The sequence below is a fragment of the Gossypium raimondii genome, chromosome 6 (genome assembly GCF_025698545.1).
Source record: "Gossypium raimondii isolate GPD5lz chromosome 6, ASM2569854v1, whole genome shotgun sequence".
NCBI classification, from domain to species: domain Eukaryota; kingdom Viridiplantae; phylum Streptophyta; class Magnoliopsida; order Malvales; family Malvaceae; genus Gossypium; species Gossypium raimondii.
Genome location: NC_068570.1, coordinates 17,696,680 through 17,768,768, shown reverse-complemented (window position 1 = coordinate 17,768,768; position 72,089 = coordinate 17,696,680). Strand labels below are relative to the sequence as shown.

Here is a 72,089-nt window from a genome sequence, read left to right as displayed (position 1 = left end):
CTAGTCAATAGTGTAGCAATCATCAAAAATCCCTTAACAAATATTATATAATATCTGGCTAAAGTAAGAAAACTTCTAACCTCAGAAAAATTTCTCGGAGGCTTCCAATCAACCACAGTTGAAATTTTACTCGAATCAACTCTAATGCCATTGGTCGATACAGCATGTCCCAAAAATCTGACTTTCTGAAGCCAGAACTTACATTTGCTGAACTTAGTGAACAGTTGTTTTTCGCGCAAAGTTTGCAAAATAATTCTTAAATGCTCAACATGCTCTATCTCATCTCGTGAATAGATCAGAATATCATCAATGAATACTACAACGAATTTGTCTAAATACAGTCCAAAGATTCTATTCATCAAGTCTATAAATGCTGCAGGTGCATTAGTCCAACCAAATGGCATTACAAGAAATTCATAATGTCTGTACTTGGTCCTAAACGCGGTTTTCGACACATCCAAGTCTTTAACTCGCAACTGATAATAACCAGAATGAAGATCAATCTTTGAAAATACTATCGCACCTTTCAACTGATCAAACAAATCGTCAATAGGCAGCAATAGATACTTATTCTTTATTGTGCCTTTATTGAGTTGTCGATAGTTAATACATAATCGTATGGATCCATCCTTTTTCTTAACAAAAAACATTGGAGCACCCCAAGGAGAAAAATCGGGTCAAGCAAAACCCATATCTATCAACTCTTGCAACTGTGATTTCAACTCTTTTAACTTTGTAGGTGTCATTCTATAAGGAGTTATCGACATCGGAGATGTTTCCAGCACTAACTCAATAGCAAACTCCAGCTCTCTGATTGGTGGTAACCCAGGTAACTCCTCTGGAAATACATCTGTATACTCACATACCACTGGAACCGATTCTAGCTTCAACTCAGAAACTCTAGAATCAAATATATAAGCGAGATACGCTTCACAGCCTTTTCTAACATATTTCTGTACTAACATAGCCGATATAACATTAGACATGCTATTCAGTCTATCAGACTCAATTTGAAACTTTTCACCGTTTTGACATTTCAACTCAATATGTTTTCGTCTATAATTCACCACAGCATCATGCAGAGTTAACCAGTCCAACCCCAAAAGCATCATCCTTCCCTTTTCATGCTCGTTGAACCATTCAAAATAACATCAGATATGCAGGAAAGCTCACACGAAATGTGTTAAACATATAACCTTTCATTTCCTTTTCCTTTACATCGTTGCTCACTTCAGCCGTAAAATGGGTCTGCTCACACAAGATGACGGTCAAAATGTAAGCTACATGATGCTGCTGACACAAGGTGATAAGTATTTGTAAATGGAAAACTATATAGGATTTTTCCCATGTAATTTATCACCTTTTTACTTAAATTTGTTGTTAAAACTAAGTAATTGTTTAATAAATTAATGAAATATGTGAAAATATGAAATTAGGACAAAGAAATTGTTAAAATATGATTTTATGCTTTATTATATAGTTTTCATGCAATAAATGACTTATTTTATATTAATTTGAATATATTATATTTTTTTAAAGTGGGCCATGCATGATTAAAATAAATAATAAAATATAAAATTATATTTAATAATTCATTTTAAAATATTTCATTAATAATTTGGGTTTTAATTAATTATTTAATTTGGATAAATTTTATTCTTTGGTCCTTTAACTTGTTGATTTATTCTGGATAGGTCTGATACCTTTGCTGGATTACAAAACCGTCCAAATTGGAGACCAAGTCAACCCAATATTTGGCTACACATGGTTGTCCATTTAAAACATTCTTTGGTTTAATTACACAAGGTCCTTACAGTGTTGAAGAAATTAGAGATTGCCTGAAGATTTACGATTGACAGAGTCTCGGTCCTGAGTTGTGTGGCATCATAAATTGCTTACAAATCAAGCAAAAAATCAAGTCAAGAGCCACTAAGCATGGCTAGCCACAATTTGAGGAGATTTCAAGAGGTTAACATCCACTATTTTTAGCAAACTATCCCCCTCTCTTCACCTATAAATAAAACCCTTTCATTCATTCATTCATCATCCCTCAACATTCCTCATTCATTCTCATCATTCATCATTCTCTCTTTTCTCCAAATTCTCTTAGCCTTTTCCATTCCGACACCTAGCATCATCTCTTCATAGAGATTTTAGCAATTAAGCCTCTTAAAAAACCCTTGGTCGGCCACCTTGGAGAGTCATCAGCAAAGGAGCAAAGCTAAAGAACGAAAGAGCCTCGTCAGTCAGAGTCTTGGGTGACAGCCACTCTAAATTGGGTTTAATCTTCATTTTCTTTAATTTAATATAAAGATGTTTGCTATGGGTTCTTTGTTCTTGTTTACAACAATGTTAGCTTAATTTTATTTAAGCTAGGACGATTGCTTTGATTAAATAATATTTATTTGATTCATACTTATAATGTTTGTGCCTCAATCGATCATGTTTTCAATTAAAATCAATTATGTATTTCGTTCATACGTGATTGAAATACACCTGAATTAGCTGAGTGATCCTGACCAGACGACGGCTAATGGACACATAATTGAAATATGCATGCTTAATTTAGATCCTGACCCGATTAAATTGGAGATTGCATAACAACTCTGACCAAGCTCTATTATCTGCATAGTTTTTAGATTTGTGTGATTAAATTGTTTCAAACTTGACACGTCCTTGTTACCTCACACGAATGCTAAGAAACCCTTAGTAAATAACGATCGGTAAAATGTGTATTTACTAAGTAAAGGATTTCGAAAGGACCTAATGTGGTTTCCACACTCATGAAAGATCGAGTTGCCATGGAATGTTTTTCCGAATGTTATTAAGCATGTTGATAATAAATTGAGTTTAATTAAAGTAATTTTCCTAGTTTATTTATGTTATAATTGTTGCAAATTGTGTTTAATTTTACTAAAATCTATTTCATTCATATAGTTTGCATACTTAAGATAATTTGCATTAGAGATCATTGCATTTAGTTTAATATATTTTAATCACCACTTCTCAACTATATTGTGTTTTTATTTACCAAATTGTTAATATAATTTTACAAATTAAGTGACTTAGCACAAATACAATCCCTGTGGATGTGATAACTTGATACTTACCTATTACTTGATAACGACTGTGTACACTTGCACAAACTTACGCGTTACAAGTTTTTGGCGTCGTTGCCGGGGATTGTCAACTGTTGCCATAGTCATTTTTTCGTGAAATTATTTATTTTCAATTTGATTTATTTCTAACATTACTAACTTATTCTTTTTAATTTTTGTGATTTTTTTCAAGTGTTTATGAGCATAGATTGAATTATCGATTTACTCTCTGTAGATCGTAAAATTGAGCAAACTTTCAGACAAAGAAGACGTGAAAGAACAGCTTAGAGACAAGTCGAGATAGACCTTGCAAATCAGAACCAAGACCAAGGTAATGAAGCCGATCATGTACGAAATCCTATCCTCATTGCCGATGATAGGGATCGATGCATCAGACAATATGTTGTGCCACTTTTCAGTGAGTTAAACCTAGGAATTAGAAGGCCAGATATTGAGGCAACCTAGTTTAAATTGAAACTAGTAATGTTTCAAATGCTACAAACGGTGGGCCAATTTAGTGGTATGCCTATGGAAGATCCACATCTCCACCTTCGATTGTTTGTGGAGGTGAGTGATTCATTCAAGATAGCCGGTGTGACTGAAGAAGCACTGAGGTTGAAGTTGTTTTCGTACTCATTGTGAGATCAAGCACGAGCATGGATCAATTCATTGCCACCAAGTTCCATATCTATATGGCAAGAATTAGCAGAGAGATTTTTGGTTAAGTATTTCCAACCTAACAAAAACGCTAAGTTAAGGAACGAGATCATAACTTTCCAACAATTGGATGACGAGTCTTTGTATAAGGCTTGGGAGCGATTCAAGGAGTTACTTCGTAAGTGTCCTCATCATGGGATTCCTCATTGTATCCAGTTGGAGACATTCTATAATGGTCTCAATGCACATGCAAGATTGATGGTAGATGCTTCTGCGAATGGTGCAATTTTGTCTAAGTCTTATAATGAGGCTTATGAGATCATTGAGAGGATCGCGAGTAATAACTATCAATGGCCAACAAATCGAACAACTTCAGGAAAACGTGTAGCCGGAGTTCATGAAGTTGACGCCCTCACTTCTATCAATCCATACAAATTAGTATTTCACAAATTTATCATGGTATTTTACTATTTTTACAAACAAGTCCTTAAATGACATTTTCATAAAAAATAATTTTACAAAACTTGTTTATTTAACAACAAAGATTCATATTATTCCATTAAACTTCAAAAATCATGCAAAAATATTCATGGAAAACCCTAAACCTTTAAAAATTTTGCAAATTAGCCCATGGACTAGCTAGATTAAGCTACAACGACTTCAAAAATATAGAAATCAATAAAAACGGGACAAAATTGCATATCATGCAAGTAGAATTAAGCTTGGCTGAACCTAGCATGCTCGCATGGTGTTTTCTCTTTTATTTTTCGATGGAAGAAGATGAGTAAAATTAAGAAATGTTTTAGTTTTAATCATTTTAACCTTATTTACTTATTTACATATTTAACTTGTATTTAACACCAAAATTTCATTTATACATAGCCATATACATCCACTAACCTCATTGATGGTCTAATTACCATCTAAGTCTTTCCACTTTAAATTTCTATAGCTAATTGATACCTTTAAATAATAGAAATCTACTTTTGCACCTTTTATGATTTAGTCCTTTTCACTTAATTAAGCATGCAAACGTCAAAATTTCTTAACGAAATTTTAATAGGACCTTACTAACATACCATAGACATTAAAATAATAATAAAATAAATATTTACTCATCAAATTTATGGTCCCAAAACCACTGTTCTGATTTCACTAAAAATGGGTTGTTACAAGCACCTAGTGCCTCATTAGAAAATCCAAAGTAAATATATTACACCCAACGCTCATCAGTATAACTGAAGTATAAGTTATGCCCAGCACTCATCGACATGTAGTCGTAGCAACCTATACTCGATCTATCCTACGGCATGCCAACTATATCCGACTCTGCCCGAACGGTTAATAAGGAAACAATTTTTTCAATCATCATTTTGTTCAATTCACATTTCATCAGCAAAATTCATTGTTCAAATCATCAATTCATCTCATAGCAAATTCTATTTTAGCCCAATTCATAGTCAATTTCCTAATTTCATCAAATTTTACTATTTTCAATTCTATTCAATTTAATTCTCTATCTCAAAAATCAAACATTTACATAAAAATTCAATTCAACTAATCAATCTCAATTTTCAATTCATCATATTCAATTTATCAATCAAGTTATCATTTCTTTACGGTTTAGTCCATATATCACCTTTTGTACCAAAGCGCAAACAATTCAAATTACTATCAAACATACACAAAATCATAATTCAAATATATAAAAAATTAAATAAAATTCATATCATATGAACTTACCTAAAAAATTAGCAATTAAGTTGGAACTTTAATGACTATTCAACAATTTTATCTTTTCCCCAATTATTTTCAATTTGTTCCAATTTTGATTTATACAATTATTCAATTCAATTTATCAATTTCACAAATTTTATAAAATCTTATTATAAGTATGAATTAGTTCAATTTTCATTTTCAAATGCCTCTAATAATTTGTACTTTATTCAATTTAATCTTTAAAGTTTGAAATTGCAATATCTTTCAAATTTGAGTTTTAATTTGAAAACAATCTCAATTACAACCTTCTATGACTTTTAATATCTATAATTATAGATTTTTCACATCAATTTTTATATTTAAACACTTTAGTCCTTATGTACAAAAACTAGCAATTCACTTTACAATCTAGTCATTTTTCACATCTAAGCTTAAAATCTAACCATTGAACACCAATTTTATCAAGAATTTATCAATGGGAACTTTTAGAAACTTTAATAATTTTACAAATTGGTACATGGGCTAGCTAAATCAAGCTCCCACGACCTCAAAAACATAAAAATTACAAGAAAATGACTTAATTGCCTTTACCAATCTATAGCCAAAAGTTTTGAAGTTTTGAAACACTTTCTTCTTTTTGGTTTTAGTTGAAGAAGAATATGAGTATAAAAATATGTTTTGCTTCTTTTAAAATTTAACCTTTTATACAGAGTTTAACATTTAATTAATCTAAATTAATTTAATTTAACTTAATTAACTAACACTAATCCTAATTAACAAAGTTGATGGATGCTAATTGCCTCTAACCATTGTATGTCTTAATGAAGAAGGTCCAACTACTCAATTGGTCCTTTGGTTACTCAAAAATCTATGGCGATAAAATTTTACAATTTAGTCCTTATACCTTAATTAACGATCAATTTAGCAAAATTAAGGAACCAAAATTTATTTAACCTTTATAATAACCTCATAAATATTAAATAATAACATTTACAAACACGAATATCAAAAATGGGGTTCTAAAACTGTCATTTTCGTCACCACTGAAAAATGGGTCTTCCTCTTCTCCATCGATTTTCATTATTAACTCTCATTTTTCCACATCGATGGTAGACTTGTGGCTAAGAATTGTCTTCAAAACAGAATGGGAATTTCCAAGTCTTCGTCCAAATCTTGTAGTGACGATCTATAACTATATGTATGGTATGTGAAATGGTATAAATTGAGGTAGAAATTGAATTGGTAGCTTGGTTAATGAATGAATAAATATATTAGGTATTTTGAAATAAGTACTTTGAAATGTGCCTGTATCATGGAACTTATTCTTGATAGTTAATGTTTGTGCCTAATGTTTATAAGTCATAAATGTGCACAAGGTGCATAAGTGGTTCTAATTTAATTCAAATGGTAAGTCTCATATAACATGGTATAGGAAAAGATTTGGTAATTGCTTGACTAGGTTATTAGATTGTAATGACATGAAATGTTAAGTTTAATTGATGTATAGATAGTAAAAGTCTTGAAAAGAAGATGAACATGAATGTTGAGCTTGATTAGCATCTTTTTGTTATGTTTTAATTCAAATGAAATTGGAATTTGGTGAACATATTGATAGGTTTTGTCGGAAACTTTGAAATAGGTACCAAACAATTTATTTTTACCAAAAACAGGATCCATGTCTCGACAACCAGCCTACCTCATCGCAATGTCGATCGAGAATATGTGACATCATGATGTCGAGTGGTCTAAATTCGTGATGTGACATACTATTTTTCCAATGTCACAACATCAGCCTTGAACTTTTAAAACTGCGATTTGGACCTGTTTTGTGCTCGAGTTGACAAAAAGGCTTTTGTATGCCCGATTAAGACTCAGAATTGATGGTTTAACATAATTTTGAATGTGATTAACTCTTGATTACATGTATAAAAGATTATATGTTGTCTGATTTATTGTGGTTGCTTTGGCAATGAATGTAGCATTTCGCAGCTCAGACTCAACGGTCGGGTCGAGCGAGGGGTGTTACATTCATTCTAGTGGTTTAACAATTGACCTCAGCCAATGATTATTTAAATAAGGTTGTATGTATGGATAAAACTTTATTTAAAATATATTGAAATTAAGGAAAATAAATATTACTACAAGAATTTTACTTGGTAACCATCATAATAAAAGTTCGAGGATGAAACTTTCTTAAGGAAGGAGAGTTGTAACACCACAAAAATTCTAAACAAACACGTGGCACTACTATGGAAGCAGATATAGTGAAATTTTGAGAAAATTTTGAAAAAAGAGTTAGATAATGAATTGATGTGAAAGAAGATCTAATTTTGGATATGAAATTTTATGAAAAGAATTTTAGATACCAACGTGACAAAAATACTAAATTGCGAATTTTGAAAAGTTTAGGGACTAATTCCAAATATGAACAAAATGGGAAAAGTGAGTTATTAGCGATGAATTGGAATAATTATAAGTTGGAATATGTATTTGTGTGATGAAAATCACTTTGGGGACTAAATTGGAAAGATTGCAAAGAATAGGGACTAAATTGTAAACTTTCCAATATTATCTAGAAAAGGATAAAGATGTGATTTCACTATATATGAATTTATATTAAATATTATAAGTGAATTATGAGTTTTGGGATTGATAATTGCCTATTATTAAGAAGAAATTGTACAATAAGTCAAAAAAGGGGCAAAATAATAATTTTGTCATAAAAGGGTATTTTGGTCATTTCTCTTATATAATGGGAATATCATTTGACTAATATATTTTATATTTGGATTAAATATGGTGAGATTAATTTTAGACCACATATTTGAAATGATATTTGACCAACTTTGACCTTAAGATACTTTAGTGTTTTAAATGAATTAAGAATGGATGAAACACACCCCCAACCAGCTAATTATAGTAGAGCAACCCCCAAGAGAGCTCTCTTCTCTCTTTTTTTTCATTTTGTTTTCTTTTTTCTTCAAATGTCCTAAAGACTCAATACCCAAACTTTGATATTTTGCTAAAATCTCTTAGAAAACAACCAATCAAATTTTCAATAAGGGTTTCATGCATTTAGAGTGAGAAAATGGAAGCAAGAGAGAAAGCTTCATTAATGTTAGTAATGATGTTTTATCCTCCTCCTAGCTTAGTGTTTGGTGATTTATGTTATGAGAAAGCTATGAAAGTTTGATGGTTAATATTTTGTGATACTTTTTATTTATGAGAAATTTTGGAATGATAGAAATGAGTTTGCAAGCTTGTGTGGAAGAAGATTCAAGGTGTTAGGAAGCTAATATTTGATTTTTGCATATCAAGAGGTAGGTACCCTTGGAAAACCTTGCTTCTCCTATACTAATATTCTTAAGAAATAATAAAATTGTGTTGTGAATATGAAAATGATTTCATGATAAGCATATATAAATTCTATGGCTTAAATATATTGAAACAAATTGTTGGCAAATTATGGTAAAAAGGCTTAATAGAGAATTCCATATTAACTAATCTTATAGTATGAGATTGATTGTCATAGAATGACTAAAATATGTGGTGGAAATATGTTACATTTGTCAAATCTGAGTTAAAGGGAAACAAGGGTTTAATGTGTTAATGGGCCACCATGAAAATTTTAAATAATTTATATGATGTTGTCACCACCTTGACCAATTAATGAAATTTATTTGTGGTAAATTGTATGCAAGTAAAAATGGAAATTTGACTTGTAAATAAGGTCGTAATGACCTCTTCTTGAAATTGTTATGATAATGTTCTTAAATGAAGGAAAACTATTACTTAGTAACCATGGAAGTTATTATATGAAAAAATGAATATGTTTATATGGCTTAGACGAATATGTGGAAAAATTACGTTCGTATATGTGAAAGCACTTCAAGTGCTTTTATGTGAAAGATGTATATGTGCTAGGCACTTAGTGTTAATGGCTTTAAATAAATTATTCGATTGTGACCTTAAGTGCCCTAGTAAACTTAGTGAAATATTAGGATATGATTGGCATGCCAATATGGATTTATGTATACTTAGAATTTCATACTTGGAGTTTTGTTGCCTTCAAGCTTTGCACATATTACATGCACTCTTTATTGCCTTTGGATTATGCAATCACGTGCATATTCTGACGCCTTCAGGCTTAGCACTTAGGTGCTCTTTGGTGTGTTTGGTGGCTTGGCACTTTGGAGCCCCTTGGTGTGTTTTGAAGGGATTTGATTCGATACCTAGCAATATGTGCTCTTTGGTGTGTTTTGGAGGAAGTCCCATGTATCCGAGTCATTTCCTTATATTTACTATAGGCCATTTGTAACAGCCCGATTCTGGGCCTAGTCGGAATAGTGGTTTCGGGACCACAAATCCGACAAGAGAAAATATGATTATTATTATATTTTCATGGTCTACAATTTTACGGAAAAATTTCGTAAAAATTTCGTTCGAAAATTTCGACGTTTGGGCACTCAATTTAGTCAAAAGGACTAAATTGTAAAAAGTGCAAAAGTTGAGTTCTACATGTTAGAAGTGTCTAATTGTTATGAAATTATAAATTGGGGTCCTTATATGGTAATTCGACCATTAGTTAATTGATGGACAAAATAGACATAAGAAATGGGTGAAATAGATTTTTTTAAATGGGGCATTTTAGTCATTTAGTAATAAAAAGAATTAAAAAGGAAAAAGATGGCAAAATGTGCTCATCTTCTTCATGGTGAACGAAATCAGCAAGGGGAAAGCCATAGTTAGGGTTTTTAAGCTTCCAAGCTCAATAGTAAGTGATTCCAAGCCCCGTTTTTAATGTTCTTTACGTTTTTAGAGTCCCGGTAACTTAATTTAGCTTATTCTATCAATAATTCGTGTTAGGGTTCATATTTGGAAAAATACCCATAGGTGAAATGTGTTTATTTTGCTGTTTTATGGTGGAATATGAAGCTATAAATTATGTTAAACAACTTTTGCTAAGCGATTTTAAACGAAAACGGGTAAATTGACATAATCGGTAAAAATAGTTAATGTTCAAAGTATGTGTTAGAGTGATAATTTGATGTTGCCATAGAAGGGAAAAATGTTCAGCATGTCATAAAACCTAAGAATAAGTGATGAAGTTTAATTTCCGAGCTTAGGGACAAAAGTGTAAATATGTAAAAGTTTGGGGGCAAAATTGTAAATTTTCAAAAAGTTGGGTGGAGGATTATTTTAATAAATGTGAACATTAAACGAGTTAAATTTGCTATTATAGATCAAGAGAGATGGGAAGATTATCTCAAACGAGGAAAAAGAAGATAGTGGAGTGAATTGCAAAATTACGATATTTTGCACCGAGCTAAGTAAACATGTGACTTAATGTATTATTTTGATATTATTTGATTTGTGTTGAGATTTATTTGAATATAAAATAAATGTTTGGCAAGATTTCAAAAATGTTGTTAAATTGGGAAAGGTGGTAAGGGGTTGCAAAACACGGTTTTTGGTTGAACACTCGGAATAGGCCGAAGCATATTGCATATAAATGGGTTGCTGTGTGTTGATTCCCCGATTCATTGGTGGTTGCTAAGTGCTGATTCCACCGCATCTGAAATGTGAAGAGGGTTGCTAAGTGCTGATTCCCCCAAGGGGTTGCTGTGTGTTGATTCCCCGATTCATTGGTGGTTGCTAAGTGCTGATTCCACCGTATTTTAAATGTGAAAGGGGGTTGCTAAGTGCTGATTCCCCCGAGGGGTTGCTAAGTGCTAATTCCCCTATTCATTGGTGGTTGCTAAGTGCTGATTCCCCCAAGGGGTTGCTGTGTGCTGATTCCCCGATTCATTGGTGGTTGCTAAGTGCGGAATCCACCGATAACGGTTAACATTCCGAGTAAATTGGGAAAGTGAATATTCATATATGTGGTGGACAAGTTTATGGGAGGAATATTGGGTTTTATACTTAATCAACCCATGTATAAGATGGGAGGAAAATCAAAAATACAAAAAGAGACAATTTGAATGCAAAACTGTTTTGAATGGCAGCAGTTGGGCAACTATGAAAAATCACCATAAATGGCGGAAAATGAATTAGAGGTTAAATAATATATGAAATTTAAGCTGAATGAGTCTATTTTCATATGAAAGAAATAGAGCAAGCAAAAGAGTTGTATTTTTGGAGATATTTGAATTTTACTGAGACAGGGCTGGATTGACTTTGAAATCCCATGTTCCAGCTTTGGAAAATCACCAAAAATTCTAAAAAAATAATTATGGCTTGAAATCTATATTCCTGGATTCCTTTTTGAGTCTATTTTTAATAGAAACAAACGAGAACATTGTTTGAAACTTTTACAGAGAGTTATGTGAATTTTTGTAAGGGGAGGTCAGGACTGTCGGGCAGTGAAACAGGGGAAGATTTAAAGAATAAACTGTACTAATTGGCTTGACCAAAAATTCTGAAAATTTTATGATAGAAATATATGTGGGTCTAGTTTCAGGGAAAATTTACGGAATTCAATTTGGAGCCCTATAGCTCCATAAAAAAATAAATTAGTGGTCATGACGCAGAAAACCAGCTTGCTGGAAATTACACAAACAATGAAATTTATTTGTGAATAAATTTATACTATGGTGTAGTCATGTAAGAAATTTATTTATTTGTCATATGTTTACTTACTAAGCTATATGCTTACTCGTTTTTATTTTTCCCTTGATTATAGTGATTTCCATCAACTCGGAATTGGGACGGAGTCAGACAATCATCTACACTATCATCCACGTTTGGGTATTTTGCTACTAGTATTCCGGAAATTATGGCATGTATAGACGACTTATGTAATGGGGCGTCACCATGTAAATATATGTTATGGTTTGATTTAAAATGTAGTGTTTATTAATGGTTAAATTGTGTATGTTTATACAACTGAACTTGGTTGGAATATTGAATTGTGTTTGAAAACTTGCAGGAGGTTTAAGCAAAAATAAGTAGAAATACTGTCGAATTTTTTTTTAAAAATTTAGTAATACCTCATACTCTGTTCCGATCAGGAATGCGGGTAAGGGGTGTTACACCATTTGAGTCAAAACATTGGTAATAAGATGTACCTATGATTATAAAATTTAAATGTACTCTAAAGTATATTTTGTTAAAGGATTAACAAGTTAAAAAGCTATGTTTTTATGCTAAGGTCATCTTTGAGCCATAAGACATGAAATTGTGCTTAAAACTTATGTATTGGTATGCCCCTAATAGGGAAACAAACTAGGGAAGATGTGCCTTGCATAAAGAACTCATAGCCATAAGTGGAACTCACATGTGAATAAGCTAGAAAGTTAAGTTAAAAAGGCTATGGACTTAGATTGAACAATATTGATAACCTTGGTTATAATCTTGAACATGATTTCTCAATACGAATTGTTAAAGAACCAATAATCGATAAATTGAGCTCTATAATTCAGTAATTAGAATTGAATCCGTTAAAATGGCTTAGTATGATGGAAATGAACTTTGAAAAATTCTTAATAAGGAGCTCAACGTTTATATTAGTATAAAATAAATAAGCTTATCCTTAATTACATACTAAGTTGTTAAGCTCATGCGTTAGTGGTTTAAACCGCGTCAACGAGAAGTATAAAATTCGAACTTAGGAGCTTCGCATCACCTTTCATTGAAGTTGTAATGTATTTATATTAATTGTTATTGCATAAAGACTTTGACATGTACATAATGACTTAATTTGAATATGGTATTTATAAAAAATTTGAGTTGAAATTCAAGTTCTTTTGATGTTGTTAATTAAGTTTTATTCCGTTATTTGACTTGAATGTGTTTATGCCCCTCTAACTAAGTTTAAATGAAGTATGAAATTAATTTATAATGAGGTTTAAATGTATTTATGTTTTTTTAACTTGAATAATTTGATTTAAAGAATATTAATATAAAATGAAATAAATATTTTCATAAAAGAAAAAAAGTTAAAACTTAAAAATATTATAATAACATCTATCATTGTATTGATTGTCAAAACGAGTAAAAGTGTTACAAAAATAGAATTTGATACTTAAAATAATAGCTAGATTGACAAAAATTCTTGATTGATAGTATACAAATACATTAACTATTTAATTAAAATTTTTGAGCTATATATTAAAAATATATAGTACAATTAATCCTTAAAAAAAGTTTATGAAAGTAAAATATAATACTTAAACATCAAATACTATTATATCAAAACCCTAAATGTGATACACTGTCAGCCACTCAGGCCTCCTTTAATGAAAGATAGCCCTACACCCTCAGGCTTCCATAAAAGCCAAGCCAATCTCTCCCTTCTCTTTTGTCTGTTTCTCACATAATCTATTCACTCTCCCCAGCACATGCCCTTTCAAAATCCTCACACCAAAAACTTTAAAAAAATTATATATATTATATATAACCCTTTCTTTATTATACATCAACACAAAAAATGGAGATCTTGACAAGTATCCAAACTCAAATATCCTAGAGAAAATCCCCCCTAAAAATTTCATAAACAGTTGGCCCGCCCTCAAACACAGCCCTCCACCACTTTACCTTCCACCATTTCTTTTCCCATTACCCCTTGTCTTTCTCTTCTCATTTAGTCCCTAACCAGACACATCCAAAGCCACGTTGGAAGAACCAATGTCAACAGTACCATATTCCCTATGGTCTTCCATTTTAAGCTGGTTTACCCCAACTGTGTTCTTTGTCTTCCTTAACCTTACAATAGGTACCATCTATTTCACTTCCACTTTGAGTTCCAGCAAGCCTAGTAGTGACGCACAAAGGCAGTACCACCCAGATGATGAAACAAACCCGAAGTTTGTTAGATCTCCATCTATGTTGCAGAGGCTGAAATCTATCAACTTGTATGCTTACAGATCTCAAGAACCTGTTGTTGCTAGTGCTACCACTGCCTATGAAAGTGTCCCTGATGTGGGTGATTTCCATTTCTCCTTTCAACAACAAACCCCTCAACAACAGCACCAGCCTTCCTTTGAGAGATCCCCTTCTGTTTTGCAAAGGCTAAAGTCCATTAACCTCTACAGCTACTTCTCCCCAGAGCAGACCAAAACCCATGAGAGTTACCCCCATAATCCTCCAGAGGTAGCTCAGGGTGAGGGACATGACGAAAAGGTGCAAGAGCCTGAAAAACAAGATGAAAAGGAGGGAACCCAAGGTGAAGGAAAAACGCTTGATGAAGTATACAGTCAACTGAAGGAGGGAAATCATGTTGCGAGGACCAAATCTGATACTAAACCAGCATCTGGTGAGGTACCAACTAAGCTTCCGAGGAAGATGAAGAAATCTGCAAGTGTAAAGTCTGCTTTTCGACATTTCGAGGAAGAAGATATCGTGGAAAATCGACGGCCGGCCACCGTGAGAGAAGGGAAAGAGAAAGCTACGGAGGAAGAAGACGATGAGGTGGATGCCAAAGCTGATGATTTCATCAACAAGTTCAAGCACCAGCTGAAACTGCAAAAGCTTGATTCCATCATTAGGTACAAGGAGATGATCAATAGAGGGAGTGGTAGGTGAAAAGCTTTACATTTTCAATCTTTTTTTCGGGGGTAATTTCAGAGTTTAATTATTGGTGTAGATCTACTACTGGTATTGTTTACATCTGTTGGAACTTTGTGTTCAGGAAAAAAAAATATGGCACTTTCATTTCATTTTCTGGTTTTCTTTTTTGAAGTTTCCTTTGAATGGGGTTTATCAGTTATGTTATTTGGTTGTTCTCCAGGCATTTATATCCATTAATGTCCCAATTGGTACTGTTTCCTAGTTCATGAATCATATGATTGTCACCATTGCCATTACTAGCATTAGTTTTTTAGCTGTTATCTACTGAGAGTTAAAGTGGGTACATGAAAATGTTGTAGAAGGGCATGCCATGCAATGGACCCTCAGTGGTTTTTTCAGACAAGACTGTGGAACCTGTCGGTTCCAAGTCTGGAAGTGGAGAAAAACTGTGTAAAGAGGGTATTGGCCTGTTTTACAGGAGAAGGGGAGGGCAGGCCATACTTACAAAGACCCCACGTTTTGTTTTGGATTGAAAGGGACAGAACAGAAGAGGTACTATGGTGGGATTGAAATTGAAGGGAGAGATGGGATGATTTGGTAAAAATATATATGATCTCTAAATCAAATGGAGGGTAGGTTTGTTTATATTTATTTACTGTGAGTATTAGGTACATTAATCTTATATTTTTATTTTATAAGTACTGGTGAAGTTTGAATTTTGCTGTAGTCAAAATTAAATTGTATAATTTTATGAGAGTAAAAATATAATTTTATTGTTTTAATATTTATATTTTTATAATTTTAAAAAATTAAATTAAATTTTTATTATTTTTAGAGGGATTAAAGTATAATTTTATTTTTATTAATTTAAATTTTTATAAATTTTGAAGGGAGTTAAATAAAGGGCAAATGACCAAAAAAAGCCTTTTTTTTTCAAAAATTACCGAAATGGGTCAATTATTTAATTATTTATCAGAATGGTCTATTTTTCACGAAATCGCGTCCACGTCAGCGTAATGTCAGGGTACGCGCCAGGAAATCGCGTCCACGTCAGCGCGATTTGCTTACGTGGACACAAATCGCGCCCTCTAGGACGCGATTTGCTGACGTGGATAGTTTCTTATTTTTAGCTTGGAAAACTTTGAAAGGCCATAACTTTTCGCTCGGTTGTCCGATTGAGATAATTTTTTTTTGATTTCGAATAACTTTTCAAGATCTACGCACTAACAAACAACCGAAGGCGGTTTGCCGCGCTTTTCGTCGAAAAAGATTCCTTTTTGCCCCTAAATTTTGATTTTTTTCGGTTTAAAATTAAATTTTGAAACATTCAAATCATTATTTTCCTTATTTATTTGAAGTAAACACCGGATTTTTTTTTACAGAATTGTTTTATTATTTCTTATGATTTGACACGTGTATGGAATAGGTCTGATAAATCGTTAGAACGTAAGTAATATAATTAAGATAATAACAGTATTTTTATAATATATCAATTAAATAGTTTAGCTTAGTTGGTTAAGATGCTTGCTCTTTTCCCTTAGTACCTTGGTTCGAATTTTGTTGGTAACAAATTGACATATTATAAAAATATTGTTATTATCTTAATTATATTACTTACGTTCTAACGACAATTCTGTAAAAAAAATCCGGTGTTTACTCCAAATAAATAAGGAAAATAATGATTTGAATGTTTCAAAATTCAATTTTGAACCAAAAAAATCGAAATTTAGGGGCAAAAAGGGATCTTTTTCGACGAAAAGTGCGGCAAACTGCCTTTGGCGGTTTGTCAGCGCGTAGATCTCGAAAAGTTATTCGAAATAAAAAAAATCGTCTCAAACCGAGCGAAAAGTTATGGCCTTTCAAAGTTTTTCAAGATAAAAAACATAAATTGTTCTCGCCACGTCAGCAAATCGCGTCCTAGGGGGCGCGATTTGTGTCCACGTCAGCAAATCGCGCTGATGTGGACGTGATTTCGCGGAAAATGGACCATTCCGATAAATAATTAAATAATTGGTCCATTTCGGTAATTTAAAAAAAAATGGCTTTTTTTGATCATTTGCCCTTAAATAAAATCTTTTTCAATTTTAGAGATGGCCGGGACTGTACCAGCGCCTGGGTAGGATAAAATATTTTTATAGAACATTTGTTTATCTTTAATATCATTTGTGGAGTTGAAAAATTTTAATGTGTCAAATATTTTTTTATTAAATTTGCCAAATATTTTCCTTTTATTTTGTAAATTTGTTTGTCCACATAAAATGGCGATCTCCATCTGTCGCACTGTCAGGTGCTTGGCTGTGATGCACGTGGGGGATTATGTTTGGCTACTATGCATTAACACCCAAATTTAATGTGCATGTAAATGATGTATGGGGATAGTAAGAGTTTGGAGTTGCCATTCCCGCCTATCAATTTGACGTTTGGTGGAGTCGAAATGAATTAGCTAATTGATGAGTTTTATTTTATTATTTTAATTTAGTTTGAAAATTTTTTAATTGAGTTGAATCATATTTGAATCAAATTAAGTAAATCTATTTGAGGTAAATTTAAAATTAAACATGTTGAATTAAATTTTATTACAATATAATTAATTTCATATCGAGTACATAAATTTGAAATCTATATATTTGAAATCGTTTTCAAAGCAAAATAAATAAAATAAAATAAAATATTTTAGTATGATAAACTTAAATCATTAATTAACTTATTTAGGTTCCAAAATTATTATTTTAGAAAATTTATAATTTTTATATATTTGTTAGATTTTAAAAATTTATAATTTTTTTAAAAATATATTTTTTAAAAATAATTTGAATTTTAAAATTTAATTTGAATTTTTTCATATTTTTTGTTGAGGGAGCAATTTGCTCATTTTCAAATTTGATAAGGACCTAATGGGTATTTACACTAATCAATTATTCGAAATATTTGAGTTGCTCAATTTGTAAAATTTAACTCAACTCGAACTACTTATTTGAGTTGACTTGAATAACTCGATTCGTTAACTCAAAATTTAATTTTTTTTCGATTTTTTCGAATCGAATCAAGTTTTGCTCACCCTTCGTTGAATTTAAGTTTGTTTATCGGGATAATGATTTAATTAGATCTCCATTTAACTTTTTGTTTTTTAAATTTACATTTTTATCAAATTACCTTAAAATGGATAAAAAAAGTCAACATTTTTAATTTTATTGATGTGGTATACACGTGGATTGCCATACAGATGACATATTAGCATTTAATTAATTTTAAAATTTCAAAAATATATTTTAAAAAAATTAAAAGTTATTAAAAAGTATATGTCACATCAGTAAAATTAATAACACTAATTTTTTCATCCATTTTAAGTTGATTTGAGCTAAAATAGGTAAAAATTAAATGAAAGGCTAAAATTAAATCTTTTTAATAAAGTTGGAGGGTGAACAAAGTCATTATGCCTTGTTTATTTAATTTTTAATTTTTATATTTTAATTTGATATTTTATTTTATAATATCAATAATTATTTTAAATGGTTGAAAATTATTTTAAAATATTTTAAAAAACACGTGATCATGTTAGTTAAAAAAAGTGTTTGAGAAAAATATATAAATAAAATTTCAATTTCAAATTTGAGCATATTAAAAGGTCTAAAATTACAATTTCACCAAATGTGCCTTGAATAAAAGCCCAGTCTAGCATTATTGTTACAATTGAAGTAGTGACTTTAAAAATACTGTTAAAAATATTTTTAAAAACACATGATAAGTTTATTACTTTGATTAAAAAAACATTGTTTTGAATAATAAAACCCTTTATTTAACATCGAATTTGTAGTAAAAAAAACAAAAAACAAAATTTTGACAACTAAAAGGATTTGTTACATACCTACATTACCAATCAAGTTGAATTTGAAGCGTTTCTTTGATCATTCTTTTTAGGTTGGTGGGTTGGATTTAAATAACACAAGTGAAATTGATCACTTTTTTTTCATAGCACTATCATCATGAGTTTTACTTTGAAAATGAAAGTGGGACCATAATTTGCACACTAATCCAATAGCTACCATTATAGATTAATGCCATCGAAATGACATAAAATCTACCCAAACATACATTTTTATGTAATTTACACCAGCAATTGTCTTTTCACATAGTTTTGATTGTTTTCAAATTCTTTTCTAACCCCAACCCTGTAAAAAATAGAACGTCGGTAATCACAATTTATCGCAAAGAAAAGAGAAATAAAAAACACACAGATTTTTTGTGCAAACCCTTCCGGAAAAAAAACTACGAGCAGAGGAGAAGATAATTCACTATGTCGAATTCGAATAATTACAAGACGAGTAGACTATGTCTATCTATAGGCTTGTAAAACTATATTCTAATAAGAATGTAGTAAGATTGAAACACCTTATTCTAATCAATATCAAATAGACGGAGTTTATTAAGGTTTAAAAAACATTATTCTAAAATAAAATAAAAGAAGTATAGTTCTACAGGGATTTTACTTTTATTCTATTTTACCACTGTATTTTATTTAAATAAGGATTCGGGTCACTTAATTCTAACAATCTCCACCTTGACACGAATTCTCAATGAACAAGTTCTTCATCGCGAACTCTCAACGAACAAGTTCTCCACCTCTTCCATAAAACCCCTTAACGGTTTAACTTTAACAATGAACACCAATCAAGTCTAAACAATGTTCAAACTTGGTTATAGGAAGTGACTTAGTCATCATATCTGTAGGATTTTCATGAGTACTAATTTTGCTTACAACAATATTACCACGAGCAATAATATCACGAACAAAATGATACTGAACATCAATGTGTTTTGTTTTCTCATGAAACATTTGATCTTTTGTAAGGAAGATGGCACTCTGACTGTCACAAAATACTGTATTGATTTGAAGGTCTTCATTAAGTTCACTAAAGAGTCTTTTCAACCAAATAGCTTCTTTACAAGCCTCAGTAATCGCCATGTACTCAGCTTCAGTGGTAGACAAAGCAACTGTAGTTTGCAAAGTGACTTTCCAACTGATTGCACAACCTTCAATTGTAAAGACATAACCTGTGAGAGATCTTCTTCTATCAAGGTCTCCAACAAAATCAGTATCAACATACTCAATGACTCCATCTCTAATTCTTCCAAATTGTAAGCAAACATCAGTAGTACCTTATAAGTATCTTAAAATCCACTGAACTGCTTTTCAATGTTCTTTACCAAGATTCGCCATGTATCTACTAACTGCACTGACTGCATATGATAAATCTGGACGTGAACAAACCATAGCATACATGAGGGATCCCACTGCACTAAAGTATGGAACATGTGACATGTACTCAATTTCATCATCTGATTGGTAGAGATAAAGCCAATGAAATTCTGAAATGGGCTGCTAAAGGAGTACAACAGGCTTAGCATTCTGCATATTGAATCTGCAAAGAACTTTCTCAATGTACTCTTTCTAACTTAGGTACAATTTACTTATTTTTCTATCTCTGAGAATCTTCATACCAAGTATCTTCTTTGCTGATCCTAAATCCTTCATATCAAATTCTTCACTTAGTTGGGCTTTGACCTTTCTTATATCTCCTTTATCTTTTGCTGCTATCAACATGTCATCAACATAAAGGAGTAGATACACAAAAGAACCATTATTGTTTTTCTTAAAGTAAACACAACTGTCAAAGCTACTTCTTTTGAAATCATGAGAAGTCATAAAGGAATCAAACCTCTTGTACCACTGTCTTGGTGACTGTTTCAAACTGTAAAGGGACTTTTTCAGCAAGCAAACATAGTCTTATTTTTCTAAGACTATAAAACCCTCTAGTTGTTACATGTAAATATCCTCCTCAAGTGTTTCATGCAAAAATGTAATTTTTACATCTAACTGCTCAAGCTCCAAATCATACATGGCCACAATACCAAGCAAAGCTCGAATTGAACTATGCTTCACAACTGGGGAGAACACATCTGTGAAGTCCACTCTTGGGATTTAACTGTAACCCTTTGCAATAAGTCTTACTTTATATCTGGGTTCTTCAACTCCTAGGGTCCCTTCTTTCTTTTTAAACACTCATTTACAACAAACAACCTTTTTACCTTTAGGAAGATTCACAAGATCTCGTGTTTTTGTGTGGAGTGATTCCATCTCCTCTTGCATAGCAAACATCCACTTTTCTAAGTCTTCACAGCTAACCGCATCAGAATAATTAGATGGCTCTTGGTTTGCATCTATATCTTCAGCCACATTTAAAGCATAAGCAACTAGATCAGCCTCAGCATACTTTTTTGGAGGTTTAATTTCTCTTCTAGTTCTATTTTTAGCGATAGAGTATTGTGGTGAAGAAGCAACTATATTCTGAATTTTTTTACTAGCTTTAGGACTCGACTCTGTTGTAAATTCTGGATTAATCTGATGCTCCACCTGCTTTTGATTTTCTTTATTGGAAAAGTCTTTAAGAGAAAAGTTAGGTAGTATAGCAGTTTCATCAAAAACAACATCTCTGCTAATCACAACTTTTCTATTTTCAAGACTCCATAACTTATACCCTTTTACACCAGCTTTATAATTAAGGAAAACACATTTAATGGATCTCAATTCCAATTTTCCATTATCAACATGAGCATACGCAGGACACCCAAAGATCTTTAAATCAGAATAGTCAACAGGATTACCTGATCATACCTCTTGTGAAGTCTTTTTCTCAATGGCAACAGATAGAGATCGGTTGATCAAAAAACATGCAGTAGAGGTTGCTTCGGCCCAAAATGACTTTGGTAAGTTAGCATTTGACAACATACGTCGAACCTTCTCTATGATCATTCTGTTCATTCATTCTGCAACACCGTTTTGCTATGGAGTATGACGAACTGTCAAGTGTCTCACATTCCCTTCTAACTTGCACAGTTTATTAAACTCATCAGAACAAAACTCTAAGCCATTATCTGTGTAGAGGTATTTTATTTATTTTCCCGTCTATTTTTCAATTATAGTTTTTCAAGACTTAAATGTGGAAAACACATCGCTTTTCTACTTCAGGAAGAACGCCCACACTTTTCTGGAAAAATATCAATAAAAGTTATCATATAATTAGCTCCACCTCTCGAAGGCACTCTGGATGGCCCCCACAGATCAGAATGAATATACTCGAACGTTCTCTTCGTGTTATGGATTCCTCTAGTGAATCGAGCTCTCTTTTACTTCCTAAAAATACAGTGCTCATAGAACTTCAGTTTGCAAATTCCTGTCCCATCAAGAAGTCTTCTTTTGCTTAATTCTACCATGCCATTCTCACTCATATGCCCTAGGCACATATGCCAAAGTTTGGTAATATCATCATCTGACAAGGAAGAGGATGAGACAGTTGTATCACCAATAACAATAGAACCCTGCAAAACATATAACTTGGCAGTCTTTCTCTGCCCTTTCATCACAACGAGGGAACCTTTGGAAATCTTCAAAACCCCACTTTCAGCTGTATATTTGTACCCTTTTGAATCAAGAGTACTCAACGAAATTAAATTTCTCTTCAATTCTGGAACATGTCGTACGTTACTAAGTGTTCTGACAACTCCATCAAATATCTTAACTTTAATTGTTCCAACACCTGCAATTCTACATGAAGCATTATTTTCCATCAAAACAACACCTTTAAACACTATTTCTTAAGTTGTAAATCAATGCTAATTGGGACTCATGTAGAAGGTGCAGCCTGAATTAAGGATCCACTCCTCGCTCACTTTAGAATTGTTGACAGAAGCGACTAGAAGTTCACCGTCGCTGTAGTCTTCTACAACAACAGCTTTACCAAAATATTCTGGTTGTTTTCCATTTTGATTCGCAGCCTCCCTTTTGATCTTGTTTTGCAGCTTATAACACTCAAATTTAATGTGCCATTTCTTCTTGCAAAAGTTATAAGTTTTAACCCTGTTTGAAGACTTCAGTCTACCCTTAGATTTACCATGAGGATTTCGTTCCTATGTTCTTCCACGATCATCATCAGCATTCCGACCTTGTATTTCACGAAAAATGAGACCCTCTCCCTGAGAGTCGATTTTAACCATAAGATGCTTCATCTTATCATACGAGGTTAAAGAATCATAAACCTCATCAACTGTGAGAGATTCACGGTTATATAAAATCGTATCTCTAAAGGTTGAATAAGACGGGGGCAACGAACAAAGTAGAATCAACCCTAGATCTTCCTTATCATACTGAACCCATGGCCTCTAAGTTTGAGAGAATTTCTTTAAACACTGTTAAGTGTTCGTGCACAGATGCACCTTCTTCCAAACGATAGCATAAAGACGCTACTTCATATGCAACTTGCTAGTTAGAGTTTTCGACATACATATTTGTTCCAACCTCTTCCATAATCCAACGATGGTCTTCTCCTTCATTACATCCTATAAAATTTCGTTATACAAATGCAGGTGTAACTATGTTAACGCCTTTCGATCCTTGCGCTTCTTCTCTTCCTCCGTCAATGTTAAAGGCATCTTATCTATCCCTAGCAGGGCTTCCTCTAAGTCCATCTGAGCATGAACTGCCTGCATCTTTATTTACCACAACGTGAATTTGGTGTTGGGATCCAATAGTAGAATTTCATACTTCAAAGATGCCATTACCGTGATTGAGATGAACAACAGGAAGCTCTGGTACCAATTTATAAAAATAAATAGAACGTTGGTGATGACAATTTATCGCAAATAAAAGAGAAATAAAAAACACAGATTTTACGTGAAAACTCTTTCAGGGAATAAACCACAAGCAGAGGAAAATATAATTCACTATGTCGAATTCGAATAATTACAAGACGAGTAGACTATGTTTATCTATAGGCTTGTAAAACCATATTCTAATAAGAGTGTAGTAAGATTGAAATACCTTATTCTAATCAATATCAAATAGATGGAGTTTAATAAGGTTTAAAAAATATTATTCTAAAATAAAAGAAAAGAAGTATAGTTCTACAAGGATTCTACTTTTATTTTAATTTACCACTGTATTTTATTTAAATAAGGATTCGGTCACTTAATTCTAACAAACCCCATATTTTTTTCTTTGGTTACATGAATTGATTCAAAGGAAAAAAATCTCAAAAGTTGGTACATCTTGTGATGTAATAAACATGATAAAGAAAATATTAGAAAATCCTTTACGAACCGAATTTTATCTTCAAGTTTTAGGTATAACAATAAACTAAATTGTGGCTTTTTTATAAAAATAATTTAAAAATTAATTAATTATGAATATGGGTTGAGGAGATATTATTTACAGGAATGAGTTGTTTGCGACAGTACCTACGGTGCCGCCTGACACATCAACAGTATCACCCTCTTTTCAGCCAATCATGACACAATCATTAGTTTTTTTAAAATAATTTTTATTAGTGTTGCCATTGTGTCAAGCAACACTTGTATGTATTTAGTAAAATACCCGTGAAAATATGGGTATACACGATAGGAAAAAAACAAATTTATGGTCCGCCGATTTGTTAGGCGACACTGATTTAATTTTTTTTTAAAAATTGATGAGTTAAAAAAATTTGTGACTAAAAGTAAATTTGTTGAGTGTGAAAAAAGGGGAAAGGCAACATCTGTCTGCTGTCGATGTGTGATTACTTTAAAATATAGAGTTATCTTCATCACTTTTAAACTAGTAATTCATGCAAATTTTAAGTGTTTAATAACAAATTTGAGAGTTTTTGTTACAATTTTATCTTCTTATTTGATACTAAGATAAATTTTCTAATTTGATCATTTTATATAGTAAAACACATTATTTTTGCAATTTTTGAGATAGCTGATGCACTGGAGGAAAAGGCGGTCTTGAAGCTCACCTTTTAATGCTCAATGCAATAGCATTTCTACAGCATAATCCATGCAGAAGATGGTTGATTTGTGATCAGCTCTGGACGCTAAAATAAAGGAATATTGCACCTTGAAAATTCTCTTGACCCAGCTCAAGAATTGGGTTAACAAAATGGACAATCTGCTAAGGAGATAGGAGCCCAAATCGTCCACTGAGGAGGAAAAGATCCAACCATCCATAGAGGTGCCCAAATCAGCCACCCAATACTTAATAAAACATTGAAAAATTAGCCACAAATTTCCCACATATAACTGTCCAAATCCCCTCCTCATTTTAAGGCTTCTCTCCCATGAATCAAGCAAAAATTGCGAAGTCATCCACCCACTTTCCTTAAAGAAAGGGTCAACCATGTGAAGAGATATTTTCAAGGCTCTTATTTGCTAAAAATAACCAGCCTGTACAAGTATAAATAGCCCCTAGCTATTCACTTTTTTCACTCATCCCTCACTCACCATCTCTTCTCCCATTCTTCATTCTTTTACTTCTCATTTGAGAGAGCAACACAAGAGTTTGAGAAAAGCAATTCAGAAGTTCCCTTGAGCAGTAAAATTCGACATTCTTGAAGGCAATTGTATGAAGGAGCAAAGCAGAAGGAAGGAGGAAAAAGAACACAAGCTGAGCTACAGAGAACATCGAATTTGTCTTCTAGTTTCTTTCCTTTTCAACTTTTTATTTTGTTTTGAATTGATGAACATGATTGCTGAAAATATTTTTCTGCTTTTAATTTAATTAAGATGAATTGATTCTGTTGTCTTTAGATTGATTGCACTCTTTTAGCTTAGATTTTTAAAATTTTGTTAATGGTGTAATGTGCATTGATTGCTTATTCATTCAAATAAAATCATGAATATGGTATCCATGTATTATAAGTGTAGGAAAGCAATCGAATGAATTATTTAATCCGAACAAGATTGTAATTAAGTGACACAATATCTAAATGGTGCATATTTGATCTTTTTGATAAATTAGGTCAAAATAGTAATAATATCGAAAGAAATTTATTACTTTGCGAACTTATAATTAATGTGATTAAATTGTTTCAATATAGAAATATCAACATTACCTCGAGATATTATGATGTCTCGCTTATGACAATTAATAAGTTGATTAAACATAGAAATATGCTAGAAAAACTCAATAATTAAATAAGTGTGATTTCATGGGTTAATAAATAGTTGAGTTGCCATGAATTTCTTTCGTAACATCATTAATATTGTTTTAGTAATTCTAAGTTAGAAAATAATTAATCTAACTCTTTCATGTCATAGTAATTAAACTTGTGAATTCTTGCTTATTATTCTGTCTTTACATCTTTCATCCATTTCTAGCATACTTAGTTAATTTTAGTTAAGTTAATTAGTTAATTCAATCTACTCTCAATTATTTTCATCACCAATTTACTAAGATTTTTTTTTTCACAATAATTGCCTATACAGTCTTTGTGGAGATGATACTTTTTACTTACTACTTTATTACTTGTTGACAACTGTGTACACTTGCACATCATCTGAATATTTTGCTATAATGTGACCACTCGGTCACGCCTCGGTTGTACCGAGGCCCCTTTTCTATTTTGTTTTCTTTCTTCTTCTGTTTTTCTCCTCTTTAAAAAGGGGCAATGATTCCCCTTTCCACAACACCAGGTGTTAAAAAAAATTTGTGGAGTGAAAAAAATTTGTTAAGATTGTTTTGTGTTAGTGTTCTCTGGGAAATTTATTTGTGTGGAAGTTGTAAGGAGGAAGTGTGATAAAATTAAGGTATATTTTTTTAGTAATAGTTTGTATATTATATGTTTGTTCACTAAATTATTGTTAATATTTAAATTTAGTATTTAAGATGTAATGCTTAAATATTATATTTTTATTTGTAAAAATTCGTTTGTGTTGGATTTTTATGGAGAAAAATGTATATTTTTAATATTAGTTTGTATATTATATGTTTATATTGTCTTCTTCTTTCTTTCTTTTTTATGTTTGTAAGTTCTATTATATTAGATTAGTTATGTTTATATTTATATAAATTTTAATAAGTATGGTTAAATTTCAGCTAGAAGAATATTTTTATTATATCTATATTTCATTTAATTATTTTAATCTTTTTCTTGTTTAGTTAGTGATTAATTATTTAAAATGATGTGCAAATATTAAAATAGATTCTTTGATCAAAGTAACTGATCACACAACAATGACGATTAATGTATTGGTAAAAAATTCTTTTACTTGTTATTCACAACTGTATATTTTAAAGTTGCACACCATTATTGTTTTAATTGGCATATTTAACTAATACGTTAATTTATTATGGACTAGGTGAGTACCACGTCTTAGGGCGCATGTCCATGGTCCAAGCTATCAACCGGACGAATGTCAAGCAATTTTCGCACTAATCTTTTTTTTATATCATCAACTTTTACATTCTTATTAAACCTCATTCCTATTTGCTAGTGAGATTCAAATATACAACCAACTGCTGTTTATAAAATTACCCCTCGAAATGAACGTATACGAAGAAATGATTATTCATATTTGATATTAAATTTGTAAAATAAATTAAAAATAAAAAATATTAGCTTCTATTAAAACAATATTAGCTCCTATTAAAAATATATAGCAACAAAATGTTTTTATCAAAACAATACTACTTGCATATTATATTACTAATTATCAATATAAAATATAATATAATATAATATAATATAATTACATACAAATAATTACAAACCTTACCAACTCAAACTTAATTTTGAAGTCTAGAATGAAATATGTTGATTTTCGAATGTTGATTTCTAGCAGCTCTTTGTTTTCTTTTCTGATTTCGTAAACCATTTTTTCTCTCACGTATTGCTAAACAATTTTTTTAAACTCTTTTTTTTTGTTATTATTTTTTTCTGTTTTCACCCTTCTACTAAACAGAAAGAAGTATTTTTCTTCTCTTCAACAGAAACAAATTTTTGCCCAGGGGAGGGGGGTTTATAAAGGGGTTTGGTGCCACCTGACAGTGTCACGGGATTGGAATTTTAAACTAGTACAGCTTGACTTGTCGACGAAACAAATTTTTTCTCTTTCAACTTTTTTTATCCGAACAATACTTTTTTTTTAAATACCACCAATGCTGCCTGACACACTAGCAGCACCAATTAAAAAGTATTTTTTTGTTAAAAAATATTTTTTGTCTCAACCTTTTATTTTTCCTGACAACGGTTTTTTATACAAAAATCACCGGTGCCTCCTCACAAACTAGCGACACCACTAAAAACTATTTTCTTGTCTCCCCACTGCGTATACCCGTATTTTTACGAGTATTTTGCTAAATTTTAAAACTAATGATTGTGTCATGATTGGCCAAAAAAGAGGAGTGGCGCTACCGGTGTGTTAGACAACACATACGGGTACAATAGCAAACAATCCATTCCCGTAAATAATTTCTCCCCCAACTCATTTTTGTAATTAATAAAAAATTTATATTATTTTTATAAAAAAAGCAAATGTATTTTTTAAAAAAAAGAATTTAATTTTCTATAAAATAAAATTAATTATAAAATTTAGAATTAATATTATTAAAAAATAATTATAAAATGTTCATAAACAAAAAAAAACATACCGTAAAGATACCTTAATTATATATATATAGATATATATATACATATATAAAACAGAAGGTTGCTTGTTCATTTGTGTTAGCCAAAGCAAAATGAATAAAAGACACCAATTTGTCACAACAATGTCAGTTTGATGACAAGTTTAATGTCTTTGCTTTGCTTGTCCATTCAGACAAAAAAAGGGGCTTATTTTTGGGTAATTAATCAGATTTGGTATGACAGGTTATAGCAATCAATCATTATATAAATAAAACTGGGAATCTGTAAAGTTATGGAACTTGCCAAATTGGCAGTTCAACTCTTTTTTGCTTTGTCCTCGTTTGTTTTCTTCCATTGATTTATAGATGGTCAAATTATGATTTTAACTCGGTTTAAATTTAGGATTTAATTCTTGTATTTTAATTTAATTTAATATTTTTTATTTTTATAACATTAGTTAATATAAATAATTAATAACTTTAAGTATTCTAGTAAAAAAGTAATATTGATTTTTCTTAAAACACCTATTTCAACACAACAAAAAATCTTAAGAGGTGTTTGTAAGAATTTCGCTTGCTCTCTGTTCAATTTAATGTTCGTACAGATGTTTAGGTAGGTGTTTGAATAGAAGTTCGGACAGATGTTTAAACACATGTTCGAACAGAACACAAGCAACAAAAAAAATAAGAGAATGAGAGAAATAAACACGAGATTTGTTACCGTAGTTTGGATTCACCAATTCTACTCTGCAGAGCTTCACTCAGTGAAGAATTTTATTCAACAATAATATAGTAATCTATTGTCTAAAGCCCAATCAACCTTACACAAATAAGAAAATGTAGCCTCAATAAATAACCCCAACTTGTCACAAACCACTCACCTCAAAAACCTCACAATACAAAAACTCTCCAATAAAGCCTATGAAATGCAAAATATACAAGGCAAATGCAGCACAAGCATTCCCAAAAGATACATCAATTCATGCAAATAACTACCTATTTATTTTGGCAAAAAAAAAACCTATTTACAGGTCAAATGAGGCAGCATTCCCTATTAGATTTTGTAGAGATAAATACATCCTTAGTAGCATAATAATCTTGGATAAATAAACTCCAAAACTTATCCAAGATAAAGCTTGATAAATCAAGTAAAATCAACACAAATAATCAAAGCTAAAGGATAAAGATAAGCCTAATCCAATAAGACAAGTCGATCTTCTCCTCCATAAGCCTCCAGTTTCGATCTACAAGGTTTTAGTTGAAATAAAATACATCTTGAAATCCATTTGTTGGAATCTGATTATAGTCTAAAAAATAAAATAAAAACAAGCATAAAAATAAATGCAACAGAAAATGAAAACATACAACGAATGGAATTCCACCAAAGATTAGTTTGAATGATTTTATCATGTCATCATACACGAAATACAGTAAAAAAATTTATACCTTTAACAAGGGTGGTTGTGATTCTCGTTCAATTCTTTCTCCATTTTCATACGAACACCGGGCTCTATTTTCGAAAACCTACAATCATTCAAAGATCCGACCGCTAACGGTAGTCCACACTAGGAAGTTAGAAAACCTTCGTAAGGTCCAGATCCACTTTGTCAAGATAATGCTAGCTATCTGATCACATGGATCCACACCCTTTTCAGTCTCAATCTCAATACAGAAAAGAAAACTAGAAGCAAAAATTCCAAAAAATAGTTTTTGTTTTTTTTTCTTTTTATTTTTCCATGAGAAAAAGAGAGACCAAAAAGAGGACAACAACAACGAGATATGTGGCTAAGTTAGAATACATAGGCTAGGGGTTTTTAATCAACTTTTGATTAGTTGCACTTTAGACCTTGAACTTTATTGAACTATTTAATTTAGTCATTTCTCGTTTTAATTTCCAAATTCTATTTCGTGTTGACCCATTAGGCTTCCAATTATGTTGGCAAAAAATATTTTTTTTCAATTAATAAATAACTATATTCGTAGATCATGAGTGAGATCTAGCAACCTATTATGACCCCAATATTGGAATAGTCAAAAATATGTTTTCGATAAAAAGCCTTTCAATGTTTAGTATCGATGTGTAATTCACTAATTTCATCATATATCCCAGGTAAGATAAAAGTCATGTCACAGTGTCTACCTCTACTTATCCATGTTAGTCATGCAACTCCTTGTATTAACTTTAACTAATTGCCTTGGCTAAGAACTTGCGGTTAATACAAGTCAAGAGCATCTAGGATATGTCCCCTCATATCACTTGGGTGATGGGTCCTCTCTAGAAACTTCACCACCTTTATATGCCTTATTTTATGCCCCCACACATCCCACCTTAAGCATCCGCCGATACAGACCCATTTTGTGATGAATCAAAGTATGACACTCAATATACAAGGTGAGTCAATGTCACAAGTCTACCAATACATGAGAATATTTCCATAGACACTTCACTGAAATACCAAATGGAACTATCATAGTGAGTCATGTTCAGTGTATTTGTTCTCATAACAAGCACCCATGTATTATCCTCAAGTATCCTATACTTCAACTTATGAAATCAGTTGCATGCATCCTATGCATGAAGGCTTAACATGTACTAACCTTTAAGCGTTATTAATGCCCTATCTTGATACTACAACGGCTAGGAACAATTTAGGAATCACGAATTTAATGCATAGAGATCTCATAATTATAAATCTTATAATTCTCTTACATAACCTAATGTGTTTCATGTGTTTTATCTACACAATGTTAAATATCATATACTTAACTCATAGATAAAGAAATATCTCAATTTATTATTATAAAACTATAATAATATCAATACAATTAAATATTATTTAGTTCTTAGGAGCAAATCGTGATTGGCTTGTAGGGCTTACACTAATAATCTCCCACTAACACTAAATCAAGTCGTCGATGTCTAAGACTTAGAGCTTCCATTTGAAAATTGTGTTTCTGCTATGTCAGAAACTTAGTGAATGGATAAGCTAGATTATAATCCATGGTTATCTTCTCCATACTTATATCACGTCTCTCAATGGTGTCTCGGATCAATTGATTTCATTGTAATAATGTTTGGATTTGTGATGAAACTTTAGTTCCTTAGCTTGTGTTATGTCTCCATTGTTATCACAATACAAGGGTGTTGGATTAATCATGCTCGTAACCACATCTAGTTCAATGAAGAAGTTTTTATTCCAAACAACCTTCTTTGCAGCCTCATATGCGACGATGTATTCAACCTTAGTTGTTGAGTCAATTGTCGCTGCTTTTATAGAAGTTTTCCAACTGACTATAGTGCCATTTAATGTAAACATGAATCCATAGTATGACTTGTTGCCATCTTTATTTGATTGGAATGCAACACCTCTATAACCCCTAACTTGGAGTTTAATCCCTCCATAGACCAATAAAAAGTCCTTAGTTCTTCGTAAGTACTTTAGGATATTTTTCACGATAGTCTAATGACCATCACCAAGATTACTTTGGTATTGACCTATGATACTGAGAGCATAAGATACATATTCTGTTGTGTATAACATGGCATACATGATAGATCCCGTTGTGAAAGAATATAAACCCTTATCCATTCTTGTTCTATCTTTCAAAGTTTTAAGACTTATTTCTTTTGAGAGATGTATACTATACACCACAAGCAAACTTCCTCTCTTTGGAAGAATCCATGCTAAACCTTTTTAGCATATTGTCTATGTAAATAAAGTGAGAGAGATATACCTATAGATCATAATTCCTAGAACATAGGCTACTTCTCCCAAATCCTTCATGGAGAACTACTTGCAAAGCTAGATCTTATTTACTTGTATCATAGGTATGTCATTTCCCATCATTATTATGTCATTGACATATAATAATAGAAAAATAATTGCACAACCAATTTTCTTCTTGTAGACACATGAGTCATCAAGATTTTAATGAAATTGAAATCTCTAATTATTTTATCAAATCTAATATTCCAACGCTAAGATGCTTACTTTAATCCATAAATGGATTTCCGTAGCTTGTATACTTGATTAGGATCTGTAGTGGACTTAAAGCTTTCAGGTTGTATCATATATACATGTTCTTACAAATTCCCATTAAAGAAAGTAGTATTTACGTTCATATACCAAATATCATAATCATAGAATTTCGCAATAGTAAGCATAATCTAATTCTATTTAAACATAATGACTAACAAAAAGGTTTCCTCATAATCAATGCCTTCAACTTGATTATAATCTCTTGCCACCGGTTTGGCCTTATACGTTTTCACATTGCCATTCATGTCAATCTTTCTCTTAAAGACCCATTTACACCCAATGAGTTTTATCCTTTCAAGTAGATCAACCAATGTCCATACTTGGTTGATCTTCATGGGCTTCATCTAAGATTTCATAGCTTCAAGCCATTTTTTGAAATCAATGTCACACGTTGCTTCCTTATATGTAGTAGGTTCAGAATCCAAAGACAATTTGTTCCTATATAAAAGGAATCCATATCTCTCCGATTTTTTACGTATCTTGCTTGACATTCATAGTGGTAGTGCCTCTTAAAATTTTTGTTGGACATCACATGCCTCACGTTTAGGTTCTAGTGGAATGTTAGTTTGTGTTTCTTGAACTTCTTCAAGTTTTAATTTAGTCCTACAGACCTTTTCTAGTGTAAACTTTTTTTCAGTAAGGTTATAGAAGTAATATCCAATAGTTTCCTGTAGGTATCCTACAAACATACATTTATTCGATCTAGTTGCAAGCTTATTAGAGTCTACACCCTTTACATAAGCAGTGCATCCCAAAATCTTATAATAGGATAAATTTGGTCTCTTGCCATATCATATCTCATATGGTTTTTTATCTATCGATTTGGTTTGAACCCTATTTAGAAGATAGGTTGTAGTTTCTAAGGCATATCCCCAAAAGGATATCATAAGGCTTATCCTAGACATCATGGAATGAACCATGCCCAACAAGGTGTGGTTTCCCATCTCACACACTCTATTGTGTTGTGGAATTCTAGGTGGAGTCCATTGTGATATGATTCCATTTTCTATCAGATGAATTAAAAATTCTTGCCTAAGATATTATCCTCTTCAACCCACTTGAAATGCTAGAATATTCTTACAAGTTTGTTTCTCTACTTCAGCTCTAAATTTTTTAAACATCTCAAAAGCTTCAGACTTATACCTCATAAGGTATACATAACCATATCAAGAATGATCATCAATAAATGTTATAAAGTAGGAATACCTATTTCTAGTTGTTGTGCTCATTGGGCGAAATACATCTGAATGCATTAGGCTTAATAAAACCCCAACCCTTTCACCTTTTACAATAAAGGTTGTCTTAGTCATTTTACCAATGAGACAATATTCACATGTTCCAAATAATTTATAATCAAGTGGATCTAGATAACCTCATTTATGTAACTTAGCTATCTGAGTCTCCTTAACATGAACAAACCTACAATGCCATATGTAGGTCTTCGATGGATCATCTCTTTTAGCTTTATTAGTTATTATGTCGAGCATATGTTTTTGCATATCCAATACATAGAACCCATTATGTAATGAAGTTGATCTGTAATGTATTTCATTCAAAATAAATGAGCAACTATTCCCCTTCACCTTAAACTTGAAACCATTATTCTCAACTATGTATGAAACTGAAATGATGTTTCTTAGCAACCTTGGACATAAAAACATTCTTTTAGCTCCATCTCTAAACCTATAGGAAAAGATAATATGCAAGTCTTAATAGACTTAGCAACAAGTTTTGCGCTGTTTGTATTCGAAGAATTGCTTCGTTCCTTTCTAAAAGTCTACTGTTGCTAAGCAACCTAATGTCATTACATAGGTGTGCTCCACAACTTTAATCAATAATCCAAGTCACAATATCAATAGCAGATAGGTTTAGCCCAATCATAAATAGACTAATATTAGCTACCTTCTTTTCTTTGAGAACATTTTTCAATTTATGTCATTTCCAACATTTTGAACTTTACCAATATTGAAGAATAATAAGAAACATGTTTAACATCGCACAACAACCTAAGTATGTGTAACATACCAAGCCTAGAAGTTCGAGCCTGACGAACTGTGACTACCAGTAGGTTTGGCGAACTGGAGTTTGCCAGAAGGCTTGGCAACCTAGTATACGCCAATAGGTTTGACGAGATGGTATACACCAGTAGGTTCGAAGAGGCGATGTACACCAGCAAGTCTAGTGAGCTGGTGTTCGCCAGTGGATTTAGCAAATTATGGTCGCCAATAAGTTTGGCGAAGCAAGAATCGCCAAAGGGATTGGCGAATTAGGGTTTGCCAGTGGACTTGGCGAGTTGTTACCATTGTTTAGGGCCAAAAGTAAAAAGTAGAAGTAGTCAAAGGGTAATTATACCATAATTACGAAATCAACTTACTTTTCTCTTCACAACACCATTTATTCATGTAACTATTTCCTACTTCTACTGCAACTAGGGTATCCTAAGAACACCAAAGCACTAAGTGCCTATAAATTAAGCCCTTTCCATTAGAAATTTCGTCTTCTACTAAGCAACAATACTCTCTCAAATTCTTTTCCGATTGTTTATAAACTAAAATTAAACTATCAATTAAACTAACTACTTTAATTTTCTTCCCTATTACCTTAGACAACGTAAATGATAAAACGATGGTCAGTTGATTTGTTAATTGCTAACTATGTTAATAAACCTATACATATTATATTGATTGTCACTTTTGGCTAGGAATCTCTTCTCGGTCTCATCCTTGACTAAAAGATACCACCTAAGTTCTCCTCTCGGTCTTACCTAGGCATATAGATCTCCTCTCGGTCTCACTATTCAGTATAATCATATCGAACTATCTAAGGCTAAACTCTTTTCTCGGTCTCGTTTATTTAGATTTTTCGCTAGATGCATCAATTCTAGCGTATTAAGCATTTCGATATAATCGAACAACCAATTAATCAAGCATAAACATTAACTTAAACTAACAAATAGCCAATCAACCAATCATCAACAAATTTAGCACATGATAAAGCTTAACATCCCAATAGACATTTCATCAAATAGTTATTATGCACAATATAAAGATAAAGTAAGAAATGCTCATTTAGATGCGGAACCAATTGCACCCAAAAGCTTCATTCATCTTCATTTACAAAATATTTTACAAGAAAGAAGACAGAAAACTACAAGAGTAAACTTTACTCTAAAATGAAAAAAGAAAACCTAACCTAAAAATTAAAAGAAAAAGAAAAGAAAAAGAGAAATAAACCTAACCTAAAAGCTATAAACCCTAAAGAAACTTTTCAGCCACCAAATATCTCAAAACAAAGGTTTATAAAGTTGTATTTATACCCTACTAACATTTAACCTAACATTGACCATTATGCCCTTAAGTAAAAAACAAATATAAGCTTGTTTGGGCACAAAATTGACCCTGCAATTTTTAATGTATTCAATCTAGTCCCTAGTGTTACAAAGTTATCTAACAAGTTTAACTTAGTTTCTAATTTAGTCCTTCTCACAATTTAAGCTCATTAACTATCAATTTCTTCAAATTCAAACCTAATTCATCAATTCTTCTTTAATGACAACTTGCTAACAACTAAAAAATTGAACAATATCATACATGGGCTAGCTAATTCAAGCTCCCATGGTAAAAAATCTATAAAAATTTCAAAGATTTAGTTTGGTTACCTTGTGAATTGAATAGTCGAATGTTTCTTCAAAACCATGAAATTTTGTTTCTTTCTTTTTCTCTTTTTGTGGACGGTGGAATGTTTTTCATCTTTCTTTCCACTTAGTTAAGCATAAATAGTATAATTAGTAGTTTAATTAGTTTAACTAACTATGATTAATTAATTATTAAAGCATATATATATATTTAATTTAATTATCAATCATGCTAAGTGTAAATCATTATCATATTCCACAATTAATATGAACAACAATGGTTTAACAACCATTTTGACCGTTTAGATTATTTTTAATTAGGTAATCAATCATTTTTAAATTAAAACTCGATAGTGATTGGACTTTTATAATTCAATCATTGAGCTTTAATTAACTAATCTTCAATTTTTTGTCATAACAACTTCGTTAATCTTTATATTTCATCCTCATAGACTCGATTTATAGAAATGAAGTTCTGAAACCACATTTTCTGACACCACTTAAAATCAGGATGTTACAAACACTTCACATCCATTCATGTGAATAAGTTGTCTATTCATGGCCAAATGAGGTAGCCTTTCTGATAATATTTTGTAGAGATAAATGCATCCTTAGTAGCATAATGATCCTAAATAAATAAACTCCAAAACTTATGCCAAGATAAAGCCTGATAAAACAAGTAAAATCAACACATAAATCACCAAAGCTAAAAGATAAGATAAGCTTTATCCAATAAGGCAAGTTGATCAACTCTTCTTTAAGCCATCAATTTCGATCCACAAGGTTGAGACAAAACAAATACATCCTGGGATACATTTGCTTATGGTAAAATCTTATTAGAAGGCCTAAGTCAAAAACATCAACACCTCATATCACTTAGGATGTCCCAAAGTCTTGTCTGAATTGGTGTTTGAACAATAGTCGAAACATCAGTCTTGGACAGCCTTGGTCCTAACAATGTTTTTAAGAAAAAAAATATCAACACTAACAATTTAAGTAGAATAATTAATAACTATTTAGACTAATTAATGAAATTTATGTCAAATAAAGTATAAGGGTTAACAATAAAATTTATCATAATAGAGGAATTGAAACCATAATTATATATAGACATCTACAATTGAAAATATACAAATAATTATTTGGTATACTAACGGAGATAAAAAATTTTAACTCCACAAGTAGGGTTGAGGTATTATCATGTGTTTTAAGGTTTTTTTTTGAAAGAATGTGTCCTTAAATTGTATTTAAAAAGTAATAAATAAGTAAATATGACATGTAGCAAAATCTGCACGCTTGAGTTGAGAAGTTAAAATTTTTATTTTATCGCTTATGTAGTAAACAGTCACTCAAAATATAATATAAGAATGAAAATGAATATTGATTTAAGCCTGCAGGCTTTTAACTTGGATAATGTTTTGAATGTTAATTAGATTTATCACCAGATTGTATTGTTGATTGTTTGTATCAAGGTTATAAGTTTATGAATAATATAACAGTGTTCTGAATAAAATACTAATGCAGTGGTAAGATTTCATATGGATTTTAAGTCTGTAAACATCAAATTTAGGGTTTGAATCGCATAAAAATTTCCCCAAATTTGTAGTGCTTGTTTCCACCTGTGCTACTTGAGTTGATATAAAGGAAGTTTTCAATGAATTTCAAAAAGAAAAGGAGAATTTGTGCAAGTATTGAGTCAATGAGATATAAAAAGAAGTTATTTTTGTATAAAAGGGTAAGGAAGAGAGATTAATATGTGAATAAATGAAAGGCAAGAGGCTTAAAGCCATGCCTTCATGTGCCAACTTAGAGAAATTTACCATAATTCAAGATTGGGCCTTCACAAGAGGAAAGGAATTTTATTTTTCTCTTTTTGGATCCTATTTACAGGTCTATGTACAGCCTCTGAAAGAAAAAGGGCCTATATAGCCCATGTTGGGAGAAGATAAAGGGAGGGGACACACATATGAAACATCGTCAAATTCGAATGAAAACAAATGCAAAATCGAACATAAAGCCAAAGAAAAATATTCCCCAGAAGTATAGAGCAGATCACAAGAAATAAAAACCCAAACATACGACAGTGGAAACAGAGAAGGAAAAGTTGACAGTTTTTCTTTCAAAGAAAAAAAAAGAGAGGAAACAATGGTTTGGATGGTGAATCAACAGGTAGGAAGAGGAAGAAGTCGAATATGGGGAGTTGCATTGCTTTGTTGGCTTTTCATCATGTTGGTTACTCCAAAGATCCCACTTTCTTACAGGAACCATCTCTATGCTGACATGCGCAACTTCGTAGGTAACTCTTTCTTTTACATTGTGTTTTCTAAGAAACAAGTGAAGTGAAGTGAAGTGAAGGTATGGGATGGGATGGGATGGGATGGGATGGGATGTGGAAAAAAGAAGAAGAGAAAATTGTACATTAAAAGGGAAAATTTGCAAAATTTTATGTTTTCTCATTCTTTGTTTTGCTTTTAGGAGTTCCTAACACGTTGAATGTGATCACCAATTTCCCATTTCTGATTGTGGGTGTTCTTGGGTTTGTTCTTTGCCTTGGAGGAGGAAGCTTTTTCAATATAAGGTGTTTTTTGCCCCCTATTTTTAAAAAAACTTAGATGTCTTTAAGTTGTAATTTGTAAAGGATAAATTTGTGACCATTTGCTGATTAACTGATGTTTATGGACGGTGGATTGGTGGCAGATTGCCAGGGGAGCTGTGGGGTTGGCTGCTTTTCTATGGAGGAACTGCAAGTGTGGCTTTTGGTTCTGCTTATTATCATCTCAGGCCTGATGACAATCGAGTACTGCTGGACACCTTGCCGGTTAGCCTTGCAACTTTACTTCTTTATATTTTTTTTATTTGTTCCTCTAGCTTTCGGTTCTTGATGGTTGTTTCCATCATTCAAATGTTGTTCTTAACACAGCTATTTGCCGTGGTTGAAACCATGAACTTCAATATTTTATTTTTGTCTACCCTTCGAATTTGCGCTTCATTGCTGAATACCAAATAGTTGAAATCTCACTTGCTTTGTTTCTAATTTGGTGTTTTTATTGTGTTTTTACATAGAAAGAATCAGAAATTGCAGATGAGTTTCCATTCTATTTCATCCACAATCATAGCCCCTTTGGAATTTTACTACCTTATTTCTGTCAAATGCTCCATAACATCAAATTAATTCACATATGTGCAGATGATGATTGCTTATTCCTCACTTTTCTCTACTTTTATACTCGAGAGACTCGGAGAAAGAATTGGATTAAGTTGCCTTTTTTCACTAGTAGTTCTTGCTGTTCTAAGCACAAGTTATGCAAGGTTTGATTCTTTCTTGAGATGATCTTTTCATCTGTTCACTGAATTGGTCAAAGCTTGTCATTCAGATTTCTATTTGTTTTGGCTGAATAAGACTTGATTATTGTTTGCAGAACATTTAATGATCTTCGGTTGTGCATGATATTCCAGTTAATTCCGTGCATTGCTATTCCAATCATGACATTTTTGTTCCCACCTAAATATACCCACTCTAGATACTGGCTTTGGACGGTAGGTATGTCATTTGTCTTCCTCTTCCCGCCTCACATGGAAATCCCACTTCAAGCAAATAATCATGTGGAAAAAGGGTTGGAAATTTGTGGATTTACTACAATTAGCATGCTAGGAGCTGTATGGAATATGCTTCCTTTGGATTGTCATCTTTAATCTTTATGTCATTTGATACTCTCTCGTTCTCTCTGTTTTCGAAAAGCATTGGCAGTATATTGTATTTTCTTTCCTTGCTCTCAAGAATGTTGGTTTGCTTAAAAATACGATAACAATCTGGTACAGGAGTTTTCATCCTGGCCAAAATGGAAGCTCTAGCTGACATGAAGATATACCGTGCAAATAATTATATTATCAGTGGACACTCCTTGGAGCACCTGTGTTCTGCAATCGCCCCTGTTCTGGTTACAGTTATGCTCATGCATAGGAGCTGCAGATTCCCGAGGTATTCGAATTTTAAGGTTCAGAATGGAAATTCTTAGATGCTTTTTAGCATTTCATATGAATGAAGTTTTCCGATAATCCAAATGTAATGACTGAAATGCTTCTTTCATTAAGGCATTTGGAAGTGTTATTACAATGTTGGAGTGTTTGCAAGGGCTCAATATTTTTCATTTTGGTTCTATATATTTCTTTGCATTGGGAATCCCATCTTTTTTTTTTTTTTTTTGAATTACTCAAGTCGATTGTTTAATCTTCACACTGCTATGCAGTTAAGACATCTTTATTTTTTTTTAACTGCAATGCGTGGATCGAGTTCAAGATGTCCTTGTAAATTATTTGATCTTTATACGAATTACATTTTGTTGCTGATAACTTGCAGAAAAAGTTATTGTTTTCTCTTACTTGGTAGTGGAAGTCATGACAGATTAGGTGAAATCAAAGAATGTCCCTGATGAAGAATCCAAAGAGGATGAAGGCATTCCTAGGGCAGCATTCACTGTGATTGAGAAATTTTTATACGAAGAACCATGGGAGCTGACAACAAATGATATGCTTACCATTTAGTTCTGATGAAGAACTTGATGAAAGTTCTTCTCCCATGCTTTCCGCATTACTCTGGATCCGCAAAGAACAAAGGCAAGTAGAATCCATTAACCATCCACCTTTCCAGATTTGCACTTTAGACTGAGTTGGTTTCTGGGCGTGAAATCATGATTCGTGACCATACTATAATATACATTTTGCTAGCATGGTGTCTCCCTTTTTGGCCCATTTTTCATAGTTTTACCATACAAGTCTTATAATGTGACATGAATTACACTGATTTGGTGACTGTGACAATGGTAATGGCCTGTCGAGAACTTAATGGACATGCTAGTGAGAGCTTCATGTAGCAGATGTCTAATTGAGATATGAACCATGAATTGTTACTCTCTCTTTTTTTTTTCTTGGAAATTCATGCTCAAAATATTGGTACAAGATTTCCCGGTTTCATCCTCCTCTTTTTCCAGGTATGTTGGAAGTTGATTTTGAATGGAGCTTAGTGAACTTCAAATCAAGATGCTTCTAAATGCACATTTGCTTTATTATAATCACCAAAGTGTGTCCATATACAGGCTTGCATACTCTATTTCTCTTTTGTCAATTTAAGACTGGTAAAAGGGAAGCCCTTGGGTGGTAGCTTAGGTAAGGGGAAATAACTTGGAAGATCAAGTCTCACCATCCATATCAACTTATATCGTATTACAAAATTCAGACATTGGTTTTACGGTTTTATTCAATAAGAAAAATGACATCATAACAAATGCTTGTAATTTGGTAGGAAAAAGGGAAGCATGAAATTTGATGAATAGATGATCATGCTTTACCTACTTCTAACTCTCGACTCAACAACCACAACTCAATACGCACTACTTCAGATTTTCTTTGGGTTTTTCAGTTATAATTTTTTAGGAATTTTGTTTATTCCTCCTGAAAGAAAAACCTTGAGATTATGTTGTCATATCCCCATTCCCCAGAACTAAAATTTACTGAAATCCAAAAAAATTAAAAAGTTGCCAAATGCTTTTAAATAATATTATAAAACAAATTTTATTAAAAGAGCCCGTTATGTTTTAAAAATTCTACTGCCAAAATACCTTTGGTTTTTTATAGAATACTTCGGTTTTAAGTTGATGCAAAAGGGATGGTTTGCCTACTCCTATCTGTTTTCTCTTAACAGATAGTGTATAAAACAAAAATGATAGGTTTGTCCATGGCGGAGCTAGTAAAATGATTTTTTTTCCTTTCCCTCTTTAATGATTTATAAAATTTTAAATTAGCACCTCCACCTCTAAAATGATAAAATTTTGATTTAATTCTCTACAATTTGTTAAAACAGTGAAATTGCATTTTTATTATAATAAAAATATACAACTTCATTCTGGCCCTCCCTAAAAAATTTCTAGTCTCTTAATTTTTTTATGAAATTACATGCAGTATAATTGCACTTTTACACTTTAATAATTTATAATTTATATATTATTACAAATTTAATAATTAAACTTTTATTATTTTTAAGTTATAAAGTTAATCTTATTTTTAAAATTTTGAAATTATTTAGAGCACAATTTGATGTAATTTTCAAAAATGATAGGTATCAAAAGGGTATTTACAGCATTCATATTTACACCAATTATATATTCGAATTGTAAATTTTAATTTGATTCAAAATCGAAACTCGAACCACTCGATTCGATTAACTCTTAGTTTGTAATTTTTTTCGATTTTTTCAAATGCAACTGAGTTTTAATCACTCATAGCTTATAGTAGGTTGAGGTCGATCAGAATTTTTCAGAAAATATTATCCTGAGAATCTCGGGATATCTAATGGGTGAGGTGGAAATTGTAGGCATTGAAAGTGGTAGTGAGAAAATGCTACACGTAGGGTGCGTTTTCCCTCTACCACTCACTCGGGAAAATTTTCTAAATCACTCTGGCTATATAAAAGGATGGCTTTCAACATTGAGTGTCATAAAGCAATTTCAAGCAAACAAAATTGCAAGAAGGGGAAGTTCGCAAAGCATTTTGTAAGGCATAATTTGGAGCAAACACGTAATTGCATAAATGTTCGATTTTTGTTGCTCATATATAATTACAACTCTATTTTTCTGCATAATGTTTTTGTTTCGAACATGTGAAACAGGTTATTTCATTGAAAATGAGTGGACAAAATAATGTTGTTTATTACTACGGTGAAGTCCATGACGCCGGCAATGGGTTTTTTTTATCTGAGAACACAGCATGGTTGGCTTTCAACCCTAACATACAATTGTCGAAGCTGCGTGCAAGAATTAGGCGAAAAATCGTCAAATTCAACCAAATGAGAGTATCTTCATTGAAATATTGATTTTATGTTTTGGTTCACCCTGTCAAATATGACGCTTTCGATATCAGAGGCGTAAGGGGGATGGAGGCATGGTGCAAACTCATATTGCTAGTGGATCATTCATACTCGAGTTATATGCGGAGTTTGCAAACACAGATGAAAGCGGTCGAAGGTCAACATATGTTCCAGTTCAAGAGGCCGAAACGGAAGAACAAGTTTAGAGTCCAACAACACAGTTGTGCGGGGGTTCACTGCTTTGTTAGAAAGTTCTCATTATGATATTTCAGAATCATCAACAAGAAAACACTCATCGGTTTCAGCCCTAGATTTCAACCGTGGTAGGCAAAACGTCTAGCAGTTGGGATTTGGTGGTAACCCAGAATACTAGACCCCAACAAGTAGACCTGTTCATGGGTCGAGCCACCCGGCCTGGCCCGAAGGCCCGCCCGAAATGTGGGAGGGTTTGGGCAAATATATAAACCCGAAAAATGGGTTGGACAAAAAAATAAGGCCTGCTTAAAAAATGGGTCGGGCCTCGGGTAAGACATTTTTTGCTCGAGCCTAGCCCGGCTTGGCCCAAATTCACTAAAGGACAAAAAAAATCTGCTCTTTTTTGTTTTTTAATGTTATTTTCTTGTTGTTTTCTCCCTATTTTGCTACCATTTTACTATTATATTGCTACTATTTTGTTGTTATTGTTTGGATATTATATAAAACTTATTTTATTGTTAATTTTGTTATTATTTTAAAGACATTTGTTAATTTTGTTATTATTTTAGAGGCATTTACTTGTTAAATTGCATCTATCTTAGTGTTATTTAAGTATACATATTTTTTAAAATTTATTTTCAATTTGTTGGGAAATATTTATTTTGATGTTTTTAGTATTTTTGATGTATTATATATATTTAAAAAATATATAAAAAATTAATACGTGTAGGCTAGGTCAGGCCCGGGTTTTAGCATTTTTATCCAGGTCTGGCTTGGGTAAAATTTTAGGCCCATTTTTCAGGCTAGGCTCGGGCCTAGTAAATGGGCATAAATTTTTAGTTGAGCCCGACCCATGAACACCTCTACCAACACGACACTAAGTTAGTGGCTTTGATTTGAACTTCAGCCAACCGATGTTTTGTATTTTTGGTTAATTTTGTACTTTTACGCTCTTTACAATTTGGTCCCTAGAGTAGCGTATTTAATTTTCTTACAAAATTTTCTTGGCATGATTTGTTGTACTATAAAATCGTACCAATAGCTGCTTAGAATCTAGAGTGTATGCTATTTATTACTCAATCGCCATCTCCTTTGGGTTCGACCCCTTGGAATACTCAGGTGTTCCATCGGACACTATAAATATTACAATTGATTTGTATGTCTGCACTACAACCAAACTCATAAATTGTTTTGTAAAATTGTTGTTTTTGTGCGCGAGTGCGCGAGCCAATTAGACCATGTGCAAAAATCTCGCATCTCTCAAGTATGGTTTCGATTAAAGACGATGGATGAACGAGTAGATTCTGAATATACGTCTCCAAAATCCGATCTTCCAACTATATATAAAAAAACATACAAAATATTAAATTTCAGTATAACAAAGAAAATATTTAAATTAAATTAGATTAAATATAATAAAAAAATTCTTACCATTTGCAATTAATCGACCGAAATATGCTTGTCATCTAAACGAATTAGAGATTTTTTCCATTACTAATTTCAATAAATACGAAATCAATTGTAATAAAAAAATTAATTTAAAAAAAACCTTAATACAATTTTAATAATAATAATAAAAAGAGTTGAGAGGGGAATAAAAATTGAGTGAAAAATTAAGAGAGAATTGAGAGATATTTGAGAATGTGAGAAAGAGATGAGTTGACATTGACTTGAAAAATTAGTCCTCGGGGAGGGGGTGTTAAACGGCTATTTAAGTAACCATTGAGTGAGGTAGTCATTATGGAAAACGCTTTCAACTTTTTTTTATTCTTAATCCCACAATTTTTTGAAAAATCGGCCTAATTCGATAATTTTATTATTATAAAAAACGACATTTTTCTGTATTTTACCCAATAATTTCATTTGAAACTTAAACAAAAAGGAATTGATAAATTACATTTTCTCATTCTAGTTTTACACAAAAAAAATATCGTAACCAATATTTCAAGCTGGTTAACTAGAAATATAAATTTAATTATCATTGATAAGTATAATTTATAACATTATGAATTTTAATCGAGTTGACAAGTATTTTTTTATCATCCTAACTCGATTTGAAATTTTTTAGATCAAGTCGATTGAAATGAAATTCAAGTTGACGAATCGAATGAAATTATTCGAGTAAGATTAAAAATTAAACATGATAAATTAAAATAATATTACAATATAACTAATTCTATGTTAGAGCACATACATTTGAAACCATATATATTTGAAATTTTTTAAAGCAAAATAAGAAAAAATATACTTTAGTATAATAGAATTGAATAATTTTTTTTGAAAGATAAATTCATTAATTCATTCAATAAATAGAACCATACAATTCAGAAAAAAATAACAAACATTCGTTGCAGATGGTAAAGAACAAGCTCCATCAACACAAAATTATTAACTTATTTAAGTAGAATAGAATTGAATAATTAATTAACTTAGTTAAGATTAAGCCCCAAAATTATTATTTTAGAATTTTTTAAAAATTTTAACTTTCTTTATATATTCTATAGTTTTTTTAATTATAATCTTTTAAAAAGTATACATTTTGAATCTTTTATAAATATTTTGAATTTTGAAAATTATATTAAATTTTTAAAATTATTTTAAACTTTATTTTAATTGTTGTTGAGGGAGGCCAATTTGTTCATTTTAAATTATATAAATTGTAAAATTCAAACTTGAACTCGAATTAATTCGAGTTAACTCAAAAAAATCTAAAATTTAATTAAGTTAATTCGAAATTTAATTTTTTAAAAGTTTTTCGAAAGAAATGAATTTTACTCCGCCATTAAAAAGCAATGTCTCAACGTACCTAGACAAAATAATTAATAAATCTAAAACTCTGAAAAAAAAAAAAAAAGTGAACCTAATAATTTTTTCTGATAGTTTACGCATCATCACATCTCAAAAGCCAAGAGATCTAAAATAAAAAAGACCCTAACCAACGTGTAACATGTTCCTTCGGACATTAACCAAAATGAAAGAAAAACCTTGACTTGACATTCAAGTTTGAAAAGCTGGTTCTTTTTTTTAAATATAATCATTTTATAATATTATTAATTAACTCAATAATTTAATTCCATTAATTATTATTTTTTAAATGTTGATACTATTAAAAAAATATGTGAGGAAATGAACTATTTGACATTACTCTTTATCATAAAAATATGTTTGAATTTTAATCAAAATAATTAATCTATAAATCAATTATATTATAAAATTAAAATTATCAAAATTGATTGGCCAAAATAACTTTTAAAAAATTCGATTAAATGCTTATATTAAAATACAAATATGTGAGTGGCCAAATTTTTAAACACAATAATTTAAAAAATAAATAAATTCAAATATGGTGAGGTGGCACCATCCAAAGGTGGAAAGTACCAGTCTTTCACTTCAATGTTCAATTCTTCTCCTCGAATTCACTCTTTCTCCCTTTACAAATTTCACCATTTCCCAACTTTTCCTTCGAAACATCCTCCATTTCTCAGTTTTTGACAATGGCGGACAAAGTATTCCCTTCCTCCAAACCCACCGCCACCGCTGCCCCTGGCGGAGCAGCAGCTCCTCCTCCAACTACTACCTCCACCACAACCAACGGCGGAACTACCAAATCCCACCTCATTAACCCCACCGCCCGCCTACCCTACCGTCCACAGCCCCATAACAGACGTCGCAACTACCGTCCACGGCGCAACTACTGTTGCTGCTGCTGTTTCTGGATCATCCTCATAATCCTCGTGCTCGCCCTTTTAGTAGCCATAACTGGCACCGTCCTTTACGTCCTTTACCGCCCTCACCGCCCTTCATTCACCCTCGCTTCCCTCCGTATCCACCGCTTGAAGCTCAAAACCGCCGCCGACTCCTCCTCTTCCCATCTTTCAACCCTTTTCAACTTAACCCTTTCTTCCAAAAACCCCAACTCTCATCTCTCCTTCTCGTACGACCCATTCGTCATTTCATGTGTGACCAGCAATGGCGACGTTCTGATAGGGAACGGAACGTTGCCGGCATTTGTCAGTGACGGCAAGGACGAGTCGACTTTCAGGGGGGTTACGGTGGCGTCGTCTTCGGATTTGGACGCGGAGACGGTGAACAACTTGAGACCGGAACTGAAGAAAGGGAATGGAGTGTCGTTGAAAGTTGAGATGGATACTAAAGTGACAGCGAAAATGGGTGGGTTGAAGAGCAAGAAAGTTGGGATTAGAGTTACGTGCGATGGGATTAAAGGGGTTGTCCCGAAAGGTAAGTCGCCGGCGGCGGCCAATGTCTCCGGCGCCAAATGTAAGGTTGATCTCCGTATCAAGATCTGGAAATGGACGTTTTGAGACGAGGGATAAAGGTTTTCCATTTTGATGAATTTTTTATTATGGTTTTGGTGTTGAAATTTGAGTGTGAAACTGGATTTTTTTTTTCATTTAAAAAATGTAACGTTATATACCAATTCTATCAATCAGATTTCCAGCATTGTTGTTTGAAGTTTGATGGCTGGTTTTAATAATTTTTGTAATTCCATAATAGTAATCAGCAGCCACCCCTAGAAGCAAATGACTGAAAAGTGGGGAATGGCATTGAGGGTAACGGATAACCGCAGTCAAAATAAGATAGGTTCTTCCAAGTGATAAAAATGCTTCTTCCAATCAAAAAAATTAACCCAAAAGATAAAGATGACAATTTTAGTATTTTATTTATATGATTGTTTTCATATTCCAAACTTCATGTCATGATTTGTTAATAGTAAACCTTTTGCTTTAGGAATAATATAAGGTTTGCATGTATATAGTTTATTAAATTACAGAAAAGGGACATCATGTGTAGAAATGTTTTTTATACCTACTTTTCTAATATATAATAACTTAAAATGAGATAAATCTTTAAACTATACATAAAATTTTGATTTGATTCAATTCTCACAAATTATTAACATAATTATTGATATAACATCATTTTATATTTATATATTACATACACATATAACTATATTTATCAAGATAAAAATAAATTGATGTATTTATTTCTTTGAATGTGTATGCTTAGATTAAAATTGAAATTTTATGTGTATAATTATACCAAATCAAGATTCATGTATTAAATTACACATTAAATTAAAGTTAATACCGTGAATTTTATACTTGATTCTAAGACGCCCATTATTTATTAATTGGTCTATAAAACTGACCAATGAAGCTATTCTTATCCTTGACAGCTAGGATTACCTCCTCTTCTTCTTTATAAAAAAAAGTGAAAAACCTTCCTGTAAATTTTGTATGCGAATGATAGTAAATAATGTGGATTCAAATATTTCATAAATATTAAAATTATTATGAACATTTTATTATTAAATGGATGTTCATTAATAGTTTTTGATATACTTTAAATTCTAATAGTTATTTCATTTATATTTTTATGTCTATAAATATAAACTTGGAGAAGCATTGTAAATAATTCATATTTATTAATAAAATGCTCTCTCTTTGCTCTCCTATTGTGCACCTAGAAAATAAGATCCACTCTCAACGTTTGCTATTAATAGATTTTGATCGGATTCAAAGTCTACTACTAGAGTTGAAGACTCAACGCAGAAAAAAAGGTACATCTTTAAATATTAAATCAACTTGATATATGGTTGAAACATTTGAGATGGTCTTCTTTTTAAGTTTTGATTACATGAGTTACATATGATTTTAAGTATCTCAATTGTTCATGAACTAATTTATTTATGTTGCTATAATAGATTTTATAATTAAATAATATATTTGATTAAAACATATCTAGTATGCAAATTTGTGTTAATAAACCAATGAATTTTATGGTTATACTGGATTTGATTTAGATCAAAGAATTGTTAAAGGTAGTAGTTTATGCGTTTTATATTATTCCATGTGTTAATTATTTAGAGAAATGACATGAGCAATTATAAATGAAAAGTTCTATTAGCATGAATGGTTGAATTTTGAATTAAATTTCATGCATGTTTATGATGATGGTTATGAAAGAAAAAATTTCTAGTTTTTCATTATGTCTTATTTTTATGTTTGAGATGTGACTTTTATTGATATATTTAATTTAGGCTTGTTTCTATACATAATCTAGCCGTTATTCTTGGTAGTTAATTGATTGTGCAAAACTCTTGTTAAAAAGGCTTTAGAAGTATTTTAAATTGATCTCATATTTCATTATGGCTAAACAAAATAACGAGTTATTCGTTCCACCAGCTTTTGCTCCATTTGTTAAAGTGAATGTAGCAATTCATAACAATTATGAAAATTTAACTTATTATTATTGACAAATAGATAAAAAAAGATGGATGATTCAAAATGTTGTCAAATGTCTATTCTTAGTACAAAATGCTTAATGGTTTATACTAATTTATCACTCCTTGAAATAGATGGTATCTATATAATCTTATTGGTAAGAAATATGATATATGATTACATTATTGTCTGAATTACTTTTTACACATTCATTGAAGTGAATGTCTACAATAAATATAATAAATTTTATAATCATTTTTTGTCATTTGAAGATTTTGGCATATTCCTTGCTTAATATTGCATATAATTGTTTAGAAATTATATTTATTTTGATGACTTAGTGGCATTATAGACTTCACATTGATTAATACATTTCCAATAGTAAATGTCACAATAGTACTTATATGTGGATACAAAGTAAAAGGAATGACAGTAAAATTATCAATTTGTCACAATTTATATTGGCATTATTAGTACAATTGAAATGCATGTTAAAGTAAATTAGAAGTTTATCGATACAAATGCATTTACTAATTGCATCTAATGGTTGTTGTTACAACCTTTATGAATAACTATATAGTAAAGTTTATATTAAAATCCTTGAAGGATTTAGAATGCTAGAAGCATATTGAAATTCTCGAAATTGTTCATTTATATGAATTGAAATAATTTGAACATATGTGGTAAATTTGACTTAGTGAATAGTAGTCGAAGGAGGATTATAAAATGATCCAAAATACCTATTTATATTCTTATAGAAAATCATGATTAAAGTTTGATATGATTATTGTTGAAACTTCAAGAGATCAAAATATATTTCCCTAAAGTTTTCCCTCACTCATGACTTTCAAAAGAATGGTGATATAAATATTTAGCAATACATTCAAATAGCCATTTGAAAAACTAGTATTCAAGACTGAATACGTAGAATATGAGACATTATGTGATGTTTTCATGAGGGGGAGTAAATACGCATTGTACTCTTTTTTCTTAACCGATGTTTTGTCCCATTGGGTTTTCCTAATAAGGTTTTTAATGAGGTAGCATGTTATGCGTATTATAGATGTTGACACCATTTTTTTGACAAAACGGGGTCTATTTGGATTTTGAAAATGAAAACTAAAAACGGGAGTCGCCACCAATCTTTTTGATAAGGTGTGATCGGATCACCTTGAAAAGTGGTTGTTTTTAATAAATGATTTGATTTTATTAAAACAACGATTTTGGTCCACGAAATTCAGAAAAACGGGTTCGGGAGTCGGTTACGTACGAGGAAGGATTAACTGTAACACCCCTTACCCGAGACCATTGCCGGAGTCGAGCACGAGGCATTACTTAACTTATCTTACTAATTCGGAGCATAAAAATTTACTTTTGCAAATTATTTTCACTATTTACAGCAAAGCTGTCCAATTGCACAGCAGTCACTAAATTAATTATAACTTGAGCTACGGAACTAAAAATTTAACTCCGTAAAATTTCCTTGAAACTAGACTCATATATCTTCCTACCATAAAATTTTTAGAATTTTTGGTTCAGCCAATTAGTACAGTTTATTAGTTAAATTCTCCCCTGTTTCACCATTCGACTATTCTGACCTCTTGTTACTAAAAATAACTTTTCTCATTATAGGATTTTCATATGCTATTCCACTTGTTCCTACAGAAAATAGACTCATTAAGGAATCTAAGCATGTAAATTTCAACTCATAACCATTTTTGTACAATTTTAATTATTTTCTAAACTCAGAATAGGGACTCCAAAAACAGTTCTGACCCTATCTTACTAAAATTCACATATCTTAAAATATAAATTTAATTTTTCTACACTGTTATTTTTCCATGAAAATAGACTCAACAAGCTTTAATTCCATATATCATTCATCCTCTAATTCATTTTATACCATCCTAGGTGATTTTTCAAAGTCACGTCACAGTGCTGTCTGAATTCTGTTTCTATGCAAAATTTTACCCTTTTATGATTTCCATTCATAGTTTATCACCTAAACTTTTATAACAACAAACACTTCCATACTTAACCATTTTAGCAACCATTCATCATCAAATACTTACACATCATTCTTTAGAAAGATCATAAATACAAACATTTAGAATAACTAAATCCCTATACATGCCATAACTCAAACGTGTTTCGACATAAAATACCGAGCAGTTGTGGTTGATAGTGTGGACGATCTCCGACTTCTTTAGGATCCTTGAAGTAGCCTTGTAATACTATAAGAGAAAGAGAAATAAAAGACGTAAGCATAAAGCTTAGTAAGTTTACTAGCAAATAAATAGCAATATTTAACTTAAATAATTAAACTCAATGTCTATATCTCTAGTTTACTCTTTAGTTAATCTCATACTAGTTCTCTTACTTGTTTACTTAGAATACTTGTGTGCATAACTTACTCAACCCTTGCTGCATCGTTGAACATCAATTGATAGTATAATAAGTTCGTAAGTCTTACAACTTACCTGAGCTTGCCATTTATGCTTTAAACTGAACTTTCATGAACATGATTCGCTTACAAGCCCGTTGAGCTACATTGGAATAATAAGGATACTCGGTCTCTTCGATAATAACATGCCAAAGCCATGTCCTGCACATGGTCTTACATGGATGTTCTCATGTTGGTGCCCATGCCATGTCCTGCACATGGTCTTATAGGGACCTCTCATCTCGGTGCCAATGCCATGTCCCAGACATGGTCTTACATGGGATCTCTCATCTCGGTGCCAACGCCATGTCCCAGACATGGTCTTACATGGGATGTTCTCATGATCTTAAGGATGCCAATGCCATGTCCCAGACATGGTCTTACATGGGATCTCTTTACCCAAATGTCATGACATTCGTATCCAATACCATCCTTATGTATCAACGGGACTTTTAAATTTTAATTCTCTATCATTTCATGCTTGGATCATCATCAAATAAATTCATAAAATAAATTCATAATTGCTGGAAATTAACAGCATTAATAATAAATATTGAAATATTGCATTTATTTACCGTAAACTTACCTCGGTACCAATTATAGCCAAATTCACCAACTTAGTCTTCAACTTTATTCTTCCCTTTGTCTAACCTCGAGTTTCGTACTTCTTGATCTAAAATAGTAAATTTAACTTATTTAATAATCACATTCATCAAAACAGCCCTCGACTCTAACTTTTTCAAAATTACAATTTTGCCCCTAAACTTTACATAATTACATTTTGCCCCAAGGCTCGGAAATTAAACTTCATCTCTTATTCTTATGTTTAATAACATTCTGAACATTTTTCCTTCTATGGCAACATCAAATTCCCACTCTAACATGTACTTATGAACATTAGGTATTTTTACCGATTATGTCGTTTTACTCGCTTTCACTTAAAATCGCTTAGCAAAAGTTGTTTAACATAATTTCTAGCTTCATATTCTATCATAAAACATCAAAATAAACACTTTTCACCTATGGGTATTTTTCCAAATATAAACCCTAGGTTAAATTATTGCTAGAATAAGCTAAATTAAGCTACCGGGATCTCAAAAACGTAAAGAACATTAAAAACGGGACTTGGGATCACTTACTATGGAGCTTGGAAGCTTGAAAACCCTAACTATGGCTTCCCCCCTTGCTGATTTCGTTCATATGAAGAAGATGAGCATAATTTGCCATCTTTTTCCCTTTTAATTCATTTTAATTACTAGATTACCAATTTGCCCCTAACTTAAAAATTTTCTATTTCACTTATCTCATGTCCATTTTTGTCTACCAAGTTACCAATGGTATAATTACCATATAAGGACCTCCAATTTAAAGTTTCATAACAATTGGACACCTCTAACATGTAGAACTCAACTTTTGCACTTTTTACAATTTAGTCCTTTTGACTAAATTGAGTGTCCAAACGTCAAAATTTTCGAACGAAATTTTCACGAAATCATTTTGTGAAATTGTAGACCATAAAAATATAATAAAAATAAAATTTTTCTCATCGGATTTGTGGTCCCGAAACCACTGTTCTGATAACCTCAAATTTGGGCCATTACATTAACACCCTCGTAACACCCAAAAAAATTGGTACCTAGTTCATTAGTTAATGTCTTAATATCGAAGATTGAAAACTTTAAAGAGATTTAGAGTACGATCCAAAAAAAAACTCGAATGACATGGATTGAGATTTAAGAGGATATTAGGCTATTTGGTTCAACGAGAAATCGAAACCTAGCACGTTAGGGCACGTTTTCTCGAATTTCCAAATGCAAAATATTGCCTATTTTGAAAATTTAAAAGGATATTTTAGCTATTTGGTCGAACGAAAATCGAAACCCAGCACATTAGGGCATGATTTCTCGGATTTCCAAACGCAAAATATTGTCTTATTTAGAAAAATTTTCCTTTTGATGTATGGTGTAAAATATACATAGCAGAACAATAATGAATATGATGGCGTAAAAATAACACGAGCAATAGCAACGAAAATAAGATGTTAAAAGGGACCAATCAAGAACATACAAAGTGACAAGTACATATGCAAATAAAATTGAATCTTTCTTTCTAAATAATAATGAAAATGTAAATAAATAAATAAATAAATAACAAATCGATGTAAAAACGCATGTACATGAATGTACACAAAATTATGAAAATATGAAAATCCATATATGTATACATATTTTAAAATCATCAAATATAAAAATATGTGTAATGATGTATATATATATATGTATATGTATATTAAAATATGAAATGTCTAAAATATAAGAGTATGTGTATACATGTATATTTATAATAAAGATAAAAGATATAAGTATGTATATTAGAAAATAAAATAGTGTAAGTATGTACATATATGCATATATATAGAGCATCAATAATGTATGTAAGTATGTATATATATATATATATATATATAAATAAAATTATAGGCGATATATATAACTTATAAAATGTATGATGGATATAGACATATATACGTATGAATAACAAACTTACGTATGTATATAGGTTATAAAATATGTCTATAAAGAGATATTTATATATATAATAAGATATAAAGATATATATAAAGATGTATATAAATAGTTATAATAGTAATAATAATAGGACAAATATATTTAAATTTAAATAAGTAAATTAAAACAAATATGTATAACAAGAATAATATAAAACTAATGGCATAATAATAGTAATCGTAAAAATATACATATATATAAATAAATATAATAATAATAACGATAATAATAATACTATATTAATGATATAATATAATATTAGTAATAAGACTAAAATAGCTAGTTTAATAATAAAGCAGCTGAAATAACAAAAAGGGAGGATTAAATTGAACTTAAACAAAATCTTAGAGGCGCAATCAAAGAAAAATAAAATAAAAAAAAGAAATGGATCGAATCGTGACACGCGTGGAAGAAGGGGGCCAAAAAGGGAAATATTCCCATCCCTCAAAACGCTGAGGTTTAGTACAGGCCAGATTGAAACAAATTTAAAATGTGCGATTAAATCTGGAAATAAAGTGAAGCACAGAAAAGATAAATTGAAAAGCATTTGAGAATCAGGGGGACCAGGAGGATAAATATACCCTCCACTAGGAATGCGCAAATCCTACGCATGTGGGTCGGGTCACGCGGGTTGCTAATACAGAATAACTGATACGGCACCGTTTTAGACCATTGAAACAGAGTCTAAACGACACCGTTTCAATGAGAAACAATGGCCCTAACAAAACCCTACCCTAAGCATTTGCAAACACTCTTCTTCCCCCTTTTTTTAAAACATAACAGCCCCCAAAGTCCATTCTTTGCGCCGCTCTTCTACCTTCGGACTCACCAAGGCTCCGATTACGACGGAGTTCAGCGTCTCCGACGACAAGGTACACTCTCCTCTCTCTCTTTATTTTATCTCATGCATAAATCAAAAAAATGGACGAAGAACACGCAAAAGAAACCGAAAATCGCTTATGTTTTCTTATTTTTTATTCTCGAAACTACATCAAAAATAAGAAGAGTAGACCAAAAAAATGATAATAGAAAGAAAAATGAAGAACTTTTGAAATAACCTCTCTTTTTTTCTTTCTCTTATTTCTTTGTTTCCAACAAAACTCTTTTTTTATACAAAATCCCCTTTTTACATTTGTTTGATTCGGCTCTTATAGCCGATTACATTGCTACTTTTGTCTACTATTTTGGCTTCATCTCTGCCACTGTTTTTTCATGTTTTTTGCTTTCATTCTTGTCTCTTTTTGCAGGTACATGGCAAGTTCAACTTACCGTTTTGGTGAAAGGCCGGCTACCGGTGGCAGACTTCGGGCGTGGTGCGCGTTGGAGGCACATGGGACCAACAAGAGCTGCGACGCTAGAGCAAGGCAGGGAACCCTAGGGTTCCCAGATGCTTGTTTAATTTTTGGGCCCAATTGGGCCAATTTTGGGTTTTTTTTTTAAAATTGGGTCGTTTGTTTGTTTAATTTTGTAATGGGCCCGGACAAAATTGGCTTCTACAACTGCCCCTCTTTGCTCATTTTCGTGTAACGAGAATGGAGCAAAGACTTCAAAAGAACCAATTTTGCCCGGTCTCGCTGAGTTTTTGACTTCTTTTTGTGCTTCTTTTCAAGTAGCTTCATTCCAGTCCACTGCGCCTTGTTGCTTCGATCCACTCCACTGCACTTCAGAGAGTTCTGACTTGTAGCTTCAATCTTCTTTGCCGCAACTTCAGGGGATGAGGTTTGTGGTTTTAATCTACTCCACTGCAACTTCAGGGAGATAAGACTGGATGCGATTTGCTCTACTGTAACTTCAGAGAGATAAGATTTGATGCGATCTACTCCACTACTGCTTAGGGAGATAAGATCTACAATCTTCAACCTACTCCACTGCTGCTCAGGGAGATATGATTGGTTTCTTCTGTCTGCTCTACTACTACTTAGGGAGATAAGACTTGATGCGATCTGCTCCACTACTGCTTAGGGAGATAAGATCTACAATCTTCAACCTACTCCACTGCTACTCAAGGAGATAGGATTGGTTTCTTCTATCTGCTCCACTACTGCTTAGGGAGATAAGACTTGATGCGATCTACTCCACTACTGCTTAGGGAGATAAGATTTGATGTGATCTGCTTAGGGACCGCTTAGGGAGATAAGATCTACAATCTACAACCTACTTCACTGCTACTCAGGGAGATAGGATTGGTTTCTTCTATCTGCTCCACTACTGCTTAGGAAGATAAGACTTGATGCGATCTGCTCCACTACTGCTTAGGGAGATAAGATCTACAATCTTCAACCTACTCCACTGCTACTCAGAGAGATAGGATTTGTTTCTTCTGTCTGCTCCACTACTGCTTAGGGAGATAAGACTTGATGCGATCTGCTCCACTACTGCTTAGGGAGATAAGATCTACAATCTTCAACCTACTCCACTGCTGCTCAGTGAGATAGGATTGGTTTCTTCTGTCTACTCCACTACTGCTTAGGGAGATAAGACTTGATGTGATCTGCTCCACTACTGCTTAGGGAGATAAGATTTGATGCGATCTACTCCACTACTGCTTAGGGAGATAAGATCTACAATCTTCAACCTACTCCACTGCTACTCAGAGAGATAGGATTGGTTTCTTCTATCTGCTCCACTACTGCTTAGGGAGATAAGACTTGATGCGATCTGATCCACTACTGCTTAGGGAGATAAGATCTACAATCTTCAACCTACTCCACTGCTACTCAGAGAGATAGGATTTGTTTCTTCTGTCTGCTCCACTACTGCTTAGGGAGATAAGACTTGATGCGACCTGCTCCACTACTGCTTAGGGAGATAAGATCTACAATCTTCAACCTACTCCACTACTGCTCAGGGAGATAGGATTGGTTTCTTCTGTCTATTCCACTACTGCTTAGGGAGATAAGACTTGATGCGATCTGCTCCACTACTGCTTAGGGAGATAAGATATACCATCTTTGACCTGCTCCACTACTGCTTAGGGAGATATGATCTACTATCTTCAACCTGCTCCACTACTGCTTAGGGAGATAGGACTGGTGGCTTAAATCTGCTTCACTACTGCTTAGAAAGATAAGATTCGTCGTCTTTGATCTGCTCCACTACTGCTTAAGGAGATAATATCTACCATCTTTGACCTACTCCACTACTGCTTTGGGAGATATGATCTACCATCTTCGACCTGCTCCACTACTGCTTAGGGAGATAGGACTGGTGGCTTAAATCTGCTTCACTACTGCTTAGGAAGATAAGATTCGCCGTCTTCGATCTGCTCCACTACTGCTTAGGGAGATAAGATCTGCAATCCTCAACCTACTCCACTGCCGTTCAGGGAGATAAGGCTGGTGCTTTTGATCTGCTTCACTGCCAGTACAGGAAGGCAAGATCTAAAATTTTTGACCTACTCCACTGCTGCTCAGGGAGATAAGGCTAGTGGCTTAAATCTGCTTCACTACTGCTTAGGAAGATAAGATTCGCCGTCTTCGATTTGCTCCACTACTGCTTAGGGAGATAAAATCTACCATCTTTGACCTGCTCCACTACTGCTTAGGGAGATAGGACTGGTGGCTTAAATCTGCTTCACTACTACTTAGGAAGATAAGATTCGCCGTATTCGATCTGCTCCACTACTGCTTAGGGAGATAATATCTACAATCTTTGACCTACTCCACTACTTCTTAGGGAGATAGGACTTGATATGATGACTTCATCCCACTACAACTTCAGGGGTATGGGTAACTTTATTGATTTGTTCTTTGAGGAACATGACCTGTATAATGAACCTAATTATGCCTAAAGATTAGGATGGCATGATCAAAATGAATCAAATGCTCCTAACTAGACATGTGTGAATGGTGTTTGCATGAATGCAGAATTTTATTTTTTCCGAGAATGATCCCGCTTAAGTTGTCTTTACTCGAAGTTTATTAAGGCTTTATCACTGATGTACTACAACGCCTTTTTGCTTGACTGACTTTTTCGAAGAAATATTTAGTCAGGTTGCCCCTATCGTAAACCTCAGAGTTTAATCCATTGGGGTACCATCATTTTCCATTGTAATCCAAAGGTAGAAATATATGGCTTTTCCTCAATCCTCTCTTATCACAATTCAAGGATACAGGATCTGAACCGTTCTGGTTTCTTGCACCATTCTCAGGGTGTCGTACCAAAGACTTATGCGCAGATGAAGGCTCTCTTCTTCGAGGTAACCTTTTCCTCTTGCCTGGTGATCATTGCTTGCTTGTTTACTTAAGCTTTGTCACCAACATGGCGTCTTGTCAATCAACGCATTTGACAACAACAATCCAAAGAGAAAGTCTAAATTTAGACTATTCCCTCTCAAATTTCCAACCTTTAAATTTGGTGCATTCTAAACAATAGTCCTGTTTCAGGTTCCTATATTATTTAGAAGCTGTTCAGAGTAATATGCAAAACTTCCTTTGTGAAAGTTTTACTAGTCCATTAATCATTATTCCAATGCAACATGTTTGCAAAAAGGTCATAACAATGAATAAGAATAAAGTTGGTTCTGAGCATAGCTCGAAAGAACAAATTATCAAAAATTGTAAAGAAGGATGACAAAGAAATTGATTAGGAACCTGTATCTTGGAAAAGAATGAAATATTCCAAGAACAACAAATTTAAAATGTGCGATTAAATCTGGAAATAAAGTGAAGCACGAAAAAGATAAATTGAAAAGCATTTGAGAATCAGGGGGACCAAGAGGATAAATATACCCTCCACTAGGAATGCGCGGATCCTACGCATGTGGGTCGGGTCACGCGGGTTGCTAATACAGAATAACTGATACGGTGCCGTTTTAGACCATTGAAACAGAGTCTAAACGACACCGTTTCAATGAGAAACAATGGCCCTGACAAAACCCTACCCTAGGCATTTGCAGATACTCTTTTTCCCCTTTTTTTTTAAAACATAACAGCCCCCAAAGTCCATTCTTTGCGCCGCTCTTCTACCTTCGGACTCACCAAGGCTCCGATTACGACGGAGTTCAGCGTCTCCGATGACAAGGTACACTCTCCTCTCTCTCTTTATTTTATCTCATGCATGAATCAAAAAAAATGGACAAAGAACACGCAAAAGAAACCAAAAATCGCTTATGTTTTCTTATTTTTTATTCTTGAAACTACATCAAAAATAAGAAGAATGGACCAAAAAAATGATAATAGAAAGAAAAATGAAGAACTTTTGAAATAACCTCTGCTCTTTTCTGTTATCTTATTTCTTTGTTTCCAACAAAAACTCTTTTTTTGATACAAAATCCCCTCCTTTTTTACATTTGTTTGATTCGGCTCTTATAGCCGATTACATTTCTACTTTTGTCTACTATTTTGGCTTCATCTCTGCCACTGTTTTTTCATTTTTTTGCTTCCATTTTTCTCTTTTTGCAGGTACATGGCAAGGTCAACTTGCCGTTTTGGTGAAAGGCCGGCTGGCGGTGGCAGACTTCAGGCATGGTGCGTGTTGGAGGCACATGGGAGCAGCAAGAGCTGTAGCGCTAGGGCAAGGCAGGGAACCCTAGGGTTCCCAGATGCTTGTTTAATTTTTGGGCCCAATTGGGCCAACTTCAGGTTTTTTTTTAAAAAAATTGGGCCATTTGTTTGTTTAATTTTGTAATGGGCCCGGGCAAAATTGGCTTCTACAATAGATATGTGTACTCTTTTTCCTTCACTAAGATTTTTTTCCGACGAGGTTTTTATCTTAGTAAGGTTTTAACGAGACACATTATCTATCGATGGAAAAATAAGGGGAGTGTTATGAATACTTTATTATTAAGTGGATGTTTATTAAGATCGAATAAATTTTGATAAACTTTAGATTTTAGTAGTCATTAGAAGTAGAGTTCTATTTCATTTATACTTCTTATATCTATAAATATAGACTGTTGAGAAGCATCATAAATTAATCCTATTGATCAATAAAATACGTTCTCTCTTTACTTTCCTATTTTCTTTATTTTTTACTTCCTATCTTTTTATTTTATAGCAAAAAAATATTTATTACTGATGTCAAACTATTAAAATAAATTTAATAATGATCTTAAAAATCTGAAAGGAGGTGGACTAAATGATGTGTCTCCCAAATCTGAGGTTGGGCTCTTAGAGCTTGTGTCAGTAGCAGACATGGCCTGGCAACTCGTATCGTAGTACCTTAATAATTTGTCGGATTTGGCGAATCTACAATTGGCCCATTCCCTCCTACTCAACAAATCAAACTAACTGATTTCCAGTTAACAAAAAATTTAACTATCCACCACAAATTTTACCTCCTTTGCTCATGCATGGTGTACTGCTCTCAGTTTTTCCTTACATTTAACCGTATCAATTTTCTATTCTATTGTAAAAACCTTGGAAGAAGGTACGTTGGAATGATTATAAACTTCAGTGATTTGAGGATTACAAATAATTTAGGCATTTAATTTATAAAAAACGGAGATTCATTTTTTTAAATGATGTTTAAAAAATTATTTAACTTAATTAAAATAAATTTAGGTAAGCTATACTATTAGTTACCTAACTATTAGTAAATTTTATTTTGATAACTCAATTATGAAAAATTACAAAACAGATACTCAACTATTTAATTTTCTTTTTTGTTACTAGGTGGTTAATGGTGAGAACTCTTAAAATTGTTGTAATAGCAACTTTAACCCTCAATATTTATAAATTATGTCAATATAGTCTTGATTCTAAAAATATTTTAACTCTCGACATTTATACATTGTGCAATTTGATCTTTTTTTTACTTTTAATTTTCTTTGTGATATTGAGAGTTAATTTTAAAAGAACAAGAAAATATGAAAATCATTATATTTTATTTTTGGGTGTTTCTATTTTGTATATTTTCAATCAAATTTAGATTTTTTAAAATTTTTAGGTGAAAGGGTCACAAAGAAAAGCAAACTGCAAAGAAAAAAGAGAGAGACCAAATTACACACTGTATAAATATTGAGGGTTAAAGTTGTTATTATGTCAATTTTAAAAGTTAACACAATTAGCCAGTTGGTGACCAACAAATATAAAATTGAATTGTTGGATGATCGTTCCGTAACTTTTCATAGTTCGGTGACAAAAAAAAATACTAATAGTTAGGTTGGGTGACTATCAGTGCAGTTTACCTAATAAACTTTTGAATGGTGATGTAAGATTATCTCTAGTAATAAGATTACAAAATTAAAATTATTTAGCATGTTCATGAGTATATTATATTGCTTTGGTTCATTTATTTGAAATGTAAGATTTTGTTCTTTTAGGAAATATAAGATACTTACAATCACATTTTATTAAAGTGTGAATTTTTACTGAGTTTTTTCGGGAGGTTATATTAAAATAGTTTAAATTGAATAATTAATTCTCTAGAAGTGTCAAAAATGTAAATTTTTCATTTAACAAAGAGGAAAAAGAGGATAAAATTAAATTATTTAAGCTTAAGTAGGGCTAGAAGTGCAATTGGATCATTTAAGCAAGGGAGCAAGGCCCTCCCTTCCTTTCCATTCGCCTCTTAAATTGTCTTAATTATAATTAAAGACGACAAAATTTATTAAACTATTGCTTAAAATAAAATATAATAATATAGGAAGAAAATTTAAGACAACAAAAACAATATTATACAAAATGTTAAATTTTAGCAAGTAATATATAATTAAAATAGAAAAATTCACACACAATAAATAATTAAAATTATGGCAATGTAATCAACAAAATGTATTATAATAGATAAATGATGATGATGATGAAAGAAAGTTATTTGAACCACTGTTTGTATATAATATTAAGTTTAAACTTAACAAATAGAGTTTAGAAAGTCACATATACTTCTTTAATGTGCAATAAAAATAAAAATTAAGTTTTCTTATTGATATTTGAATCCGAATTAAAATTTTTCAATAACTATGTATCTAATATTAATATTAATACTAATAATAATATAAAACAAAATTCACTTGTAATAAATAAATAGATATAGCTTTAAAAATAATTGTGTTGAGGTTCTCTTTTGTCTCTCCTTTCTTAGGAGCATCCTTCTCATATTTATAAGGCACGGATTCTCTGTGTGACATACTAGGGGATCACTAGGTGCCATGCCCAAAACACGTTCACCCCCTTAGGTTGGACATGTGCCCTGAAACACGTCTCCTCCCGTAAGGTAGTGAAAAGGTCACGCATCGCATGGTGTTAACGATAGGCGGTTTATGACCTCACGAGGTGATGAGGGATTCAAGGCGAAGTGCCAAGGTGGTGTTGGCACTTAGCGAGGTGGCAAGAGACCACCTTGACACTTAGTAAGTCAAGGAGGTGCTGGCACTTCGCGAGGCCCTGGCTACTCGCAAATTGGATCAGGCCTTTTGTTTCATGTGACTGGGTCGATTTTCAATTTCTAAAGTACTCTATAACAATATGTCCCACACTTTGTCAAAGAAGGGTTATAAAGTGGCCCTTCTGAGACCAACTTACACGTGTAGATCGTATAAATGGGGGCTTATCAGGCATGTTTTTTAGTAGAGACTTGAGTAAGTTTCAGACAGTTCGTTTCTTTAAGGTAAAATAATTTTTTAAACCCTAGATTGCTTCTCCTTAAATTCTATTTGAGGATTTTATTCTTTTATTTGTTTTCCTAAAATTTAATTGATTTTTTCCATTTTTAGGGAGAATTTTTTTTGCCTGAATCTCTAAATTACTTTTCATAAATATTTCATTTCCTTATTTTGCTTGAATCCTTAAATTACTTTTCATAACTATTTCCTTTCCATATCTTGTTTTGTTTTAATTTTTCTTTTCAAATATTTTCTTCATATCCCAGTTTGTTGTTGTTCTCTTCCTTGTCAGTTTTTTGGAGCTATTCGATCTGGGCATCGTGTATGTTTGGCAGAACGAGGGAATTATCTGCTAATAGGTAAGCTAATCGACTATTACTCCTCTTGTTTTGCATTTGCTTGTTTAATATGGCTAGAGTTATAATAGGGTGGGGTGGTCGAACGAGCCGTGGCAACCAGGGTTGTTGATTTAGGGTGGAGGTTGAAGGTGGTGGTTGCAAGAGGCAGCGCAATGCTTGTGTTCTCATAGAGGAGAACATACATTGGTGTACGATGACTAAGGTGGAGATGATTTGGCATCTTTTTATTTGCAGAATTAAGTTGTCGAATTTCACCTTCGATTTTGATATTGAAAAAGGTAAGAGAAGATTAAACGATATTGAAGAAAGCTTTCTGTTTCCTTTGCATTTACTAGAGGCGGGCTTCCACCTCCCCCTTCATCCGTTTTTCTATACCATGCTGCAAGAGTATCAAATTTCACCAAGATAGCTCACGGGTTTTTCTTGGTGGATACTTGTTGCTTATTTTATTAATTGTTGTATTCGAGATGAACCTCCCCTATGGTGTGTTTTTCAAAGTATTTACTAGTTGAAAGTTTCAAATCGAGAGAATTCGCGGGGGATGACTTATTTTTTCCCTTAGGAAGGGTTTGATTCAATTATTCGAAATTGGTCGTCAAATCTTCAGATTAATCAGTGCAAATCTATAAAACTAAAACAGAAGTTTGAAGATGATTTTAGTTTCCAGATTACATGGTCTCTTCCGAGTACAGACATTTGCACGCAGCGGCAACCCTTTGATTTTGAGATCCCCGCTACCCAATATGCAAAGTTATGTAAGGGTCACGTGCTGAGATTAGAACACTTCCTAACTGTATGAAATATATTTTGGTACTGTCCTTTGGAGTCAATTCCTAATGGTTTTCGGGTGGTTAACATTACGAGTGGTGCGAACCCCGATCTTGTGTTGTCTGCAGAGCTTGTCTGGCCCCATGGCGCTATTGACAAATTGGGGCTGATTTTGTTAGGGAAAAAAACGGAGTTCGTAATTTTTTTTGTATTCATATTGTAAGTTGCTACCTTGCAAGTGTTCTTCCTTTTCTACCGGTGACCAGGTGCTGTAAGCTCCCACGCAATGAAAAGTGATGTTGTCGGTAACCTTATTGATAATGCAGGCGTTGTTGTTGTTTGTGCTGCGGACTCAGATTCACAACGTTGTGGTAGCTCGTTGAAAAAACTTAGGCAAATTATGGATATTAGGTCTCTTTGTAATGACCTGAAAGTTAGTGGTATCAGAATGTATAGTTTTGAGACTCCGTTTCTGTGAACCAAACTCGTAAATATCTTTATTAAATATTTACGAAGCTTCGTTAGAAGTGAATTGAATTTTGGATAGGTAATTTCATCGAAATAGTGTTTAATTAGAGTATAGGGACTAAATCGCGTAAGTGATTAAAGTAAGAATTATTAAGAGATTACAATTAGAATTTAATATATAAGACTTATAAAGTAAATAAACCATTATATAATAATATATATGTGACTGGTTAAAACTTAGTGTTATATATGTTTTATATTATAAATTTTAGTTAAATTAAAGAAATAATAATAAAATAAAAACAAATAAAATTAAAAGAAGTTTAAAAGATGATATTAGTGGATTGAAAGAGAAACATTATTTCCTTTTCATCCAAAATATTTCGAAGCAAAATAGAAAGGGAGAGGAGGCACGACTAGGTTTTAAAAGTTTCAAACCTTAAATTGGTTAGTTCAATTTAGTCATTTTCTTGTAATTTTTATGTTTTTGGAATCTCGGTACTCTAAACTAGCTGACCCATGTCATAATTTTTAGAACTGTTAAAGATTTAGAATGTTACCATTGTTGAATATTTGGAGTTTGAGGTGTTATTTTGATAAATTTTAAGTTTAGAATTGATTAAGGACTAGATTGTAAAGTCAATTGTTAAATTTGTGCAATAGGGTCTAAAATGCACAAATTTTAAATTTAGTGGTAGAAATGTGAAAAATAAAATTAAATTAGACCTAGAATGAAAATAGTATAAAATTTTGAGGTTAAATGTGAAAGTTATGTTAATCTCGATTTTAGGGACTAAATTGAATAAAATGTAAAAGTTGCATAAATTAGAAATTGAATGTGAAATTGACGTTTTATTGATAATTTATTATGTTTTCTAATCTGTGGCTAACGTCAACCTGTATTCCTCGAAAAAGAAAGGAAAAGACAAATTTGTCAACGAATAGCTCGGAGTTTACGGTTTGTGTTTTTATAATCCGAACTAACTTGTAATTGATGCATTTTGATTTGGTTATGCATGGTAAGAATGTAAGGTGAGGTTCCTTGTTTAATTGAGATGATTTGAATTGATTGATGATTATAGGGGCTAAATTGATTATATGTGAAAAACATGCGTATATTCATATAAATATGGAAATTGACTACAAAATGAGATATTTGATGTTTCCATATGTTTGAATGAATGAGTTCATGATTAAATTGATGCGAATTGAGTTATTGAATGATATAGAAAAATGAATTAAATACCCTATTAACTGTCCGAGCAGAGTCGAATATAGTTGGCATGTCATAGGATAGGAAGAGTTCAAGGTTACTTCGACTACAAGTCGATGAGGCACTGGGTGCGAATTTGCTTCTGTTTAACCAATAAGACACTGGGTGTCAAACTTATTTATAACACTAGGCATAACTAATTGCTTTAGATTTATTGGATGAGGCACTGGGTGCTAAACTGGTGTGTTGGTTGGATCCTTGTATCCGTTCAAGTTTGAGTCGTGTTAATAGGGAAATAAATGGTGAAATCGAGATAATGATATTGAAATGGAAATGCTATTGAAATAGCAATGCTATTGAAATAACAAATGTTATGGAATGAAATGAAATGAAATGTGAAATGGAATATGAAATAATGGATTGAACTATGAATATTGATTGTATTTGTTCAATGAACACTTGAAATGAGAAATTGAGATGAAATGTGCCATTACATTAGTTGAATTTGCAAATGACTTATGAAATGTGATTGCTATGTCTCAATACTGGTAAAATGAGCATATTGGGATTAATGACTGTGAATTAGCCTATTGAGTTTATATATTGCATATTATCTTTATTAAGTTTATGCATCATTATGACTTATATTATGTTTTAAATGTTCATATTATAGAAATACCATTGAGTTATATCAACATATGATTTTGTTTTCCATGCGCAAGTTAGGTACTTAAAGAATCGATCATCAACTCAACATCCAGAGGCAATCCCGAACTCAAGTGTTGGTGAATTGTTCTTTTGGTCTTAGCATGTACCTAGGAGTTTTTTTTATATTTATAAGTCATTATGTTGGTTGGCATTTTAAAGGCTATGTATATATATGTATGCATGTGATGTTAATGGTTTGTTGTTGATGACTTGTTAGGTTGTTTTGTTTTATGTCTAATGTTCAAATGGATAAGATAATATCATGGTATGCATTATGTTTTGATTGATGCTTGGATGTGAATGATGGATGATATACTTTTAGGTTATGTTTAGGGAGGTTCTGGTAAGTTAATGCTTAATGTTGTAGATTGATTGAATGGTTAATTGGTGCTTTAGAAGTTGAAGATGAGTATATCATTTAGTGACTATTGAAGTGGTATTTATATGCTCTTTCGATTGTGTTAGAATGTTGGAAATTGTTGAGGTGCCTTGAAGGCATATTGGTGCATTTGTATATATTCATTTGGTTAACTTTGAATTGTTAATTGAGGTGCCAATTATGGTATATTGGTTAGGCACTTAGGATGGTGATTATAAATGATGAAATTAGCTTGTTTTGATTGCTTTTGGAATGGTTGACTGTAGTTTAAAATGGAAGATTTGTATCCTAAGTGAAGCATGTTAGAAAACTTGTTTTGAAAGGTAATTACAAGTACACACGGTCTGGAGACACGGCCATATGCCTTGTGAATTTTGGTAATTTTTGCTGCACACGGTCTTAGAGAGTTATACGGTCTGGCCACACGGTCATGTTTTGGAGTCACACGAGCTGAGCTATGTCACACAGTCTACCCACACGGCCGTGTGACCCTAATTTCACACGGTATTAGGTTGTTACACGGTTTGCTCACATGACAATATGACTCACCCACATGGCCTTAACTCTTCCACACGATCTCAGGACACGACCGTTCCAAATTTTTCCCAACTTTTTGTTTTTAATTCAAATTTATCCTTATTCATTCCCAAATTGTTTTTAAGCTTCGGTATACTCAATATTTACCTAAGATAGGTTGAATAATGTAATTATACATGCTCATTTGTGTTAATTTAATATTTATATGAGATTTTCATTAATAAATTATATGAAATTGTTTGGTAATTGTTAGTAACATCTCATTACTTAGATCCGGCGACTAGACCTGGTAAGGGGTATTACACTCTCGTGCAGGACTTACGAGCTAGAAAGAATCCTATTGAGGAGGATAGTGGTACTGCTAACAATAAGTAGAAAGTTGTTGAAAAATCTATAAGCATTGAGGGTACTAGTGATGACAATATTAGGGAAACTTTAAGGGAAGTTCGCTGAAAGAAGGGTAAGGATCGCGCGACACCTATAGCCGAAAACACCATGCAATTAGCTCCTCCCCCTGTTATAACGTGAGGTGTTCCATAAGGGCCACTCTTTGAAGGATCAAGCTTTGGGACAATTCGTACTGCACAGTGTAAGGCCCTTGGTGGGTCACCAAAAATGAGGTCATCTACTAGTGAGGTTAATACGTTATTTCCCTAGCATGATAATCTTAGCATGGGGAATACCCTTTCTCTTTGAGTGAGGTAATGAGGCATTGGGAAGAGCACATTCCTAGGGAAGTGAAGGAGAGTGTTTACCCTTCTCATTCCTCTATTTGTGTGGGTCGACCCTCTATAGATAAACTGCTAGGGTCTCTACAAATGATCATTGCCGAGAGTGAAGTTATTACATGAGGGTTGCGGCAAGCTTGTGCTAATGAAGAGCTCCAATGGAAGGATTTTTTGGAAGAAATAAAAAAGGGTGAGCAATTAATGAGTGGATCTCACGATATGTATAAGGAACTAGAAGAAAGAAATAGAATTTTGGAGGGTGCTGCTATTAGTTGGGTAGAAAGAGAGAAGAAAATGCAAGAAGAGAAGTCCATACTAGAGGGGAAAACAAAGGACATGGAAGCTTCTCACAAGGAAAAGGTAGATACGCTTGAAAAGAGACACAATGATGAAATAGGGAGTTTACAAGAAAAATAGTGAGCTACCTTAGAAAAATACCAAGCTGATACAATCAAGAACCTTTAGGAGTACCGATCGAAATTGAAATCAAATATCGTGCTTCACACTCAGGTTGTTGTTGGTAAGGGTGTTCAAACGGTCGTTTCAGTTATTAACTGAACTGAATAAGTATTAACTGAATTAAATAAACTCCAAATATCTTTAACCGTTAATCGAACCGATTTTTTTTCAAACACATTAACCGAACCGAACCATTTTGGTTAATTCAGTCGATTCACCAAATTAACCAGAATTTATATGTTTTTATCTTTTGGTTAAAATAAGTATAAAACATATCAAAAATATACATTGTTAATGTTCATTTGCTTTTTTAATAGTTCAAAAATTTTAAGTGGAGGTGAAAACAACAAATAATACATTAAAAACACTACATTAGTATTGAAAGTTAACACATAATTAAAATGTAATAGTCTTTAATATTCTACATTTGAAACCATTTATTCTCCCCAAAATATTTTCATGTGCATTATACCTACAAAATATGTGCAAAAAATGAGCATATAATATAAATATATGCATTTAAAAATCAAATAATATAAAAAATGAATCGATTGTAAGTTAACAAGAATAAGATAGCAAACATACCCTTCAACTCACGAAAGTTCATTAATTAAGGGTAGGCTCGATACATTCTAAAAAAAGTCTAAATTGAAATGATTAAATAAGTTAATGTAAGAATGATGTGGTAAAAATATTGAAACTATTAAATTAAAAAATATATAATTTTCTATCTTGTCAAGCTCTTGGATTTGTCTTTCAATCTTCTTGATGTCTTCTTGTGATGATAATTTTCGAATCCAATATTGAGTACACACAATAGCTTGTACAATTTTAGGAGTTAAAGAACTCCTAAATTGATCAAGCACACGCCCTCTACAACCGTAGAAATTGATATAGCTAACACATCTCTGACCATCTTTGAAAGGGTGGGAAATTTAGAGCCATTCATTTTCCACCACACTAAAATATCAAAATTTTCAAAAAAAAAATCTCATTAGCCTTAGCTAGATATTTATCCAAGACGTTTTGTCTTCACCACCATTTTCTAACTCACGCTTTTTATACAAAGCTTGCATTCGTCTTTTCATTTTTTGTTGTGGTTCACCGAGAGAAACAAGTGCTGCTACACTCAATTGGCTACAAGCATTATGAAGTGGAGGCTTATACTCATCAAACAATTCATACAAATCTTTCTTCAACTTTTGCATCATTTCATAAGTTTTTTCAGCATTAGACATTTCACTAAGTGCAAAATCAAGATATTTCAATTTGTCTTTCAACAAGCAACAAACACAAGCAAATTCATCTTATCAATATCACGCCAATACTTATCATACTTGTCTTTCGTATTCATGGCCAAAACACTAAATTCAACATCAATATTTGACTGAGCATCTTGTAAATGGATATCAATTTCAGAAAGCTCATAAAAAAATTATTGGATGTGATATATGAACTGCTGAAAACACGCAAAGTAACTTCATAAAAGTGTTCCAAGAAATCCCTCAAGTTTTTAACACTAGCCCAATCATCCGCACTAGGCCAACCCTCCCCCCTTTCAAGTTCAGCCTTAAAGTTTGTATCTTGCTCCTCAAATCTCTCAAAATTCTAAACAGTGTCTAACATTAAGTAGGTTGAGTTCCACCTAGTACAAACATCAAGACACAACATCATCTTGCATTCAATCTTTTCCACCACAACACACTCCTTAAATATTTGTAATCTAGTTGGAGATTGCCTCACATATCTAATAGCCCCTTTAACATGTTCAACAGACTTATTCATTTCCTTTAAGCTTTCAACAACAATCAAATTCACAATGTGTGTCATGCATCTCAAGTGAAGATAGTTACCATTTTGAACTAAAACCCTTCAAGGGCTAAATTTCTTTCTTAAATAACCAATTGCAACATTATTTGAACTTGCCTTATCAACAGTGACAGTAAGCAACTTATCAATCCCCCAATTCAACAAGTATTTCTCAATCACCATCCCAATGACTCACCCTTATGACTAGAAATTGGACAAAAGTTTAAAATCTTTTTATTCAATATCCAATCTTTATTAACAAAGTGAGCAGTGATGCACAAATAATTAACTTTTTGTAAAGAAGTCCATGTGTCAGTAGTTAAGCAAACTCTAGAACAAGAACTTCCTAAAAGTTGTTTTTCTCTTATCGCTTTCATCTGAATACAATTGATAAACGTCCCTAGTCATAGTAATTCGTAAAGGAATATGAAACCTAGGACATGCCACGAACATAAATTTCCTAAAGCCTTCACTTTCAACAAACTTGAAAGGTAATTCATTAATCACAATCATTTGTACTAACCCTTTCCTTCATGCTTCTTGATCAAATCTCCAAGTTGAAAGATACCCTTCCCCCCTTCAACTCTCTTACTAGGTAAAAATAGTTGTCCTTGGCTAGTTTCAACAATATTATTAGGATTTTTCTTACATTAACTGATATGATATTTCAATGACATCGTACCATTTTTTCCTATCACCACAGAATTCCTTTTTCACAATAATTACATTTAGCATTACTTGCACCATCACTATTAATAATCTTAGTGAAGTGAAACCAAAATTTTGACCTTGGAGGGATGACTTTTATTTTCCCGGTAGTCCCCTTTGTTTGGTTTGAAGCTTCACCTACCAAATTTCCAGAATCTGTCCAAGTAGGAGGTGTAACACTACCCTCAACAGATGTTAGTTTGATGGACATTCTAAAAGAATAAAAATTATAACCTGCAAATTATTTGAATAAATATTTAGAAATGCTAAAACTTGTATAGATCATAGAGTGGAAAAAAAGAAATTTCACTTATTCTCAACTAATAATAAGATTGGAAATATAGAATAAAAATATAAAATCTTAGTATAAAAACTAGCAAAGTCAGTATAATTTTCGGAAAGCTATTTTTGAAACTCTTACAAGTTAATTAACCTTTAAAACAAACAACAATTTTGAATTGATCAGTCTACTGTGGTCATTGGTTGACTTTAATTTCATATGTATAATTTTAATGTAAGATGAAATGTGTTATATAATTTGGGATGGAAATATAAAATAATTAAATAAAATTTCTTTCATCCTTGACCATAAGTCAATATAACAGACTATGGATTGAGATTATCAATGTTATATGATAATTTTACATAAATATAACAAAACAATTAAATTTTGATTATTGACACTTAATCATATTTTAGTTTAGTCGCAATCGAATTTAATTACTTTGAGACCAAATATGTAGAAACGTCCTTACCTAAGCTTAGAACTACAAATCTTAATGATTTAATGATACTTTATATGTTTGCATGAGAAATTATTTTATACTCTATTTCTATTCTTTCTGCTCTCTAGTATTCTGAAATTAAAATAAAATGAAATAAAACTTACCAATCTCCTTTTCTTCTATTATCTTTCTAAGTTTTTTATATTTATATTAGGACAGTTCAAATTTCGGTTAAAATCAAATTAACCGATCAAATCAATTTAATTCGGTTAATC

At 32.2% G+C, this 72,089-nt stretch overlaps 3 protein-coding genes, 1 long non-coding RNA gene and 1 other non-coding gene across 7 annotated transcripts; 3 read left to right on the top strand and 2 right to left on the bottom strand.

The window, feature by feature from the left end:
- Window positions 1-3,848: 3,848 nt before the first annotated feature.
- LOC128042052 (small nucleolar RNA R71) lies at window positions 3,849-3,955 on the bottom strand. Its single transcript, XR_008197260.1, has one exon. It is a non-coding gene; the product is annotated as a small nucleolar RNA R71 (small nucleolar RNA).
- Window positions 3,956-13,815: 9,860 nt separating this feature from the next.
- On the top strand, window positions 13,816-15,280 carry LOC105774046 (pathogen-associated molecular patterns-induced protein A70). Its single transcript, XM_012596357.2, has one exon. The coding sequence runs from the start codon at window positions 14,103-14,105 to the stop codon at window positions 14,997-14,999; it is 897 nt and encodes a 298-aa protein (XP_012451811.1). The 5' UTR covers window positions 13,816-14,102; the 3' UTR covers window positions 15,000-15,280.
- Window positions 15,281-38,085: 22,805 nt separating this feature from the next.
- On the top strand, window positions 38,086-41,070 carry LOC105774217 (uncharacterized). Of its 3 annotated transcripts, none has more exons than XM_012596621.2 (7): window positions 38,086-38,392; window positions 38,572-38,674; window positions 38,794-38,914; window positions 39,284-39,405; window positions 39,516-39,637; window positions 39,916-40,075; window positions 40,499-41,070. In XM_012596621.2, exons 1-7 carry the CDS (start codon window positions 38,242-38,244, stop codon window positions 40,524-40,526), a joined length of 807 nt encoding a protein of 268 aa, XP_012452075.1. In that variant the 5' UTR covers window positions 38,086-38,241; the 3' UTR covers window positions 40,527-41,070. The 3 variants fall into 3 exon arrangements, with proteins under 3 accessions (XP_012452075.1, XP_012452074.1, XP_012452073.1); XM_012596620.2 differs by having other exon boundaries at window positions 40,484-41,070; XM_012596619.2 differs by having other exon boundaries at window positions 40,454-41,070.
- Window positions 41,071-46,590: 5,520 nt separating this feature from the next.
- Window positions 46,591-47,623, top strand: LOC105774450 (NDR1/HIN1-like protein 13). The gene has a single exon (XM_012596950.2). It carries the CDS (start codon window positions 46,645-46,647, stop codon window positions 47,470-47,472), a length of 828 nt encoding a protein of 275 aa, XP_012452404.1. The 5' UTR covers window positions 46,591-46,644; the 3' UTR covers window positions 47,473-47,623.
- A 3,821-nt stretch (window positions 47,624-51,444) lies between these two features.
- LOC128041797 (uncharacterized) lies at window positions 51,445-53,039 on the bottom strand. Its single transcript, XR_008196649.1, has 3 exons — window positions 52,981-53,039; window positions 52,428-52,514; window positions 51,445-51,632 (listed from the first exon to the last, which is right to left on the bottom strand). It is a non-coding gene; the product is annotated as an uncharacterized LOC128041797 (long non-coding RNA).
- Window positions 53,040-72,089: the final 19,050 nt, after the last annotated feature.

Excerpts from the sequence above, each read along its gene's own strand:
- LOC105774217 (XM_012596619.2), top strand. The coding sequence starts at position 38,242 with ATGGTTTGGATGGTGAATCAACAGGTAGGAAGAGGAAGAAGTCGAATA. Across the intron at positions 38,393-38,571 it reads TGACATGCGCAACTTCGTAG|GAGTTCCTAACACGTTGAAT; the intron begins GTAACTCTTTCT and ends TTTTGCTTTTAG. Across the intron at positions 38,675-38,793 it reads GGAAGCTTTTTCAATATAAG|ATTGCCAGGGGAGCTGTGGG; the intron begins GTGTTTTTTGCC and ends GATTGGTGGCAG.
- LOC105774450 (XM_012596950.2), top strand. The coding sequence starts at position 46,645 with ATGGCGGACAAAGTATTCCCTTCCTCCAAACCCACCGCCACCGCTGCC.
- LOC105774046 (XM_012596357.2), top strand. The coding sequence starts at position 14,103 with ATGTCAACAGTACCATATTCCCTATGGTCTTCCATTTTAAGCTGGTTT.